Here is a 72,089-nt window from a genome sequence, read left to right as displayed (position 1 = left end):
ATGAGTTAACAATTTATCAAATACTAATGTTTTAGTTATTGCTCATATTATGTTTAGCATATCTGTACTGGGTGTTGGCTCACCCTATATGGGTTATCATTTTCAGGTGCAGTTGATATGCCGCCTCCATGGTCTTAGCTTGGAAGGTTTGGGAGTTGAAGACTCTTTTGGTTGTTTTAGTTATTTTTGGTGTTACATGTAAATTCAAGCCAAGGGCTTAATGTGCTTTGAGTTAGTACTCTCTTTTTGTAACCAAGTGTTGGGTTGGAAAGTTGTAAGCTCATAGGGCATTTACTTTTGTTGTCAACATGTAATACTTTTATAATAAATACTTTGATAAATGGAATTATGCTTTATTCACTTATGTCTATGGGTGTCATAAGTGTTGGGCTTATATGTATTATTTTGAGGGCGTTACAAGTTGGTATCAGAGCGTACCGGGTTTGAATACTTTGGGTACGTGAGAAGTGGTCAGTATCACAATGGGTTTGTCTCGCTTGTTAGAGACTTATGTATGATGTTATGTGTTTATTTAATAACATGCTTATGTGGCTATATGGGTATGGAATTTAGTTTCTAAGATGTTGATTGGATCCTTGGGTTTCTGGGAGTCCTGTTGGAAAAGCACTAGATCAATGCTGTTTCTAACCAGAACTCTAGCAACGCCATGGGACTGTCATTATCTGGAAATGAAGTTCGTAAGTGCTTACGTGATTACGTTCTTACGTGGAATGAATTATTGTTGTCCAATATATTAGGACGCGAGTGAAATAGCTTCGGCACATTTGTGAATGTGCTAATGTTTTCGTTACCTTTATTAGGATGTCAAGACGAGGACGTGTTGGTAGGCGTGGTAGGCCTAGGAGGCAGGAGATGCCTATACCGGATGAAATTCTGGCACAGTAGGAGGGGGTTGGTTAGGCTAATGTGGCCGAGCCAGCAGGTCAGCAGGCCATGGACGCCTTAGCCCGCGAGATGGCAGGAGCATTGAGGAAATCTATGGATATTCTCAAGGCTGAGAATCAGGTCCAGGCCCATGTGACTGAGGCAGGGCCGTCCTTTCTGAAGAGGAAGTTTTTCCGGTCTAATCCGGACGAGTTTGTGGGTGATCCTAAAGAGCCACTTAAGGCTGATGAGTGGCTTGAGCAGATGACGAAGACGTTTGAGATGCTTAGCATCGAAGATGGGGCATTAAAGGTGACCTTGGCGTCTTTCCAGTTGAAGGGAGACGCGGGTCAGTGGTGGAAGTTCGTGCGAGGTTGTATTGGAGGGACTTGGAAGGCTTTCGTTGGTGCCTTTCAGGAGAAGTTTTTGTCTCCCGCTATCAGGGAGAAGTTGAGAGATCAGTTTTGTCAGCTCAAGTAGCTGAGTACACCAGTGGCCGAGTTTGAGGCCGCATTTACCAGTTTATCTAGGTTTGCACCTGAGCTAGTGGCGTCTGAGGAACGCTGTTGTCTTGAGTTCGAGAAGAAGTTGAGACACGGGCTCAAGCTTAGGGTTGCTGGGTTCATGACTCGGGAGTATGGACGCCTAGTGGATGCTGCGGCGCATCTTTAGATTATCGTGCATGAGGAGGAAGAGAGGATAAGGGGCTCCAAGAAGAGTCAGGATGGCCAGGGGGATGGTAGGAGGAAGAGGGGTTCTAACCCTCAGCAGTCCCTGGGTACGCTTGCGAGATCTATCTTTCCAGTGCTGAGTTCAGGCTCTGGGAGAGGCAATCAGGGAGACTTTACCTGTTACAAGTGTGGTCAGCTGGGCCACAAGTCTCTCCAGCTTGCCCGCAAAAGGGAGGAGGACAGAGAGCAGTTTCATCTTTGGCTCGTCCTCAGAGCCAGAGTCAGGGCAAAGGCCAGCCGCTCTCTTGTTACCAGTGTGGTCAGGCGGGGCACCTGAAGAGGTTTTGCCCGCAATTGAGTGGCAGATCGGGTGCGTCTGGTTCGAGGCAGACGCAAAGTTTTCAGCCAGCTCAGTTAGTTTAGGCCTCGAGGGCCAATCAGGGAGCCTCATCGTCTCAGTCTGTGCAGCAGTCTTATGCTCCGAGAGGTGAGCAAGTAGACCAGAGACCTTCTGGACGTGTGTACGCTATTACCGTGCAGGATCTTGTATCGACTCCATCTGTTGTGAGAGACACCTTTTTGTTTTGCAACTCGGTTGCTAATGTGTTGATTGATACAGATGCATCCTATTCCTTTATATCTGCTGCATTTGCATCTGTTTTGGGGTTGGAATTGGCACAGTTAGCATCTCCTATTTGTGTTGTATCACCTGTTGGGGGCGAGTTGATTTTGAAACAAGGGTGTAGAGGTTGCGATATAGAGGTCGCCGACCGCCGGCTTCAATTTTCTTTTGTAGTTATGGCTATGTCGGGTTTTGATGTGATTTTGGGTATGGACTAGTTATCGTCATACCGGGCTGTTATTGATTGCTACCGCCAGAGGGTTACTGTATGTACCTTGAGCGAGGATTGTTTTCATTTCCTAGGAGAACGGGTTGGTAGAGTGTTGCCACCAGTGTATGATCCGCGAGGGGAGAGTGAGCTTAGTTGCCTTCTTGCTAGCTGTATGAGTAGTGAGTGTGATGAGACCTAGACTGGGTTACCGAGAGTGGTTTGTAAGTACTCGGACGTCTTTCCCAAGGACCTCGTTAGTTTGCCACCCCATCAAGAGATCGAGTTCTCTATTGACTTGGTGCCTGGCACGGCACCGATATCCATGGCACCATATCGCTTTGCCCCAGCCGAGTTGAGTGAGTTGAAGATTCAACTCCAGGAGTTGCTAGACTCCGCCCTAATACTTCGCCGTGGGGAGCACCAACCCTCTTTGCTAAAAAGAAAGATGGGGCTTTGAGACTTTGTATTGATTACCGGAAGTTGAATCGGGCTACGGTTAAGAACAAGTATCCTATGTCTCGTATAGATGATCTGTTTGACCAGTTGAAAGGGTCCCGTTGTTTCTCTAAGATAGGCTTGAGATCGGGTTACCATCAGTTGAGGGTCAGGGAGGAAAATATCTCGAAGACGGCATTCCGTATGTGGTATGGCCATTACGAGTTTCTAGTGATGCCTTTTGGGCTCACCAATGCACCGGCAGTGTTTATGGACTTGATGAACCAAATATTATGGGAGTTCTTAGATCGCTTTGTGGTCGTTTTCGTAGACGACATTCTGGTTTATTCACCCTCTGAGGAGGAGCACGAAGAACACTTAAAAGTGGTGTTGGAGTTGCTTAGAGCCCATAAGTTGTATGCCAATTTGGGAAGTGTGAGTTCTGGCTAAGAGAGGTTAAGTTCTTAGGCCACGTAGTCTCTGGGGAAGGGGTGTCTGTTGATACATCCAAGATAGAGGCAGTGCAAGATTGGGCACAGCCTAAGAGTGTCTTTGAGATCTGCAGTTTTCTAGGATTAGCTGGGTATTATCGCCGATTTGTGAAGGATTTCTCCAGGCTAGCTTCGCCGTTGACTAGATTGACGCGGAAAGGGGTCAAGTTTGTGCGGAGTGAGACTTGTGAAAAGTCATTCCAAGAACTTAAAGTTAGACTTACTACCACTCTAGTTTTGGTTATTCTGGAGAGGAGTTTGGGCTATGCTGTATATTGTGATGCCTCACAAGAGGGTTTGGGTTGTATACTGATGCAAGAAGAGAAAGTGGTAACCTATGGCTCACGGCAGTTGAAAACACATGAGAGAAGCTACCCTACACATGACCTAGAGTTAGCAGCTGTGATTTTTGCCTTGAAGATTTGGAGGCACTATCTTTATGGTGAGAGATTCGAGGTGTTCTCGGATCATAAGAGTCTGAAATATCTATTTACACAAAAAGACTTGAACTTGAGGCAAAGGAGGTGGATGGAGTTCATTGAGGATTACGACTTCGAGTTACATTACCATCCGGGGAAGGCCAATGTTGTGGCTGATGCCCTTAGTAGGAAATCCATTAGTGATGTAGCTTGTACAGCCATCTGGGAGTGGGAAATATTGGATGCACTTAGCGAGTTTGATTTGCTTCTGGGCAAATCTGTTGAGTCTACGATCTTGTTTTCTGTAGTTGTGCAGCCTACACTTGTGAATCGAGTGTTAGAGGCACAGAGAAGTGACCTTGAGGTAGAATCCCTCTGGGAGAAGATCTCCAGTGGGAAGTTTGAGAAGGGTTTGACTGTGTATCCTGACCTAAGTGTGAGGTACTGAGATCGTCTGTTTGTGCCAGAGTCTTGCCGAGAGGAAGTACTCCAAGAGTTTCACCATTCACGCCTTGCGGTGCATCCGGGAGGCACTAAGATGTATCGTGATTTGGGTCGCCAGTTCTGGTGGCGGGGTATGAAGAAGGATGTGGCAATTTTTGTGTCTAAGTGCCTTACTTGTCAGCAAGTGAAGGCCGAGCATCAGAGGCCAGCGGGTTTGTTACAACCCTTGCCTATTGCTGAGTGGAAGTGGGAGCATGTCACGATGGACTTTGTTGTAGGTCTTCCGAGGACTCAATGGGGTAGTGATGCTATTTGGGTGGTCGTGGACCGGTTGGCTAAGTTGACACACTTTATTCCTATGTGCGTGAGAGATTCGGTAGATCATCTTGGCGACTTGTATATTCGGGACATAGTGAGGTTACACGGAGTCCCAGTGTCGATCGTCTCAGATAGAGATCCACGCTTTACTGCTAGGTTGTGACAGAGTTTGCAGAGTGCCTTGGGCACTAGATTGACCTTTAGTACGACTTATCATCCTCAGACTGACGGGCAGTCCGAGCGTACTATTCAGATCCTTGAGGATATGCTTCGAGGTTGTGTCCTTGACTTTAGTGGGTCGTGGGAGAGGCACTTGCCCTTAGTGGAGTTTGCCTACAACAACAGTTTCCAATCGAGTATTGGTATGGCACCGTTTAAGGCCTTGTATGGCTGACCGTGTAGGTCTCCAATATGTTGGGCTAAGGTGGGTGATGCACCTTTATTGGGCCCGGAGTTGGTTCGGGAAACGACGGAGAAAGTTGAGCTTATCCATAGGAGGCTTGTTACAGCTAGAGTCGCCAAAAAAGTCATGTCGACCGTAGAAGGAGGCCTTTGTCTTTTGAGGTGGGTGATCACGTCTTTTTGAAAATATCACCTAGACGGGGTTTGATGAGATTTGGGAAAAGTGGGAAGTTGTCCCCTCTGTTTATTGGCCCTTTTGAGATCCTTGAGAGGATTGGTGAGGTTGCCTACCGTTTGGCTTTGCCGCCGCAGTTGTCCGGAGTGCATGATGTGTTTTATGTTAGTATGCTTCCGAAGTACAAGCCGGATCCGTCACATGTATTAGATTAGACCGACTCAGAGGTTGATGAGGATGCCTTGTATGAGGAGAGACCGGTGAGGGTGGCGAGATCAAGTCTTGCGAGGCAAGACAATTCCCTTGGTAAAAGTTTTGTGGAAACATCACGGAGTGGAAGAAGCCACTTGGGAACGTGAGTTGGAGGTCCATGAGAAATATCCGGACTTATTTGTTAATATTTAATCTTGTATTGGAAACTTTGTTTTGTTGATAAACTCTAAGAACATTGTATATGTTTTGGTTTATGGGAGTATTGTAATGGTTGGGTATGCCTTGAAAATGGAAGTTAATTTAGCATTGTATATGTTGAATGTGTTGTAGCAATGCAAATATATCATTAACATTGAATATGTTATGGAATTATGAACCATGTATATTGGAAATTGTTGGATTTTGAAGAAATGCATGTTGATAATGCATGTTGTAGCATATATTGTAATTTGCCTCTTGAAAAGAGATGGGATGACCGGTAATGGGTCAAGTTGATGAACATTGAATTGTAATATTGTTAAGAATTGAGAAATCACATTTTTGAAACTTATTTATCTAATTTCGGGGATGAAATTCTTTAAGGGTTTAGGTTATAACGATCTCGGTTTTCCCTTCATTGTTTAATTGTATTCCAGACTCGGTTTCGTGGATGTGTGTTGTTGTCTTATCCTCATTTCCATCATTTACTCTTTGTATTTGAGATTTGGGTTGTGTTGGACAGGTTTGAAACAGGTTGGTTGTGTTTAGGAACATAGAGTTGATGCCCAGATTTTGGCTTTCACGCTCGAGCGAGGCTTTTGACGCTCGAGCGGGCCCCTTTGCTTTTGTTCCTCCGCTCGAGCGGGATTATTCAACCTTCAGTACTTTTCATGCAGGTTATCGGATGCTCGAGCGTCCACTTTCACGCTCGAGCGGGGACCTTCGTCTGTAGAACTTCTGGAAGTGTGCATTCGACGCTCGAGCGGCGCTTTTGACACTCGAGCAGAAGTTTGTGTCTGACGCTCGAGCAGGGCGTTCCACGCTCGAGTGGACTGTGTTTTATATCAGTCTGGGTTGTAGCTTTTTGAATCACTTTTTCGACCCACTCTCTCTCTCTAGCTTTTCAAAACCCTATTTTGAGAGCTCCTCTCTCTAGAACTCTTTCCCTCTCTACATTTTGATCTTGGTTTAGTGTGACCCAACCCTTGTGCCTTCATTAAAGTGGTAGAGCTTTGCAAGACCTCCATTTTGATCCGAAAATCTTGGGGTTTGGAGCACTTTTGAGTTTCTTCACCATCTCCTTTGAGCTCCGAAATTTGAGGTAGGGATAACTACTCATATTTATGGTCCTTGACATAAACATGTAGTCATTTTGATTTAATGTTGTAGTTGGAAAATTTTGGGTGTTAGGGTTTCAAATCTTGAAATGTGTAAAGAGGGGTTTTTGGTTCCTTTGAACTATACATGTGTATTTGGGTCTCAAAATGAGGTTATTGATGTTTATTGATGATATTTGGACCTTTGGGTCAATATTGAGAAAAAGGGAAAAATACCTTAGTTGGGTTTAATTGCGTCATTAGTGTAATTAATAACATTTATTATGAGAATGTGAAATTGGTTTGGAAATAATGAAATAGGGAAAGTATGAGATGGGATGGTGAAGTTGGATTGCTTAATCACTCACCTATGAAAATGTTGATAATTTATCTGTTTGATGAAATTGTTACCTGTTTAAAACTAATCAATTGAATATGACGAATGGAATAACACATTGAATATGTGCTTTGCTTGATCATTGTATATGATAAGTGTTTGATACATTGTATATGTATGTTGTTTGGGAGGAGATAAGGGATGTACTCCACGGTTTGAGAGGAGATAGGGGACGTACTCCTAAGCCGGATGTTTGGGAGGAGATAGAGGATGGACTCCAGTGATAACTAAGTTGGCCGGAGTGTCCAGGGTGAAAGTCCCTAAATTCTAATTGCGTTTGCATAACGTAGATAAATTAAAGTATTTAAATGACAATGATATGAGTTGTAGTCTCATTTGAAATTGAAGTATTGTTGATATGAGTTGTAGTCTCATTATATATTGTCTGGATGAACAGAGAACCATAATTATGATTTGGTTTGGATTATGGAATGGAAAAGAATGGAAATCATATATATAATTGTATCTATGATTATGGATTGGTTATGAAAGGAATGTACGTTTGTTTATATGAGTTAAACATTTATCAAATGCTAATGTTTTAGTTATTGCTCATGTTATGTTTAGCATATCTCTACTGGGCGTTGGCTCACCCTATATGGGACATCATTTTCAGGTGCACGTGATATGCCGCCTCCATGGTCTTAGCTTGGAAGGTTTGGGAGTTGAAGACTCTTTTGGTTGTTTTAGTTATTTTTGGTGTTACATCTAAATTCAAGCCAAGGGCTTAATGTGCTTTGAGTTAGTACTCTCTTTTTGTAACCAAGTGTTGGCTTGGAAAGTTATAAGCCCATAGGACATTTACTTTTGTTGTCAACATGTAATACTTTTGCGATGAATACTCTGATAAATGGAATTATGCTTTATTCACTTATGTCTATGGGTGTCATAAGTGTTGGGCTTATATGTATTATTTTGAGGGCATTACACAACTAGTATTAATTCCATATTTCTGTTAATTTGGCCCCAAATAATAATCCATAATTAATCTCATATTTGCTAATCCAATGCCAAATTAGATTCTGTATTTATTATTATTTGTTTAATAATATACCATCACAAACAATCATAATACTAGTATAAAATTTAAGGGACAATTTAAATTTTCGAATTGCTACAAAAACACTAGTCAAATCATAAATCAATACAAACCTTATAATTGTAATTTTTTGAGAAGACACATTGGTTTTACTTTAAAAAACTTCAACATTGTTTATTACTGTTCGATTAACTAATTAAGGTTCGAGAGAATAGAAAAAAATCTAAAGGTTTTATGCTTTAGTTAATTTTAGTAAGTATTTGAGTACCCAAAAAATAAAAAAAAAATAAAAAATAAAGTATATAAGACATAAGGTACTTACTCTTAGTTTGAGTCTTAGTTTATCCAAACCAATCTATAATAATCAACCTTATTGTAGAATAAATGGTCAATTGGGCACCAATTGGATCTAGTTACTAGAAACCCGAGTCATGATGCTAGATTGTAACGAACACATATGTTGGAAATTGGGCCAAGTATTGGACCCGAATTTGGGCGCCTATGTGGCATGACCCATGACACTTTGAATTTGAATTTTCATGACTATCTTATTTGGATAACCCACCATCTCAATATCTATATGTATCATATCTTATCAAGAGATATGGATAGATGGTTAGAATCTGGCCTATACATCCGATATGGTATATGGGATGTGGGATGAATCTAATAACGAATGAATTTTTTCTATACTCTCTCTTTCTCTAGCTCTCTCCCATTAGAATAACGATCAAGCCTTTGCATTGTGACTAGAGTGGGTGATACTCATACTGTGGTATCACTCCATTGTTGGGTGTTCTTAGTTTGTAGTTGTGAAGTACGTGATTTACCCATAAGGTTCTTCGTTTCAAATTTTATCACATAAGTTATGTTTTGAATCCTTTTACTCGCTGCATTATTTGTATGTAACATTGGCATCAGAGCCTCTTAGGCCTTGTTTGGCATGATCTAAAAAAGTCAAAAAGTCACTATCTTATTTAAGTCACATCACCTTATTTAAGTCGCATCACCTCTCTAACACATCACTTCAAACCCAACCCATATTTCATAAAAAGTCAAAAAGTGCACTTATTTAGATCATCCCGAACCACACCTAGGGTATTTTCATGCTTATTTTTATGCATTAAAATATCTATATAATTATATATATACATGATATATGTATGAAAATTAATATTTTTTCGAACTTTCTCCAATTAACCTGAAATTTATATATGATGTAGTACATTTCATGTAGAACACATCTGCAAAGTTTCATGAAAATCCAACGGTTAGATTTCAAGAAAAATGGAGACCATTTTATATTCCCGAAACTTTACGTGTATGATGGTTTTACATGGTTTAATTTCAGTCTCCAAATCTTACATATTTAGAATCCTTGTTTCGAGACCTTCGAAACCATATATTATTTGTTAGATTTGGACTTACGGTTGCTGAGAAAAATCAAACCCTAATTTGAGTTCGTTTTGAGTTTTTCGATAGCTTAATGAAGAAGATGAAGTGCAGAGTTTCTGTACTTCCACTCTCATTAGAGAGAAAGTGTGACACACGCCATTATTTGTGTTTGCTAAATGTCATTTTTGAGACCACCATTGTTTTTATTTTGGAAAATGGAGTCCGGCAGTACCAAAATTGGACCAGAAAACACCCCGGAAGGCGGCGCTTGAGCCTTACACGCCAGATGACGCCACTAGCGTCACCCACGCGCGCGCCACGCGTCATCGCCAGCACGCACGTACCAGGCGCGCTTCCCATGTTCGCGTCGTCCGCACTTTCCACGCGCGCGCCTTGCGCCTTGCCCATACGCGCGTCGAGCCGCCTCACGCCATTTTTACCGCCAGCTTGACTGGCTTGGCTGCTGGATGTAAGACTCTGTTTGCTTGTTTTAAAAATCTAGAATCACTTTAAATGGTCATAAGTAATTCGTTATAGCTTTGTTTTAAGTGTGGTTCGTACTGTTGGACTTAGAATTAAATTTTTTATGTACTGTAAAATTTTCAAAATTTTATGAAAAAAAAATATTTTTCTTGAAATAATAATTCATTATTTCTATTTTAAAATACTTCTGGTGTTGCATAACTAAGTTTCTAGGACTGAAACTTTTACTGTAAGCTACTGCAATGGTTTAATATTTACTGGTATGATTGTTACATTTTACCATATTCTAGAATACTTATTTCTGATTTTATGTGTGTTTATTAATTATTTAAAATTTCAAAAAATTCTAGAAATTTTCAGAAGTTATGTACTTTCTGTTATGGCATAATCCGAACATTAAACACAGCATATTGCTATTTTTTTTGCCTAGAATTTGTAATATGTTGTGATTAAAGAAGCATGATTAGTTTTATTCCATCATTATTAAATGAAATATAGCATGAGTTGATTATAAATTTACATTAAGATGCTATTGTATGGAATCAATATTTAATTATGCTTTAGACATGCCATAGCTAGTGGGAGGTTGTTCGGTTAAGAGAAATCTTTCTAAATTTACTCCTGAAAACTAATGTTTTGCACATGAATTAAATAAAATTTTGGATAATTGTCACTTGTGGCGCAAGAGATGATTACGAGCATAGCGGATTTTCGATCTTGCGACTTGTGTAATATTGTCACTATTTAATTTAGATTTTTGCGGCAAAATTATATTATAATATGCTAATCAAATTAATCTCAATGCGCATCTTTTTCTCTAAATTGACTTAACTTATGGAAGTTAATTTGGTTGACCTAGACTTAGTAGAGATATTCAAATATGAATAATGTAATCCTATTCTTTAGATGAGCAAAAAGTCTTGGAGACTTTAGGTCGGACCGTAATTGAGCCAAAGTGAGGAAATATGACTCAAAGTCGTCGTGGTTTTATTGCTCTGTTTGGCGCAATAAAACTGATATGTGCGCTATGGTTAACGGCATGGTAAGTAATTTTGATTGACGAGTTTGGAGTTGTAAAATGAGTGAGCCCTCAATAGATCTGTATATGATCCTGACTATTGAGCTGCATAAATTGACTTTGTAATTTGATTTGTAACAATGTTGCATCATTGGATGAAACAACATTCAAAAGTCACGTCATCTAAGAAATTCAAACTTAAATGAGTTAGTCATTAAGTGTGAGATGAGTAACCAGTATGTGCAGTATTTTGCTCTCTACCCAACTATTGGGAGTGGATGAAGCAAAAAGAAAATTTCAGGCACTATAATAGTGTGCGTTGAAGTATCACTTGAAGTTAAAAGATTAGTGCTTAGTAGCAGTAAAATTTATTAACATTAAGTGAAAAGATTAGAGCCTAGTGGCTGCAAAATCTATTAGCATTGCCAACTTGTCTAAGTCTAAACACTTATTGTTTCCACACTTGAGTGTAAGACATGAAGAGGTGCTTTTTTGTATGATCCCTTAGCTAGACTAATGCTTTTGAATGATGTTTACCACTAAGCGCAAAAGTTGCAGCATAATAATAAAAAGGTCAAAGCCAACAAGGTTGTTATGGCTCTATGAATTTGACGCATCGCTCATGAGAGCATTGTGTTGAATTAGACTCTTTAGCCTAATTTGCGCTTAAGTTACTTCAGGAGCTGTCATATATTGATAGTGTATTCTCTCATTCTTGTGGATAGTAGAATTAATTGCAACTAACTATGAAACGAGAAACATAGATGGCAAGAGGAGTTTCGTCATATTTCAACTAGATGTAGTAAAGTGTATGGAGAATAAATTGACTTAAAGATATAGGGGATTAGTACTTACTAGTTAAATTTACGACTTAGGAACACTTCATATCTCCATGACATCCTTTTATGATCTAGTGAACATGAATTAGTCGTGAGTCATTACCTAGTTAGGCCTAAACCTTTACACTTGTCTTTGAGAACTCACACATTAGGATGATTGGAATTAGTTTATGACATTGGTCATGAACTGGTGGCTTATTATACTTAATCACATTAATGAGAAGATGATATGGACGGTTTAAGTAGGCTCTCTCGGGCCCGCTCGCTTGTAACATCCTGCTCTCATGTGAATGTGTAACTTTGTTAGCAAGAGTTGCGCACAAGTAAGTAGGAAAGTTGTAGAAGGGCATTTGTATTGGCCCATTTAGTCCACTATGATATTTGTGACTGGATATGTGTCAGGGTATGATAGCTAGCCCAATCTCGACACATTTATAGATTACGATACGCATCTTAGTCAAGACTATTTGATCTTCCACAAGTCAAACGTTTTGAGATGATTTTTGACATTGCACATATGAGGTTGAGATCAATTAGATAAGAGCTTTCGTGCTTTTAGTTTTAACTAAGGTAGCGAGTATTTATTTGAGTTATTTTTCTTAGAAAGCTCTATGAAGAGAAATTGATGCTTAAAAAATTAATTATTCCTAATCCTCAGCAACACGATGGTGTAGTAGAGATAAGGAATTAAGTATTGTTTATGTTAGATAGATGATGGCGCAAAATGTTTCCCAATTGGGAATTGCACTTTAGTTTGTTGCCTATATCCTTAACTAAGGCCTCGTTTGGGAACAGGCTAATTTAGTAACTTTTTGGCTAATTGGCTAAAAAGGTAGGTAAAAAAAACTTGTATGTTTGGGATGACTTTTTGTAGGTAAAAAAAACTTGTATGTTTGGGATGACTTTTTAACTAATTACGAAAAGCTGTGCAAAAAGTAGAGAGAAGCCGTAATTGTTGACTTTTTGGTATGACTAATTGGCTAATTGGCTAATTTAGTAACTTTTTGGCTAATTGGCTAATTTAGTAACATCCCAAACGAGGCCTAAGTGCCCTCCATATCAGTTTTTATACTCCATTTAAGTAATGGGTTAGCAAAGAGCCATTTATGGGCGATCTGTAACCATCAAGCAGCTCATCTCTATTTTACGTCTCATAAGGTTACGTAGTTAAGACCTAGAGTTCTATAGCGCATTACTGTATGCTGTCTTGTAAATGCTGAGGGTCATGTGGCGCATTATTGTATGCTGTCGTGTAAACCCTCTGGGTCATGTGCTTATAGATGAGCAACTTTATGGGAGTGTAACTAAGTCACATAAAGTTTCCTTAGTAAAAGTGACGCGAATAGAGTTTTAGAACTCCATAAGATAGAGAATTCTAAGTATGGCGCTTTATGTAGCCTTGTTGAGAATGGAAAGAAATTTCCAATATCCTAGGGATAGTGGGAGCGACGTACATATCCTAGGGATAGTGGGAACGACGTGCCTACTAGTGGATTACTTCATTAGAGAAGAATACTCTACATTCTTAGTTGCGTGGTAGCGAATATGAAATTTTTTCCACATCATCACTGGGTGATTGAGAGGGAAACATTCATGATTGTTTTGCAAGATGATAAAGAGTCTAGGATAATGCCAAAGGCTCTCTAATCCCCTACTTTAGAAAAGTGGATCAATGTTGCGCAGTTTAAGACAAAGTCTTTGAGGATTAACTATTTCTAGGATTTGGTTGACTTTCCATTATGACGCGAAACTATTCCAAAGTTATGTGCGATTTGGATAGTCATTTTTTGAGGCATAAAGCTTGCTAGATACCGAAAAGTCGCACAATTGAGGAAGGTGTAGACCATGAGAAAACTTTCTCCTAGGGAGTGAGGTTACTTCGACTTAGGCTGTGATTGACATAAGTTCGAAACATTGATTTGTGGACGTTACGACCCAACTTCTCATTGGAGAATTGGATAAGTAGATCCGCAAGGATTTACCTTCTGCTTTTATGGTGAAAAGTTAGAAGCACAAAAAGATTGCTAGCTCCAATAAATCTTTTATGGCCTAAAACAGTTATCCAAATAGTGGTTCTTAGATTTCGTCGAGCCATGATAGGCCAACGATGATCGATGAAGACCACTGAGGCATGATCAATGGTCCAAAAGAAGTTTTTTTTACTTACTTAGTCATTATGAGTCAAGAATTTATAAGGTTGTCGCCACCTAGGGTTGGTAGTCCTTTGTTTTAGACATAATGGACATGGGTGATGTAATTTATATGCTCAGATGTACGATCCTCGGAGATTGTTCTGGGAGAATTCTCGATTTGTCTTTGATGACTTACATAAGGAATATCGTAGAATGATTCTAGATGTGAAATTGCAAACTCATTGACTTACCTATTGGTAAAAGCTAGATCCTGAGTTATTGAGTGAATCCTTGGATTGTCTTTAAGAGAAACAGATGACCCATATTTCTTGATCTTTTTGTTGTGGGATCTTGAAGTACGCTATGTGAGCGTATTCGGCATGATGAGTACTTTTTTTTTTTTTGGTAAATGGTCAACTGAGTAGTTTAGACATTGACCTTGCTCATTAGATTATGGATAAGACGCTTTACTAGTAGTGTATAAATTTTCCCTTTGTAAGATTCAATGCGCTTGTTGGGCGCATCTTGAATGAACGCAAACTGGTCACCAAAATATATTTAGAGAGGTAATTGCGCAAAAGGTAGTGATCTTGAATCACTTCATGTGAAGCACACGTGGTGGATTTTGTTATATGTGCTTATCGCAAGAGGTGCTGATAGGGCTTATGTTTGGAATCTAGAATTGCGTAGACTGTGGTTATGTTTTTTCAATTGATCACTTTTTTTTCTTTTTTCTTTTTTTGTGAGATTATGGAATATTGATGCTATTATGGTTTGTGTCATAATGATTAGCAGATGATGATGTCAGCAGGCAAGATTGGCTCACTCACACGAGCAATCGCCCTTGGCGCTTGGGAGCGAGCAATGATGAGACTAGTGGTTTATTTTATTTGGAGTTAAGAGAGGCTTAAATTATCCACTATGTGTATCGCCTTGGTTGCAACCAAGATGAGGTCGTGTTAAAGACCAAACATGGATGTTAGTGCCCACTTTTCATGTTGTATTTGTTATAATTAGCCAGACGCGAGATCTCATTTGGCGTATAGAAGGCGAGCAAATAGAGAATTCGGGTTAGGGCCTAAAAAGCGACTAGACTAAGATCTGTACAGTGTATCAAGTATGATGTCACTCTTTGGAAGAGTTACTCTATCGTAGCATGTATTCATACTACATGTGCTTGGCGACCGAGTAATGAAGTGAGAAAATGGATCCCTATTTCCTCACCGTATGAGTCTTACGTGTCACTATTTTTATGACTTTTTACTTATGTACCCTTTTTGTGACCTTTGACTATGTCCTAAGGTAAGGGCTTGATGTTCAGCTACTTTGGTATGTTGTCTAGGATCATGTATGATTCGGCTTTAAAGGATATCACTGGGAAAACGGTCAATACTAAACCAAATGGCATAAGGGCGAAGAGAAGTGCATCTAGTATTACACCACTATTGTATATTCACTGCCGGCAACTCACATCATTCTGTATCAGAGGCAGATTGAGTGTGAATATATTGCAAGAATTGAGAGGGTGAAACATGCTCTCTTGAGGGATTAGAGATGTTTTTTTGAACCGGTGTAATTAGATGGGTCTGGGGTATTTGAGACACTATTTCTATTCCTTTTGGGTTGATGTCCCTATGCTAGCTCATTTTGAGTTTCTAGTATAGAGCTCCCACATACAGGTGTTTCTCAGCGGTCGCACGGTTTATTGGCTAGTATGAGATTGTTCAATATTTGGGGAGATTGAGATAAAGATGTGGCAGTGTCATGCCAACTCATGTGCGAGTGGGAGATGTTGGAAATTGGGCCAGGTATTGGACCCGTATTTGGACGCTCATGTGGCATGACCCATGACCCATTCAAATTATTCATGTAATTTAAATTTGAATTTTCATGACTATCCTATTTGGATAACCCACCATCTCAATATCTATATCTATCATATTTTATCAAGAGATATGGATAGATGGTTAGAATCTGACCTATATATCTGATACGGTATATAGGATGTAGGATGAATCAAATAACGAATGAATTTTTCCGATACTCTCTCTCTAGCTCTCTCCCATTAGAATAACGATGAAACCTTTGCACTATGACTAGAGTGGGTGATAATCATACTGTGGTATCACTCCATTGTTGGGTGTTCTCAATTCATGGTTGTGAAGCACGTGATTTACCCACAAGATTCTTCATTTCGAATTCTATCACATAAGGTATGTTTAGATCCTTTTACCTGCTGCATTATCTGTATCTAACAACATAAAAACATCAAAAAATTAAAAAAAAAAATGCTACAAACATATAAAGTTATCCAAAAAAAAAAAAAGTGTAGAAAATGCAATGCAAACAACATTGCATTCATCCCACATTCATTCTGTGTATTTTTCTAAAAAAGAATTCCATATCCGTAAACCTATTGGATGAAAAGTGATCATGTGTAACTGTAAGTACTAAAAAAAATATAAAAAGTGGAGAGGATAGCGATAAATTTTAAGACAATAAAGTAATGAACTGAACTAGAACATCAACTGCATTTTGAGCTGCCAACGAGGCAAAGATAGCGGCTTCATTTGACATAGAAGAACCTCCACCGGCTAAATCAGACAGCGCTCGGTTTGCAATGAAAGGCTTCTTCTGCTGGCGGGAGACTAGTGCCACTGCTGCGCTTTCCATGTCGATGGCGGTTGCATTAAATTTGGAGAAGAGAAATTCTCGATAAGAACGGTTATCGACGAAAACATTAGCACTAATCCCCCTTGTTACCCTTGTCACAATAGGTGTTCTTGGCAAACAAGTAGAGTTTACACATCTTACCAACTTCATACCCTGCATAAAGTTTTGTTTGATAAGAATTATTATTTTTATTTAGTTTGCGAGTATCAAAATTGAGGCTGCATGTAGCAACCCTCACCCTACTCTTGTCATACTTGCATACATCCATGCATGATCTTGTCTTGTTATGTTGTTTTGCAAGTCTTGCCTTGCCTTGTTTTGTTTGAGTACTGCTTGCGTGTTTTTGTTCCTTGCTCGGTGTGTAGCCGAAGTAATCTTGAGCTTAGTTCACCTCTGAACCTTTGTACTTAGAACTGTTTTGGAACCATTTGGTTGATCCCACATTCACCTCGGGCTTGTTGCCGAGATGTTTTGCACTTAGTAATCCTTGTCCTTGGGCAGGTATGGCCTAGACCGAGGTGTGGCGCACCCCGGCCAAGGTGTGGCACAGCTTAGTCAAGTGTCGTCCTCCCTAGCTGATGTCCTTGTTATTGTGTTGCCAAAGCTTTGACTTTGGCCGACATCATTACTTGCCGAAGTGTCTTGCCCGAGCTTGCTGCATACGCTTTGTCATAGACTTGTCTTATCAATCAATCACCTTTTGAGTTGAACCAACCCGGTAACGCCACGTGTCCGAGCTGATTGTTAAGACAGCCGGCAGACCTAGAAACAAATCATTTTGTCTCAAATCTTTGCCTTTAGAGAGAGAAGCTCTAGAGTAAGGAGGAGAAGTTCTTGAGAGAGAGTAGATCTTCCAAGCTTGATCTTCGAGGTTTGAACCGTTGGATTCGAGTTTTGAGGTTAGAATCTTAACCTACTCTTGTTGTTTTTATCGATCATCTAGCTGCATTGCACGATCGAATCTGTTTTGCATGTCATGCATCGATTTGAAGTTGGTTTCGGAAGAGAAAGATAGTATTCATGTGTTCTTGAAGAAAGTCTCGTTTTGATCCAAAAGTTTGGAGCAAAAACCATGTTTTTGTGTTTGTTCTTGCATGATCTTCTTGTATGGGTACCCAGGTCCATGTTTTGAACTCATGGCATAAAATCTCAGATTTTTGTAACAAGTTATGATCTTGCATTCATCTCCCTCATGATCATATTCTTCATGTTCTTCAGAGGGAAACCCAGGTTTTCCCGACTTTGCTTTTGAATGAGGCCATCGGGACCACACCTCGGCAAGGAGGTGTGGGACCTTGGCAAAGACCTGGTTGGTACCCAGTGTATTTTCATGAGACGGGAGCAGTGTTTAAACTCCCAACATGTTTTGCTTTGTTATTGACTTGGATTTGGTGAGAATGCCGAGATCATTTGCATGCATATAAAGCTTGTTTTGAGAATATGATTGCCATGTGATTGTAGGTCCTTGATCTTTGCTTTGAGCCTACACCCGAGGAGATCTAAGTGAGTGGTATTTTTAATAAAGCTATGTTATACTGTTTTGTTAAATCTTGCTTTGCTTTGTTTTGATAAAAGTATTTGTTAAGCATGAATGAATAGCCTGTTTGATGTATCAAGTATAAGCTTTGTTTTGATGTCATTCTTGAAAAGTCCCTTGTACTGGAGGACTATAAACTTTCGCAGTACCAAGTATAAAAGTCCCTTGTACTGGAGGACTATAAACTTTCGCAGTACCAAGTATAAAAGTCCCTTGTGCTGGAGGACTCTAAACTTTCGCAGCACTAAGCATAAAAGGATACGGTCCTTTCTTGGAAAGACTCTTGTGTTAAAGCGGGCTACGGGCCTAAGTAACACAAGACCATCGTGTTAAAAAGGGCTACGGGCTTAAGTAACACAAGTCCCTTGTGCTGGAGGACTATAAACTTTCGCAGTACCTTTGACTAATCGATTACGGATCGTACAGCCTTTGTTTTGCCACTGACGGTTTACCGCGTGGATCTGTTGTTCGGAAAGCTTGATTTGTGTTTTGCCGATGTTAGTAAGCATCCCTTGAGACTTGTAAGACTTGATAGATGAATACGGTTCATCAAAAGCTTGATTTGTGTTTTGCCGATGTTAGTAAGCATCCCTTGAGACTTGTAAGACTTGATAGATGAATACGGTTCATCTCTTGTTTTGATAAAGTTTTGATGTGTTTTGCTTTGAAAAGATCTCGGCTAATATTCGTATGGTTTTTGGCATATTTTGTTTTGAAAGACTTCGGCTATATTCATGAAAAACCTTTATTACTAGTACCATTCACTGAGTATCCAAGCTCACCCTCTCTATATATATGTAGGTGATGAGCAGGACGTCGGCGACGCCTAGATGTGTTTTTGAAAGCTTGTTTTGGATCTATGATTATGTCGGCTTTGTTTTGTATTCACGTCGGCGATGTCATTTCTTTCATGTCGGCGAGTCTTGAAAATCATGCTTCTTGGCTTGTATTTACTGTCATTTTGTATATGTCGGCTTGAGAAGCCTTTTGATCAAGATGTAATACGTATTTTGCTTTGTTGTATTCAAGTTGTAAAGATATATGCTATTTCATTAGACTTATGCACTGCTCTTATGGACCACTTGTATTATGATTTATTGCTTCCGCATTTGTGAGCCCCTTTATCATTCTCTGATTGTGTTAAACTTTTGAAAGTTGGCCTTCGGTAATTACGGATTACTGGCCATCACGGCACCAAACTACTAGGGGCGGTTTGGGGTCGTGACACTGCAGTTTATAAGTTGGGTTATTTTTAGATTTATTATTTTTCTGCAGTGAATTTTTTTCAACTTTATGTCAAAATAGTTTACCTTTTAAATCCATTTAGACTAGATAATCCTTAAATTTTTAAAAGAAAAAATTGAAAAAAATAAGCTAAGTTTTTTGGATAAGATTTGACTTATTTTCCTTTTTAGCAAAAATTTTAAATTTTTTACAATTTTCTTTTTAAAATTTTTGAGGATTTCATACTGGTTTTTGTTGAACGGTAGGATTGGTTGATGCCAAAGGAAGTGAGTTCTTTTTTAGTGAGTTATTTTCAACCCTGTCAATTTTTTTAAAAAAACTTTTTTAAGATCTATTTAGACAATGATCCTAAGAATAAATAATTTTTTTAAAAAATATACACTAAAGATGAAAATATATCAAATTTTATCGAAAAACTTTAAAGGGTTGACATGTTTTGTCTTCCATGAACTTTTTTTCATTTAAAAAAATAAAAAAATTAGATTCACCTAGCATAAATCGATGTAAAAAGTATTTTTAAAAATCACTATAAGCCAAAAGAAGAGGGGGGAAAAAAAAAGAAGCATGGATAAGCAGCTGGCAAACCACAAAGTTGAAATTTGGAGAGGACTAAACTTGCCTCGAGTCTTTTTGCGAGTGAAAAGTAATGATCGTCTACCGGAACCCAGAAGACATGTTGCCGAACTTCTGGAGTTCCGTTCACTGGGAATGTCTCTTCCGGTTGATACCAAATATTGTTTAGAGTGTTATTCGATGATGATTTCCCATTTTTGGTGTCATTGTTGTAGTCGGAAATTTTAATGTAACCCACTTTCCTTGTGTAGTCTCCACTGGCTTCTAATGCTAATTCATCTTCAGGACCATCTCCATACCTCTGTACATAATTTTCAAAAAAAAAAAACAAAAAAAGAAGTAATTGGTGCATTAATTTGATGTGCTATTGTATGCATTTAAAAAAAAAGAAAAAGAAGTAAATTAGAGTTGGTGCCTATTGTTTCAATTTTAATTTTAGATTTTAAGTTAAGTTTTAATTTGGTCATTCTGTTTAAATAGACTATTAAAATTCATTGAGACATTTTGATCACATTAGGGTACATGTACAAAAATCAACAATAATTTGAACATAATGATTAAACTGATATTAAACCTAAAGTTTAAGGTTAATATTGTTTAGATTAAAATGATAGAGACTAAAGTAAAATTTAAGTCAAATTACATGAATAATAATTTACCCCCCCTCCCTCCCACCACACACACACACACACACAAAAAAGGAATTAAAGAAAAGGGTCATTTGATTATACCTTCTCAATTTAATTTCACATTCTGATATGTACAACTTAATTTCTCAATAAGAATAAATTTGTTTTTTTGTTGTTGAGGCAAATTATATTCTTCATTCTTATAATTTGTTTATTGTATTAATTTGGTTTTTGTAGATTCAATTGTATTAGTTTTGCCTTTTAATTTTTCACATTGAATCAATTTATTCCAATTGATGATAACATTATGCTTGGCTTCATGTTCTTTATGTTTCATTTGATGGTTAGTGCTTTATTTTAAGATGATTGCCATTGTAATTTTGGACTTTGTTAGTGCTTTTCTTAGTGTTAACGCCCCGAAATCACCAAACAACGTCGAATTAGTACGAAACTTGGCACACATGATCGCCTTGGCACGGGAGACTTGTGGGAGAAGATGGGACTCACATCGGGTTTTCGGTTTGGGAGTTAGAGTCGGATTTCACTTTAGGTAAACTAGTTCTTTCAAAAACTTAGAATTCGAGGTTTTAACGCTCCAAAATCACCAAATGGCATCGGATTAGCACGAAACTTGGCACACACGACCGCCTTGGCACGACAGACTTGTAGGAGAAGACGGACTCGAATTGGGCTCCCTGTTTGGGAGTTAGAGCTGGATTTCACTCTTAAGAAATAAACTAGTTTCTTAAGAAACTTAGAATTTAAGGTGTTAATGCCCCAAAATCACCAAACGGCGTCGGAGTATCACGAAACTTGGCACACACGACCGCCTAGGCACGGGAGACTTGTGGGAGAAGATGGAACTCCAATCAGGTTCCCAGTTTGGGAATTATAGCCGGATTTCACTTTAGGCAATCTAGTTCCTTAAGAAACTTGAATTCGAAGTGTTGACGCCCCAAAATCACCAAACGGCGTCAGTTTGGCATGAAACTTGGCACACACGACCACCTAGGCACAAGAAACTTGTGGGAGAAGATGGGACTCCAATCGGGTTCCCGGCTTAGGAGTTAGAGCCGGATTTCACTCTAGCAAACTAGTTTCTTAAGAAACTTGAATTCGAGGTACTGATGCCCCAAAATCACCAAACAGAGTCGGTTTGGCACGAAACTTGGCACACATGACCGCCTAGGCACGAGAAACTTGTGGGAGAAGACAGGACTCCAATCGGGTTCCCGGTTTGGGAGTTAGAGCCGGATTTCACTCTAAGCAAACTAGTTTCTTAAGAAACTTGAATTCAAGGTGTTGACGCTCCAAAATCACCAAACGGCGTCGGTTTGGCACGAAAGTTGGCACACACGACTGCCTAGGCACGAGAAACTTATGGGAGAAGACAGGATTTCAATCGGGTTCCCAGTTTGAGAGTTAGAACCGGATTTCACTTTAGGCAAATTAGTTCCTTAAGAAATTTGAATTTGAGGTGTTGACGCCCCAAAATCACCAAACGGGATCGAATTAGCACGAAACTTGGCACACACGACCGCCTAGGCACGCGAGACTTGTGGAAGAAGACAGGGCTCGAATCGGGTTCCCGATTTGGGAGTTAAAATCGGATTTCTGTCTAGCCAAAGTTATTTACTTAATTATCTGTGTAATTATATAGTAGTTAATTTTTTATGTTTTTTTGTAATTAAAATATTAACACATAATTATATTGTCATTAATTATTTTTGTTTTTTGTTTTTAGATATTTCCCCAGCAGCAGTTTGCTTCTTGTGGAATGCAGGCGTGTGAAGTTTGCGATTAACTTTTGTTTTTGTTACCCACAAAAGAATCATGACGAAAACTTTTATTTTTTATTTACGTTATTTGAATTGTGAACAACATTATATATTTAAACATTGACATTATGTAGTGGGATAATTTTGCTGATGTATTATTATGAATGGAAGAATATTTTTATTATGGATGAATTGTTATTTTTATACTAGAATTTTTATATTATTATGTAATTATCGGTTTATTTTTCAGTTATTTTTCATTTAATACAGGTAATTTTCATATTTTTAATAATTTTATTGCAATTTTTTTTTTTTTTTTGAGACGACACCACACCGTCTCAAAAAACATTAGAACCAGATTGTTTTTGCGACATAAGCATTGCCGTCGCAAAAGATATTGGCAAAAGTTGAAAAAAACCTTTCGCGACGGTATTATTTGCCGTCGCAAATAACCTTTAGAGACAGCGTTGTCGTGCTGTCTCAAATACACTTTTAGCGACGGCAGGTTACCCATCGCAATAAAACACTTTAGCAATGGAATTTTTGCCGTCGCAAATAACACTTTTAGCGACGGCAACACAGTGCCGTCTCAAAAATCCCGAATTTTTACATAATAATGGCAACGGCAGAATTCCGTCGCAAAAGGCAACTTTGTCGTCGCAAAAAAAAGGCGATGGCATTATGTCGTTGCTAAAACCTTTTAGAAACGCCCTTTGTTGCGACCCCCCACTTGCCGTCAGTAAAAGTCATCTATCGTCGCAAAAAAGTTTTTGAGACGACATTTTGAGTATTTGCGACGACATTTTGCCGTCACAAAAAGTCAATTTTTTTGTAGTGACATAAAAATAGAATTTGTTGTAGTCCCTTCATTTTCAATAAAAAAATCACTATTGTCCTCATAAATTTAGAAATACCATTGACATTTTATTCTAAATATTATTTTTATTTAAAATTTTATTTATATACATATGTAAAAAATAAAATAAAAAAAAATCCAAAACCCAGGGGGCACGTGACCCCCCCCGGGCCTCCATGTGGCTCCACCACTACATGTATATATATATATATATATATTACAAGAACAGTTGTAATATATTGAAACTAATTAGGAAACATATAAATTTTATATATATAAACTACCAGAATGATGTGATAGCGATATTTTTGAAATACTAAGCACTTTAGCAGGTCTTTTGATTTGAAATGAAAGTATGCAAATTGATACATCATTTTATATGGATTTTCCATATAATTTTACTGAACGAATTACTATTGTGATTCCTTAAGATGAAGTTAAAACACCTAACAATTCTAACCCAAAGAGAGATATTGTCTTAATCTATCAGGATTGATTTGTTTGCTTGGTGAGAATATATATATTTTTTTTTCATTTGATGTTGACACAAGTTTATTTGATTAACAGCTCATGACTATCAATATCATGAGCATTATATGCTAATAATTAATCAAAATTAACAATGCCGAATGAAATGGACATCTTTTTGAAACTTGGTTTGTTGTTTCCTTGCATATTGAATAATATTATAACCATTAAAGCATGTGTTTTTTTTTTTTTCTTTTTTTGGTTTCATCTTGTTCATGCTTTGTCGTTGGGTTAAACATTACCTTGAATTTTACCATGGCTTATTTGGCAATATTTGACATTACCTTGAATTTTACCATGGCTTATTTGGCAATATTTGCTAAGAGCTCTTGTATATTGTACTTCTTGATGATCACAACATGGCTTACCTTGAGCTCCAGCCCTCCTTTATTGATATATTATGTACCTTTGTATGGTTTTCTCATCAATAATAAGTCCCTGTTTTTGGCTGATCAAAAACTATTGTACCTCACCAATATTACGAAGCTTGAAAAATTATCCAAAAACATTTGTTAGAAAATGAAATGTTTAGACCAAATTTTTTATGAAGTTATTTATTATCCTGATGATAAGCTTAAATCTAAGAATGGACTAAGAGGGGTATAAAGTGGCGATCACCCTCTTACGATTTCAAAGTTTTTCTTTACTATATTAGTATTAGATATTTTCAAATTATATAGACTTTCCCTTTTTTCAAAAAAAAAAAAAAAAATTCAGTGACCAGCTCCTCTAGTTTTTTTTTTTTTTTTTTTTGTAAATTAAGTGATTGTCCCTCTATATCTATGAAATATGAAAGTCAAAGTATAAAATTAAAACAATTAGACAAGATAACAGAAAAAGAAATTAGTTTTTCATATAATCAATGTCGATTATAAGCCCTAACCCATATATATATATATATATATATAGGAAAATACGTTGGACCCCAGTGGGGGTGCTGGGGGTCCTTGCTGATTGGCTGAAATTTTTATTTATTTATTTTTTTTTGGAACTTCAGCCACTGGCAGTGTGCCATGTGGCACTGAGGGTGCTGGGGGTGCCCAGTCACTGGGAGTCCTTAGCATCACCCATATATATATATATATATATAGAGAGAGAGAGAGAGAGAGAGGAGTTCACAAGTTTAAGTTTTTATTTTTATTTTTATGTTGATAAAAATTGTTATACTTTATATTTTTCATTTATACAAAAATGAAAGTAAAATAGAAAAAAGAAAATGAAGTGAGAGAATTATTTTTGGTTTGGTGAAGGAAATAGAAAAATGAATTAGATAAATGTAATCTTTTTTATAGTTAATTTTATTTTGTTCTTCCTAAATTCTTTTCCAAAAGTAGCATAAATATGGTAAAAAGGGCTTAATTAAATCTTATGCAATTATCATAAATATATGTAAATAAAATATATAACTTAAAATTGTTATTGTTTTCACTCAGTTTTCAAATAAAGTTTTATTTCTTACTTTTTCCCATTAATTAAAATTTAAGAAATAATTGTAACAATACTTAGAGGGCATGTTTGATTGGGTGGATTAGAGCATGGGATTGGGATTATTAATCCGTGGGCCCAATTATCCTATGTTTGTGTTAATATTTTGATTTAGGATTATTAATCCAATGGATAATTAATCCAACAAATTTGTAGGATTATTAGTAATGGGGTAGGGGTGGGATTATTAATCCAATGGATATTAATCCAATTGGATAATGAATACCATACTAATTTAATAGGATTATTAATATTTCACTATTAATCTTGTGAATCAAACATGACCAAATAGTATACAATAATAGAAAATAACTTTATCAACATAATTTAACACGTAACCAAAACATAATTTAAAAAATATTTACTTAGACAAATTAAAAGGCAAAACTTTAATCAAAATGATAATTTAGGATAGAAATCATGTGATTATTTGTTGATAAATTATTAATATAATTTTATTCCTAATTAAATAACTAAGTATATAAGGATCAAATTCTCTCATTATAAAAAGAAGAAAGGAAATTACACTTGTTAGACAAGTGGAAGATCATATCTTAGTAGAATATAAACAAATCCATCAATCGGTGTGTTTGGTAACGTTTAAGTTTTCAGTTTATATTTACAAAAATTTTATAAATTAATTTTTGTTTATTTTTTATTTATTTTTAGAAAAACATAAACTACAAACACGTTTGGTAATTGACAAAATGTTTACAAAATTTAAAAAATATAAAAAAGAGTGAAAAATAACAAGTAGTGGCAAGTGGCGGCGAAAGAAGGTGGTGGCAAGTGGCGGCGAAAGACGGTGGGTGGTGGGTAGCTGGTGGTGGTGGGTGGCTGGGTGACGGTGGCGGGTGGTGGATAGTGGTGGCAGGTGGGTGGCGGATGGCGGGTGGTGGCGGGTAGGTGGCGGGTGCTGGTAGTGGGTGGGTGGATGACAGTGGCGGGTGGTGGGTGGTGGCGAGTGGGTGGTAGTGGTGGCGGTGGCGGGTGGTGGATGGTGGTGGTAGGTGGGTGGCGGATGGCGGATGGTGATGGGTGGTGGCGGGTGGGTGGTGATGGTGGTTGAGTGAGTGATGGTGATGGGTGGTAGCGAGTGGGTAGTGGTGGTGGTGGTGGCGGTGGTGGCTTCAGGTGGTTGGTGGTGGTGGCAAGTGGGTGGCGGATGGTGGGTGGTGGTGGTGGGTGGGTGGTGGTGGTGGGTGGGTGAGTGGGTGACGGTGGCGAGTGGTAGGTGGTAGTGAGTAAGTGGTGGTGGTGGGTGGTGGTGGTAGGTAGGTGACGGGTGGGTGGTGGTGGTGGGTGGGTGAGTGGGTGACGGTGGCAAGTGGTAAGTGGTAGCGAGTGGGTGGTGGTGGCAGGTAGGTGGCGGGTGAGTGGTGGGTGATGGTGGTGGCGGTTGTGGTGGGGGTGGGGGCGGGTGGGTGGGTGACAGGTGACTGGTGGTGGTGGGTGGCTGGTGGTGGTAGGTGGTGGATGGTGGTAGCAGGTGGGTGGTGAGTGGTGATGGCAAGTAGGTGGCGGGTGGTGGTGGCGGGCGGTGGATGGTAGTAGCGGGTGGTGGGTGGTGGATGGCAGGTGGGTGGTGGGTGGTGGATGGTGGTGGTGGCAAGGGATGGGTGGTGGTGGCGAGTGGGTGGTAGTGGCAGGTGGGTGGCGGGTGGTGGGTGGTGGTGGCAGGTGGGTGGTGAGTGGTGGTGGCAGGTGGTGGTAGGAGGTGGGAGGTGGGTAGTGGGTGGTGATGGCGGAAGATGGTGGTGGAAAATGGTGGCGGGTGGTGGCTAGTGTTGGATGGTTAAAAAAAAAAAAAACTGAAAACTCAAAATGAAAACACATTTTTTGTGTTTTCATTTTTTGGCCAAATTTATAAACTGAGACCACTGATTTATAAATCAAAAATTTTATCAAATAAATTTTTATTTAAATTTTTTAAATTTTTATAAATATAAATAAAAAATTAAAAACGTACGTATTACCAAACCTTTACATTATGAAACAAAAATAATCAAATTTTCCCTTTTTTTCTCCCTTCTTATTATAATCCAAATTAAAGAACTGATCCCAATACCCCCAAATCATGCTTTTGCTATTTTATAATTCTTAATGTTTTGTCTTGTTTTAAGTTTGAATAAAAAATTCCCCACTTTCTAGTTTTTTCTCCACTCATTCAATTATAATTTATACATACATATATATATATATATATATATATATATATATATACTTTTTCTAAGGTTGTATTAACTAAGGTTGTATTAATCAATAGAGGACAATTATTTTCATGCCAACTCATCCTGAATAATGCTTGGGAGCACTAATTAGTACTCCCACTAATTAGGTGGCAGTGGATCCTGCCAGTAGTGATGTGATATTTTAGTCTTGGAGTTGTATTTTTTTTTTTATAACTTTTTTAATGCATTAGTGCTATTAGTGGTGATGTTTTTAGTGAGATGAATCATTGTTGTTTCCACAATTAATCAATATGGGATTCGTGCGTGATTTTAAAATTTATAATAAAAAATTGTGAAAGGAAAATAAAAAAATAATAAGACTTTATAAATTTCTTTTATTTTTTTTTTCCTTTGCAAATTTCTTCATATTTTAGGATTCAAGCCTTATAATTAAAAAAGAGTCGAAAGAGAGTGACAGATTGTTTGATCACTTGTGATGAGAATTGGCTTCATCATATTGTTAACATTTTAATTGAAAAGCACAGTTAAAATTCAGGTATTAAACAGAGAGAAATTGAAACTTTATAACTAGTATAGATGAGACAACTTCAGCCAATGTGTGGGGCAACTTCAAGTAATGTGGAATACATTCTAACACATCCAAATAATGACACCCAAGCGATGTATGAGACAACTCCAAGCGACGTAGGACACGTTCCAACACACCTTTCTGAACCAAGACATACACTAGACGGACAAACGGCACACCAGTCACATGCTCAACCAAGCTCTAATACCAAATTGAAAAACTCAGTTCACTCTCTCCTTAAAACCTAAGTATTAAGAAAAGGGAAACTGAAACCTTAGGATGTGTTTGTTTTGAAGAATTAGGGGGTGGGATTGGACTATTAGTCCCACCGGAATAATAGTCTATTGTTTGTTTCATTTTTTTTGCTCCGGACTAATAGTCCCCTCAGACTATTAGTCCCACAAATATGGGACTATCTTATCCCATGGGGGAAGGTGGGATAGAAACCATGGGATTGGTATCCCATGGGATTATTTTGTGAAATGTCCATTTTACTCTCCATGGTATTACTTAGCAAACAATTAGAAAATGATAAAATAGTCTTTTGAACATTTATAAATTATTTTTTTAGTGCTGTTAATTTAAAATTATATATTAAATAAAAAATATAAATTATAAATTAAATTTATTTTAAAATAATAAATTATAAATTATGGCCTTATAAATTAAATTTTTTTAGTGTCGTTGAAAATTTAATTTATATATTAAATAAAATTATTTTTTATTGTCATTAATTTAAAATTATATATTAAATAAAAAAATATAAATTATAAATTATAAATTTAATTTAATTGAAAATAATAAATTAAAATAATTAAAATATTATGCAAAAAATAAAATAAAACAAATTTTTATTTAATCTAGTTAAAAATAATTAAAATATTAAAGTTATGTTTAATATTGTTATTACTTAGTAAATAATTGAAAACGATAAAATAGTCATTTGAGCATTTATCATTCTCCATAATATCCCAAACAAACATTGGATAATTAAAAATAGTTCAATCCAGACATCTAATCCCATGACTAAACAAACATAGGATACAAATTTAGTCCAACCAAATAGTCTCGTGTGTTTGTTTTGAAGGATTAGGATGTGGGATTGAACTATTAATTCCACCGGATTAATAGTCTATTGTTTGTTTCAAAAGTTTTGCTCCTGACTAATAGTCCCCCTGGACTAATAGTCTCCCCGACTATTAATCCCATATTTGTGGGACTATCCTATCCCATGGGGGGATGGGATAGAAACCATGTGATAAATCATCTCATGGAATTAGACAATAAAATTAAATTTTTGTCCTCTAGTATTTAATTATGTATTATATTTAGAAAAATTCAATAAAATTTAAATGTTTCAATTTAAAAATAAAATAATTTTATTTAATATTTGTTTTTTATTTATTTAATTTTTTAAAATATTTTTTTATAGATATTTTATTGATGTTTTATTTTAAAATTTTGTTTATATTTTATTTAATTTCATTATTTAAATTTTAATAGATGTTTTATTTTATTTCATTATTTAATTATTATTATTGAAAATAAATTTATTTAAAATTTTAATTAAAAAATAACATATATTTTTATTAATATTTAATTTTTTAAAAATAAATTTATTTAATTGTGCAAAAAATAAAATAAAATAAATTTTTATTTAATCTAGCTAAAAATAATTAAAATATTAAAGCTATGTTTAATATTACTATTACTTAGTAAATAATTGAAAACGATAAAATAGTCATTTGCGCATTTATCCTTCTCCATAATATCTCAAACAAACATTGGATAACTAAAAATAGTTCAATCCAGACATTTAAACATAGGATACAAATCCAGTCCAACCAAATAATCCAAAAACAATATATCCCAGGACTAATAATCCGATGGATTACAATATTCCTTATTCAGTCCGTCCAAACAAACGTACTAACTAACACAAATGGGATAATTCTAGCCAATGTGAACAATTTCACACGATTTATCAATTCACGTATGTTAAATTATCTTTCAAAAAATCAATAAAAAAAAATATAAGATCCCATTATTTTAATTAATGAATTAAAGTATCACATAAATTTATCTTAAAATCATAAAATAAAAATTTATCAAAAATTTTTTTTTCAGGTTTGCGGTGCCCAGATCACGTGCCTGACAGTCCATTGAAACTCTAACTTTTATGCTGATCATGGTCAAATCCAAACCACTATAAGACAAAGTGCCACACGTGTATAACAATGCACCCTAAAAAAAATTAAGATAAATTATAACAATAATGCTTGGGACCCCCTTTTGGGGTCACCCCCACCCCCCCTTTGCCACGTGGCAGGGAGTGATTGGAGGAGCAGGAAAAAAAAGAAAAAGAAAAAAAAAGGTAACCAATGAGAGAGAGAGAGGGAGGTTAAATGGGGTGGGGAAAAGGGGGATGAATCATTACTCAAATTATAAATACATTTATTGAGTTCTTAAAACACAACACCTTACTTATTTTCACTTTTCAAAAAATATTATTTTTTTATTTTTCGTATTTTTTTGTTTTTACTGATTTTTTTTAATATTTTAAATAATTTTTTTACTTTTTAGACACACTTAACATAAATACACGTAAAAAGTAAAAAAAAATCTTTTAAAAATTTACTAAATACCAAAAATACAAAAAAAAAATACAAGAATTCAATACATTTTTTTATATTTTTATGTATTTATTAATTTTTTAAAACATTTTTTCACAAATTTTTTACTTTTTAGATACATCTAAGTAAGATATATCTAAAAAAGTAAAAAAAAATGTTTAAAATTTAAAAAATTTTCATTAAAAATAAAAAAACACGAAAACCAAAAAAATCAGTTTTCAAAAAACTTAATCCAGAAAATTCAAACCAAACACACTAGTTTATTTTTTATGGTTTTAAATATTACATTCCATTATTTAAGTTTCTAATTGCTTAATAAATTACTCTTTTTAATGATATCCAAAATATATTTTAATTAATAATTTAAGTAATTTATTATTATAAAAGAGAGCAGTTTGAAATTTTATTTTTCATGTTAATTTTGTTAAGTAATAAATTTTGATGAGAAAGTATTTGCAATTTTTAAAATTATGAAAAATAATTCATATTTTAAACAAATATAAAAAAATGTATATGTAATTTATTCAAAAAATTATTACTAATAATAAAATCAAATGCTAATAGTTGACTCCAGAGCACTTGTTAAGGTGTAATAAATGATAACAAATGTTATTGTTTAATGAGCCTACTAACAAAATTTTTTAAATAACATTTAAGCCATGTTTGTTTGGCAGATTAAATTAGATAAAATTGTTAGTGAAAGAATGGTTAGTGAAGAGATTGTTAATATGAGGATTTTTAGTGAGGGGATTAAGTAAAAATATATTTGTTTTGATGGTAGTGGGAGAGATGGTTAGTGATGGGATTGTTAAATTATTTTTATATAAAATAAAAAATATATTTCTATATTTAAAACAAATATAAATTATTTTTTTTTACAATAATAGGCTACACTTGGGTTAAAAAAAATAATAATAATACAAAAAAATACACTTATTTTTTCAATCCCCTCATTATTTTTCATCCCATGCTTTTTCAGGAAAAACTAATCCCACTACAGTACATCATTGACAATTTCATTAGACTAATAATCCAATAGAGTACAAGATTTACCAAACAAGCCATGGGTGAAGTGGTCTCACTAACAATCCAATCCCCTCAATGAGTCAGTCAAACATGCCCTTAAAGTAATCAAATATGTCATTTAAAACTAGTCAACAATGTTGCGTTTGGGAAGCCAATCTTAAGGTTTTTTTGGCTATTTTAACCACAAAAAATAAAATAGACTTTTTAGCCCAATAAGATAAAACATCACTGCCAACTCATAATTATTACATTTTTCCTCTCACAAAAAAGTCAAAAGCCCTTCACAAACTAAACTTTTTAGCCCCCATGTTAAAATAGTCAAAAAAGTCAAAAAGCCAACCTACTTTTCAAACGAAGCCAAAAACAACTTAATTTAACATTTTCATTTAATCTAATTTATAATAATAATAATAACTCCATAATATTTGCTAATTTTATATACATCAAATCTAACTCTTCATTTAACATTGAAATATTTTTTATTTTATATGCTTATTAATTTTGGATATAAACCAAATTGTGAACGGTGGATTGATAAATAACCAAACCGTGATTTTGGTGATTTCAATTTTCTAATTGATTGAATAATAATCTTAAAAAATTATCAAGTGTTAGCATAATATATAATACTAATTTGTATAATATTTTTTATATAACTAATTTTATATAATATTTTTCATATATATAAAAATAATTTGCAATAAATTCCATACTTTAAATCTTTATCACACTAATTTTTGCCTTGATATTTCATTAAGGGTTAAAAAAATATGTATAGCTATAGTGGAGCGAAGCGGGGCGGTTTTGAAGGCGGATTGTAAATTTCAAACCGTGGATCAAACTAATCTGTAATTAATTGGCGGATCGATGCGGATTGAGAGATTTGGTGCAGATTCAGTGATATTTTGCACAGCCCTAATAATGAGAATAGTAATTTTTATCAGTTTTTTAATAGATAAAAAAATAATGTTATTATCTTTTTATAATTAAGTATATATATATATATATATATATTTTATTATTATATTTTCACACTATCTAAATTAATTTCAACCCATTTAATTTTATTAGGGTAAATTACAAACACTCCCCCTGAGGTTTATTTAAATTATAAATTATCCCATGTGGTTCTAGAAATTACATTATGCCCCTTAAGGTTTATAATTTCATAATAAATGTGTCTTTTTATTAATAAATCATAAAATTAATTAATAGTTTTTAATAATGTTAAAATTTTATTTCAATTAATAATTCAAATAATTTTATTATTGTATAGGTGAACAGTTAGAAATTTCACTTTTTTAATTAATTCTGTTAAATAAAAAATTCTGACAAGGAGGCATTTGTAATTTTTCAAACCACAGGGGATAATTTGTATTTTAAGTAAATCTCAGGGAGTGTATTTGTAATTTATCCAAATAAAAATAACGTTGTCATATCTTTTATATTAAAATTTATATTTTAATTTTGTTTATTTCAGTAATTTTGATCTCCTTAACCTTACTAGAAGGGGAAAAAAAATTAATATAATTATATCTAAAATATAGAATAATTATATTTTTTTTCAAAAGTCAAGATGAATATAATTTACCTAAAACCATGTACTAATAATTCATTATGAAAAAAAGAAAGGAAAATTACCCAACAGTGATAATTTGAAAAAATTATTACATATTTATACAAAAATTAATTTTAATTATTAATATTTATAAACTTCACTACTTTAAGTTATAGGAATTTCTCCAAAAGAAAATTGCTTTCAATAAAGGGTCTTTTGGGAAATAGGTTATAATTTACTTCTGAGATTATAACCCATTTTCATCTCGTACAAAAAACTAATTATAATTAATTTTTAATCAAAAAGCTGATTATAACCATCCTCTTAAAATAGAAGTAGGCATTAGTTTGAGAATATTCAGGTCTCGCACGTGTGACCCAGCCACTGTCCAATCAGATGGCGAGTATAGATGGAGACCTTTTTTTTTTCTGACTTTTACACTGATATGTTATTTCCCTTAATATTAAACAAATAAGATACCAACAATTTTCAAATTGGTGAAGATAATGATGATTTTTTTTCTTTCTTTCGTTTATTATTAAAGTTATGGAATATAGTGAATTATTACAATTTTTATGAATATTATAACCCTCCTCTTTCATCATAATATAACAATTGAAAGATGCTGCAAAGGAATCTCAAATGGCTAAAGTTTTCGTAATTTATTTTAAAAAGTATTCAGAAAAAAGTTTGGTGGAAACACAATAAAAAAAAAATCGTTATTTTCATATAATTTGATTTTTAAAACAAGTAAAAATATCATTTTTCATTTTTAAAATTTTAGAATTAATTATATTTTTTTAATTCTAATTTTTTGAAAGAATAAAAGCAAAAAGCATGAGACAAAGACTAGTGAACCATCAAAGTTTTGACAAGTGATTAGATTTTATTTATTTATTTATTTATTTTATGCATCGAAATACAGACTCTTAAATTTTAAAAAAAGTAGTTGTTTTTAATAGAAAGTAAGTTTTTTTTTTTTTTTTGATGCATCAAAATATATTAGACTCTTGAAATGACAAAAGAGAATTCACATGCAGTGAAAGTTGAACTCCTAATCTACCGAGAGATACAAGGGCTCTTATCAATTGGATTATCTTGCTAGTCTGAACAACGTGAATTCGAATTCTAAGAGCCATACAAAGAATTGCAACAAAAAAAATGATCTATACTAGTAAATTTTAAATAAATTTCTATTAATTGATATGTAATGCAATAATAAATTTTGAAATTTCAAACAGAATTCATGTATTCGCATCAGTAAATAAGAAAAATTATAAGATTTATTAACCTAATCATTCATGGATTTGACTTGTCGGCAAAACTACCTCATATGTGAAATTGAAAGCTAAAAGGAAAAATAAAAGATAAAGAATAAAAGTCTAGACTCAAAAAAGTTAAAAAAGAATAGTAATTTATATTTGGAGAAAGATAATTGCTTTAGTTAAAGTACTTTTACAACATAGTAAAAAATTTGGCCGTGCTATGTCCCCCGAAATTCCTCCCCCTTAATCCCCCGAATTTTCAAACCAAAGCAAAAAAAAAAAAAAAAAAAAATCCCCAAAACGACATCGTTTTGGAGATTAAAAGGATTAGGGGACTTTTTTAGGGCTCCAAATCATTTTCCAAAAAATTATCATGTGATTTTGTAATTCTAATAAAAAGTTGAACTGACATGCTTGGTTGATATGATTAATGGGTCAACTTGTCGGATTTAACCTAGGTCTTAATCACTGTCTTTCATCTTTAAAATTGATTAATCTAAGTTTTGTCGGTTATTGATTGTAATCACAAATTAATTTATTTGGTTTGTTGGTTTATACAATGAAAACTATTCATGACATGAGAAATACACAAACACATATAAAGTTTATAAATTATTTTGGGTAAATTACACTCAACTCCCCTAGATTTGAAAATAATACAATTAGTCCCTACAGGTTTGGTATAATTAAAGCAATCAAAATTAATACAGATGATTAGTAGGCTTTTGAAAATGTAGAAAATATAAACTATCTTTATATCCGTACGGCATAAAAAACAAAGACTTAAGTGTTATATGAATTAAAATTTCAATAGAGACCAATATAATTATACTAAAAGTATAAGGCTAACTGTAATTTTTTTAAAATCTCAAAAGAAATATATTTTTTATTTATAAATGCAACATGTATAATAAAATTTTAATATTTAGAATGCGACCCAATAAAACAATATGACAAGGAGTTATTATTCAAACCCTACTTTTTGTAATTTGTCCTCTATATTGTTCCATAGAAATTACAAAAATATAGAATATAGACGTCAAAAAGTGAAGTGTGAATAACGTTTAACTTATATGATTTTAGACAAAACTTTTCGTAAAAATTACAGTGAACATTGGATAACTATTTAATTAAAAGTTAGCTAATTAATCAATTTCATGTAATTTTGGTAAAAGGAAAGAAAAGTAATCTATCTAAAAATTCCAAAAAAAAAAAAAAAAAAAAACCATCATTTATAAATTGGGCTTATTATACTACAAAATAATAGTTGAAGAAAATATATTGATACACACATTAGACAATATTTAAAATTAATATTCAAATTTAATTACTGTAATATTACTATTGTAAAATAAATTTTGAACATTTTTATGGTTCATAGAGCATTATTTGTAAGCCAAATGTTGAAGCCCAAATTTGATTATATGTATAGATTTGCCATTAGGCTTACAAGAATGTATGTATATGCGATAGAGTGTGATACATAATTAAAGTTTGTGGAGTTTGGCTTGTGGTAAGCCTCATTTGGGAATTGGTTGTCTTAGTTGACTTTTTAATTTTGTATCAAAAAATGTGTCGAAAAAGAGAGAATGATATGATAATTTATAGTGATTTTTTGACTTTTTAACTAAAATTTTTAAATCCCCAAACATAAGGTGTCGTTTGACAATAAGGCCAAGTTTGGCATCCTCAAAAAAATTCAAAAAGTCAAAAAGTCACTATTCTATTTAAGTCACATCATCTTATTTAAGTCACATCACCTCTTTATCACATCACTTCAAACCCAACCCATACCCAACTCATATTTCATAAAAAATCAAAAAGTACACTTATTTAGGACATTCCAAACAACCCCTAAGTTAAATTAGTTAACAAGTCACTGAAAATATTAAAAAGTCAAAATATCATACAAAAAAAATTTAAGATTTCTTCTTGTTCTTTTTATTTTTTGATTTTTTTTTTTTTTTTTTTTGTAAAATGATAAAATGTCATTCGAAAAAACTTCGCCGTTTGGTGTAGTTTTTGAAATGAGATTTGAGTTTTGAGTTGTGTTTTGAAATATAAGATTTTGAAATAAGATTTGAAAAGAGAAAACTTGATTGGTTATGAATTTTGAGTTGTATTTTTTTAAAAATATTTTTAAAAAAATTATTTTTATTTTTTTAGGTTAAATATTTCTTATTGTAAATATTTTTTTATTTTTTTAATCTGCGTTGTATTTACTATATTTGTGCGCTATTTTTTTTTGCATATTTAAATTTTTTTAATTTTTAGTTTTAAATATTTTATTTTATTTTTTAAATTTTTAAATTTTTTTAAAATTTTAAAAAATTTTGAATTGTCTATATATATATATATATATATATATCTAAATCATAGCAAATTATAATAACAAAATATTTTTTCCAAAAAATAAAAAAAAATGTTTTTCTTCAAAAATAAAAATAAAAAATTATTTTAAAGAACAAGATTAAAAAAATTGATTTTTTTTCAAAAAAAAATAGAGTTTTGAAAAGAATTTTAAAATTTATTTATCAAAATCATGATTTGAAAATCAAACCAAACGCTTCCTTCAGCTTTTTTACATTGTATTCTAGCCAAAAATTAAAAACAAAACACTAAAAAGACACTTCCAAAAGAACCCTTATTTACTCTTTGATAGAATTTTCCAAATTTATTTATAAAAAGAATACCCAAAAAAAAAAAATTGTTAATTTATATGATTTTATCTTTTTGAGATTAAAATTATTTTAAAATTTTCAAAATATTTCTTTTGCATATGATTATTTTTGCTAAATCGATTTCTAATTTTTTTTTTTAAAATTGAAAAAAAAAATTCTTAAATTTTAAACTTTGTAGTATCGATTCTGATTAACAATTGAGTTAGTTAGATTCATAAATTATTATTATTTTTAATTGAATTGACCCATTTTTAAAGTGTAAGGAAGGGTCGGTTATCGTGGGCCCAAGCCAGCCAACAACTTTCCGTAAGAGCAATACAAACAGAACTCTTGTTCTTCTGGCTTTCCCATAGAAGGGACAATCAAGGTGGGTAGAAAAAAAGTTTTTTTTTTTTTTTTTTTTTTTGTCTTCAATAAAAATATTTTAATTTTTTTAAAAAATAAATTATTTTCAAAAAATTTCTAAATTAGAAGAATTCAAAAAATAAAATATTTTGATATATGTTTAAAAAAAAAGCACTCGGACCAACCATCCAAATTTTAAAACTTTTGCAGCAATTATTTCAAATTCTTACCATGTTTGTTTTTAATTTTTTGAAAAACTTTTCAGAAAATTTTATTTTCTTATTTTTCGTATTTTTTTTATTTCTATTGAATGTTTTTAATATTTTAAGCAATTTTTTTTTTTTAATTTTTAGACACCTAACATAAATACACTTAAAAAGTATAATTTTAGTGAATTTTTTTTATAAAAATTCACTAAATAGAAAAAATACAAAAAATATGAAAATTCAATATATATTTTGTATTTTTGTATATTAATTTTTTAAAATATTTTATTTTTTAGATACATCTAAATAAGGTGCATATAAAAAAGTAAAAAAAAATGGTTAAAATTTTAAAAATATTCACTAAAATAAAAATACACAAAAAATAAAAAATTTAATTTTTTAAAAATTAAATATAAAAAATTAAAACCTAACACACTAATATTTTTTTATACATATGAGCAACAAAGATTTAAAAGATACGGAAATGAGCCGTAGCTCGACACCAAGGGCTCGAAAGAGGGAGAGGAGAAAGAGAAGGGAGGGAGAGGAAGAAGGGAGGGAGGAGATCGTTGCACAGCACCACCGCCGTCGCCTCGCCGCCGATTGTTGCAGCTTCAGACCGTCGCCTCGCCGATCGTCGCAGTCGCAGTCGCAGCCCCGCCTCCTCCTCCAGCCGATTTTTATGGCCCCCTCCCCTCCCCTCCTTCCTCCTCCTCCTCCTCATCCTCCTCTTCCCTTCTCTTCTTCTCCCTTCTTCTTCTTCTTCTTCGTTCTGTAACAAAAACAGGGAAGAAAGAAAAAAAAAAAAATTCGAAACTAAAACGACGTCGTTTTGGTGTCGAGCCAAACTCAGGCTATGGGTTTCAAGCTACGTAGCACTACCGTAAAAGATAATATTTACTCCTATCTATCTATTTATCTATCTATCTATCTATCCACGTGTCTACTAATCTATTCACCATTGCTTCCAGTTATCAGCTACAGCTTCGATGACGGCAACTTTTCTGACAATAACGAATTTTCTAATAAGTCACCATCAGCGACAATGGTGATATTTGACAATAGTATATGGGAATAGAAATATAAAATATATTTTCTTATAAGTGTAAAAGTAATATATACTTTTAAGAGTAAGGTTAAATTTGAGAAGTCTCAAAAAAGTTAAAAAGTCAAAAACTTATTTAAAAAATTAAAAAGTTATCACTATTCACCAAAAGTTAACAATTATGGCTACACAATTCTCAATACTAATTTTCCCCTATACATTAATTTATACAATTTTTTAATACATATTTTTTTATAAAAAGTCAAAAAACTTAACCCAAACATTCATATTTTCAACCTCAACTTTTTAGTCTAAAAAGACAAAAAGTACACTTATTTAGGACACCCCAAACAATCCCTAAATTGTTTGGTTTCGTTTTTCTGAAAACAGTTTTCAGAAAATTCTATTTTCTTATTTTTTGTATTTTTGTATTTTTTTAAATTTTTTTTAATATTTTAAGTAATTTTTTTAATTTTTAGACACACTTAACATAAATACACATAAAAAGTATAATTTTTGTGAAAAAATCTTTTAAAAATTCAATAAATACCAAAAATACCAAAAAAAATATGAAAATTTATATTTGTTAATTTTTTAAAATATTTTTTCATAATTTTTTTACTTTTTAGATACATCTAGGTAAGGTGCATCTAAAAAAGTAAAAAAAAAAATGTTTAAAATTTTAAAAATATTCACTAAAAACAAAATATCATAAAAAATAAAAAACTCAATTTTTAAAAAACTTAATTCAAAAAATTTAAACCAAACAATAGTTTTCTATAAGAGTAAAAGTAAAAATAAAAAATATATTTTAAAACAATAATTTATACTTTTCATTAATATATTCAATTAATCATATTTTTAAAACCAAAACAAATTAACCCCCCGAATTTAATATTTATATACATCGATAAAAGTGGATTTATCACCGAATTATTAAAAAAAAAAAAAAAAAACTATTTAGCCGGGGCCAACTAGAGCTTTGGTTTTGGACAGTATAGTCTATAAGGTAGTGGGGTGGGCCCATGTTACTGGGCCCCCACTACTGCGCTTGCCCTCAGATAATGGACTCCTGTTCTTGGACTCTCTCTCTCTCTCTCTCTCTCTCTCTCTCTCTTGGTTTTTATTTTTTTATTATTTTATTATTTTTTATTTATTTTTTTATAACTTTTTTTAATATCTTCTGCCCCAAAATCAACTATGGGCCAACACTGTAATAATTTCACTACTTTTAATTTGGTTTGGAATGATCTAAGTAAGTGTACTTTTTGACTTTTTTATGAAATATGAGTTGGGTTTGGGTTAGGTTTGAAATGATGTGTTAGAAAAGTGATGTGACTTAAATAAGATGATGTGACTTAAATAGAATAGTAACTTTTTAATTTTTTGACTTTTTTCAAATATGTGAAACCAGTCCAATATTGAATTGTTTTCCTTATTTGTTTTTTTAATTTATTATTTCTTATATGTGCATGACAACATCATCTACACGTCATGTATGACCTCTGGTCTGGTGTTTGATGGTTTCCCACCCAACCCGAACCTTTTATCCTATTATCAATCATGTGGGTCGGGTAAAGACCTGGATTGTTTGGAAATGAGGTTTTTAGTCACAAATTCATTAGAGCATTTGTATCAGTCTCAATAAATTTTAAGTCAAATTATAACTCAAAATTTATTTTTATTATTTTAGTTAGTCATCTTTTTAGTCTTCACTGCATCAAACTCTCTATTATAACGCAATCTTATTAAAATATTAATTTCTTATTGTATTTATTTTTTTTATTTATTAAATTGATGAGGTGTCACCCAAACAATTCTTAAAAAATGTAAAAAAAAAAAAAAAAATTGCCGTTGATCGGCCGGTCAACCGGTTAAACTAATTTTGGACATTTTTCTCCTTCTGTTACAGGCACTCACGGGATGTCCAGTAAGATATCCGGGGAGACATACGGGTAGATGACCGGTTTAAAGATTTTGGCCCAGTTTTGCTCTAGAAAATATAGCCAATGAACAATGCCTCTTTAAAGTTGTTGAGGTACTGTAACAAATTTAACAAAAAATTAATTTACAAAAAATTTATTGAAACCGATGGAAGAAGGATTTGATGATTTACTTAGTTATGTTTTACCTTTTTGTCATTTTGCATTATCTAAAGCGGATGCTCTTACAAGTTATTAAATTATTTTATTTATTTTTTATGCATTTTTTCTATAAAAAATTAAAAAATCAATAATAAAAAAAATCCCAAATGAGTCCTTAGAGGTGAGTATGATTCAATTTAAAAGAAAACTAATGAAATTTTAGAATCATACGGAATGACCTAACGAAATGTAATTCGGTTTGGCTTTGTTTTAAAATATAATAGTAACTATAAAATTATGTGCTGAACCATGAAATAATTTAGAATTGACACATGCATTGAAAAAACAAATCAAGCTGCATGTTTGGCTTTGAATCATATTAATTTACCATTTTTTTTCAACCATGAAATTTGTAGCCTGGTTTATTAACCTTCAGGCAGTGCTTTCATATGATGATTAAAACCATTCAGTGTGTTTAGTTTGAGTTTTTTGAATTAAGTTTTTTAAAAGATAAGTTTTTTGATTTTGATTTTTTTTTGTTTTTAGTGAATATTTTAAAAAAAATTAATATTTTTTTTACTTTTTAAATGCACCTTACTTAGATATATCTAAAAAATAAAAAAATTGTGAAAAAATATTTTAAAAAATTAATAAATACATAAAAATACAAAAAATGTACTGAAGTGCCCAAATATTTTATATTAAATTATTATATTAGTGGGGCTTATTGTATGATAGCATTACACTCCCCTTTAACTCTTATGAACTCAAGAATTTGAGGGATTCAATTGTGAGAGAGTGAGGGCCGGCCTTAGTGAGAGAAAGGGAGAGAAATTGTGCAATTTGGCTTAAAGCTTGGAAATTTTGGGGATTTAGCTCAAGAATTGACTAGAGCTTAGAAGAATCAAGCTCCTAGGTGAGTAATTCTTGGATTATAGTTGTAATTTTTGGGTGCTCAACCTAATTTGGTGATCAAGAGTAAGATTGAAATGAAATTGAGTTGTAATTGTTGAATTAAAACTTAATATGTGCATGCATGTAGGAAATCACCTTGATATTGCATGTTTGAGCACAAATGTGTATGATACATGTGAAATGTTAAAGAAAACTCATGTCTTGAGCACCATTTGTGTTACCTAAGTTGAGAATGTGGCTAATTCATCACATGCATGTACAAATTGAGAAGATATGAGCTTGAATGCATGAATTTGTTATGTTGATGTTGAGTTTGACATTTTGGGACATGCATATGGATAAATCAAGAAATTGAGCTTCATAATGTTATAATCTTGCATTGGTGCCATGTTAGTATGATTATATTGAGATTTGAGCCATTGCATGCAAGTAATGTAGCTGGAAAATCGATTTGGAGTTCAAGAACACATTCTGGGAAACCCAGAATTTTGATGTCCGCTCGAGCGGGGTAATGGCCGCTCGAGCGGGAAAATCGTGCTCCCAGCACTTTTGCAGAGTTGGATGTTCGCTCGAGCGGGATACCTCACGCTCGAGCGTGGAGTTTTGTAGACGGGCCTTCAGCTCGAGCGCTCTATTCCACGCTCGAGCGCATTTTTCATGCAACCAATACTTTTGCAGGCCTTAAGGGTCCGCTCGAGCGGCTAAGTTGACGCTCGAGCGGGGACCCTGTTTTCTGAAATCTTGTTCATGCATCCTGTGCTTGTTTTTTTTAATTTTTGGTATTTAGTGAATTTTTAAAAGGTTTTTTTTCACAAATTTTTAATTTTTCGGTATATTTATATTAGGTATGTTTAAAAAATAAAAAAAAAATTACTTAAAATATTAAAAAAATTCAGCAAAAGTAAAAAAAATACAAAAAATAAAAAAATAAAATTTTCTAAAAAATAATTTTAGAAAAGAGAAACCAAGCAAAGTTTAGCATTCACGGTGTATTGTCCCCATCAATCAAATTTGGTTAATTGTGTCATCAAATTAAATGGAGCTAATAAAATGGTGAGTCTTGCCTTTTTTATCAAGATTTGACACGTTAATGAAGTGTTTTTTTTATTGAATCGATGTTCAAGTTTCATCTCGTAACATTCAAGCAACTTCAAAAATACAAATAGAAGAATAAATGACAATTTAATTCTGAACTTCTATTCTCTACGTCAAAAGTAAATGCTTGCTTGTGCGCGCACACAATTAATAAACATCACACGTCTTTCTCTCCTTGATAAAAAGAAAAAAAATTCTTTATCTCACCACAAACTTAACATGATATAAATGGTAGGATTATGGACAATCAGAAAATAAACAATAAATAATTACGCACACAATCGAGACACAAATATTTGCATGATTCAGCCCAATGCTTACGTCCACGGAACATAAACGAAAATTTCATTAAAACAGAGCAATACAAAAACAGAGAAGGATAAATACTCTCACTCAATTCACAACTCTCTATCTCTTAAATTTCTGATGATACCATTCACCCTTTCCCTCCCATCTTTATTACACACACACACACACACACACACACACACACAGATACAAACTCACCCAAAATTTTCACATTTTTTTTATTGGTGAGAGTCAACAATAGCAAGAACGTGAAGAGAAAGGAGAGATGCCCAGCACAAACTTCTTTCACTTGTGGTGGAGTTCCTCGTACACCATTTTTCTTTGACTCTCTCCTCTGCATGCACATGGATTGGAGCTAACAATTCTTCTCCTCCATACCCATATGCATGACTGACTTTTCACTTGAATTCCATCCCTGCAATGTCTTTGCAATTTCAAGTTTGTCTCTCGAGACTACCTTTGTAAGTATGTCAGCTGGATTATTATTTGTATAGATCTTGATCAGTTCCAATAACTGCTTTTCCATCACTTTGCGTATCCAATGATACCGAACATCAATATGCTTTGTACGAGAATGGTATATAGAATTCCAGCTCAGGTCTATGGCACTCAGGCTATCACAATGTACCGTGAACTTTTCTTGCTTTAGTCCCAGTTCTTGGAGAAACCTCTTCAATCACAACATCTCTTTCCCAGCTTCTGCTGCGGCAATATACTCTGTCTCGGTTGTGGATAAAGCAACACACTTTTGCAGCTTGGATTGCCAAGACGCAGCTTCCCCTGCAAAAGTAAACAGAAATCTTGATGTAGATCTTCTACCATCAAGATCTCTCACCATATTTGAATCCATATAGCCTTCTAAGACTGGTTTAGCATCTCTAAAGCACAAACACATTTTAGATGTACCTTTGAGGTACCTCAGAATTCACTTGATTGCTTTCCAATGCCCTTTAACATGCCCGGGGGTACCCGTGCACGTTAAACAGTTCGGACCCTTGGTCTCTTTGATCTAGTCTCACTAGTGCAATGTGAAACATAGATGAGAGTCCAGATTTGACAACTTTTAGAAAATCCATTTTATTGCAAAACCTTTTGCTAGAAATGGACTGCGTCATCAAATCTCAGAGTTGCCACCTAATATTTTTGGAAAATTAGAAAATCCCTGACTCGTGCCAAGGCCACTGTTCATCATAACCAAAGTTGTCTCGGTTCGAAACCTTAGGTATAATAGAGGAAGGTCATTAATTGAGCACCCCTACTCATCCAATCAAAAGATTGGTATTTACTAAACCATGATATAAATTTTATTTATTTTATATGTTCATATTTTGATTATTTAATAAATCCTAAAAATTACTATGTGAAGCATACAAGTATAGACTATGCCATTTATTTTGGAATAATTTGATTTCATGTAATTTTGAAAGAGTTTTGGAGATGTACAATCTAAATAAATTGAGTTTACAAATATGAAAATCAACACTATTCCAAATTAAGTGACACAACATCCATCCACTGACATTCATACAGTTATATCAAGTAAGCAAGTAGCCACATAGTAGGATGCTTAAACATAATAAGAAAACGCACACAAACGGGATGCTAAAGTATAAAAACTTACATATTTACCGACGTCCCTTGAACAACTATAAAACAAAGTTAGTAAAACATGCATGATCTTATATATAAAATCCAAATGCAATTCACTCATGAGATGCAACTAAAGATTCGGCTTCTAAGATATGACATGTGAATTGGGATGGCCAGTTTCATTTTACTTCACTTTACCTTTGTCTTCCTTGGGTTTGCGATATCCAGAAGTTTTTCCTTAAAATAAAATTCTTGTTCTTGTTTTTGTTCGGTGTTGAACTTAACTTGTTTCGGAGGATGCACAATCAAGTCCGGGGTGCTGGGGGGGTCGAACTAGAAAATTCTGGGTTATTGGGCCAGGGCCGCACTTGCGGGGCCTTGGGCTGCATGTACGGGGGGATGAGACTGCACGTGCGGGAAGGGTGAGTCTTGAGAGGCTTGCACACTGCCTAAATTGCAAGTGCGGAGAAGGAGGTGCGGAAGGGGCCACACGTGCGAGGGTCAGAGCCGTACATGAGGGAGGCGCGCGCCGCACGTGTGGGGGGAAGTGCCGCATGTGCGGTCGGCCTGAGTCCGAGAGGGCTCTGTTTTTTCTCTCTTTTTGGGCTGTGTGTATCACTTTTCTTGTGTCTCTCTCTCTCTCTCTAAAAATACATTGCTCTCCCTTCTCTCCATATTTTTACCTCAAAACAAGACCAAATCCTTGATCCTTCTCCATCCATTAAAAATTGGTCCATAGTTTCTTCATCAACATTGTAGAGCCTCGTGAGAACTACATTGTGTGCAGTGGAGATCACTCTTCAACACCGTCAAATTGGGGGTTTTCATCTCATCACTTCAACAAATTGAGGTAGGGAATCACTTTGAGTTATGTATATGTTTTGCAAGCTTTTGGTTGATTTTGAGAACTCTTCTTTATGGATTTTCGAAAATGGGTTTTGGGGTTCAAGAAAATTAAGGGTGTGTAGAAGAAGTTTATGTCTTGTGTTTTTCAAAGGATTTTCTTGAAATGTTGAACCACATGGGTGGCAGATTTAGTTATTGAAAAGGGTTTTGTAAATGGATGAAGAGATGTAGGGTTTTTGGGTGAAAAACCTAGAAATTTGGGGTTTTAGAAATAATATGGAGAACCCATGGATTTTCTTGTGTCAAGAAAATGAAAGAGTGAAAAATTCATAATATTGTTCGCAAAAATGACAACTTTTCTTGGTATATGATGATTGGGAAATTGTTTTAAGAGTTTGTTGAATGCATGAACATGTATAGTTATGAGATGACCAAATTGTTGAGTTTCTTGAAATACGAGGTTGTGATTTTTTTGGAAGTTGATATTCAAAATATGGTATGTAGTCTTGAAATGACCACGTCATTGAGAATTATACAAAGTGGGGAAATGCTGCCACTCGTTCAGGAATTTAATTGAACATGTGACTATTTGTGATAAATAACCTTGAAGGAGGGAAGATGGGAAATGTGATTGTTGTAGTATTATTTTTGAGACATTGATAATTATTGCATCACATACTCATGAAGTGAATATTATACATTTTGAATTGAACTTGGAAACGTTTATATTGAGAAAAGAATATTTGAAATGAAAACTATGGTTATGTCTATGGGGTAAATACGTTGATAAGTCCGGATAGGTGGTGTAGATGAAATTGATAAGTTGGCCTGAGTGTTTGGGGTGAAAGACTGAAAACACATGCGGAGGAGGTACCACTTCCCTTCCGATTAGCAACTGGTAAAGTGGGGTTATTGGTAATGCTTGTTGAGCATACTTGCAGACACTAACCTAGGGATTACTTGAGTCGTATTTACCGCCCCTAATGATTGAAAATTGGAAAGTTTCGGAATTGTTGAGATTTCAAATTTATGTGAAATATGGTGATTTTCAAAAGAGCGCGTAAATAAATTCTCTTTAAATTTGGGCATTTCATGGCACTTGCATTTAATATCGAAAATTTTGCATAAACATATATACTTTGTTAAGAATTATCTCTGGGCTTTATGCTCACCCCTATAGGTTTTGGTGCAGGAAAGGTCATGGTGAACCCGCCAAATTAGAGCGTGGGAATATGTTTTTGAGAGCACAAGGCTCCTTGTTGTGATTGTAATTTTTTTTTTATAAGCCAAGGGCTAAACATGTATGGGTCTGAGAGACCATTTTGTGTAATCGGGCTTATGCCTTGGAACTTGTAAGCCCTTGAGGGCCTTTATTTGTTTTGGTTAAATGATTTTACATGCTATAGATTCATGTACTAGTTTTCAATGAATGTATAATCGCATGTGAGATCACTTTTGTATAAACATTTGAGTTATGTAATGGAACATGGTGAATACATATCTCCGGCATCTCTTGAGCCATTATTATTATTATTATTATATTGAAATGGCATATATATTTTTTTGGGACGTCACAGCTTGGTATCAGAGCTACCGGGTTTGAATACTTGGGGCTCGCGGGAAGTGGTTGTTTTGCCACAATGGGTTCATTTTGCATGATTAGGAAATGCTTTGTTTTTTCGTGATTACGTAATAACATGCTTATGTGGCTATGTGGGTATGGGATTGGACTTTTGGATTTTTTTGCGCCTATTAAATTCCTTGAGGTCTTATTAGAAGGGTACTTGATCAATACTCATTCTATTAAGAATTCTTGGTTTTTCGTGGGACAAATCTCATCACAAAAGAATAATCCGTATATGCTTACGTGACTAAGTGCTTATGTGGAGTGAATTAAGTTGTTTGTGTGGTAGAATATACATAATTGTTGTAGTTTAACGTATGAGGCAAGTTGCGAGCAAATTTGGAATTATGTGCTAAATTATCTATCTTGTTCCTTAATTAGGATGTTAGGAAGGGGTCAAACTCGTGGTGGTAGAGGTGGAAGGCGCAGTAGGGGTCATCAGGGTGTGCATGAGGTACCGGTCCAAGGGGTTTTGGTGCAAGAGGAGGGGTTGGGCCAATCTAATATGGCTGAACAAGTGGGGCAAGCGGGTCAAGCCGCAATGAGAACCTTAGCCCGAGAAATAGCGGAGGCCTTGAGAGAGTCTATGAATATATTAAGGGCGGAGAACCAAGCTAGGGACAACATAATAGAGACAAGGGCGAGCTTCCTCATGAGGGAGTTACGGGCCAAGCCGGATGAGTTCCATGGGGGCCCCGAGCCTAAGAAGGAGAATGAATGGCTCGAACAAACCGAGAAGACTTTTGAGATGCTTCACATAGAGGATAGCGAGTTAAGGGTGACTCTGGTGAGTTACTACCTCAAAGGGAACGCATGCCAATGGTGGAAATATGCCAAGGGCAGAATAGAACCGACATGGGAAGCATTTATGGTAGCTTTCCAAGACAAGTATCTACCTCCCACTGCTAGGGAGAGGTTGAGGTAGGAGTTTTAGGACCTTAAGCAGCTTAACATGTTCATGGCCGAGTTCGAAGTGGCCTTCTCTAGTTTGTCCTAGCTTGCGCCGGAGTTGGTAGCAACGGAAGAGCGCCGTTGCATTGAGTTTGAGAAGAAACTTAGAACCAATATCTTGTTCAAGGTTGCCGGGAACATGATCAAGAACTATGACCGTCTTGTGGAGACGGTCACGCATGTGGAGATTACCGTGGAGGCAGAGGATGAGAGACTTCGAAGTTCGAGGTCTAGGGGCCAAGGGTTACAAGGGGACTACAGGCCCAACAAAAAGAGTAGAAGTACCTTTTCATCCCAGTCCCAACCGCAACAGTTTAGATCCACAAGGCCTTTGCATGTCCGCAGAAGGGAGGAAGACAGCGGATGTTGCCACCACCACTGTAGACGTCCCGGAACATCCCGGGGGAAAATCCCCCCGTTTTGTTCATTGGGCTCACTACAGTTCAGGACTCAAAGTCACGGTCCTGTATCTAATCTCACGGAGTGCAATGCAAGACCGATGAATCATCAAAGAGTCCAAATCTGGCAAATCATTTTTGAAAATAGATTTTTTTGAAAGAAGTGCCAAACATGGACTGCTTTGCCAGATACAGAGTCACCACCTAAATATTTTATTTTGGGAAATTTAGGAAACCCTGACTCGTTGCTTAAGGCCACGCGTCCGTCATCACCAAAGTTGCCTCGGCTCGGGAACTTGTGTACGATTGGGGAAGGTCACTTCGTGAGCACCCCCGCTCGCCCGATCAAAGATCGGCCTCTACTAACCATGATATCTAGTTTTGAAAACATTATGCGTTCTTATTCCGGTTATTAGCCTAGATTTACTATGTGATGCGCACAGCATACAAGTATAGACTGGATCGCCTGAATTGGAACAAAATGTTTCATGTTTGTTTTTTAAAGCGGTTTGCTACTCGCAAGTAGGCTAAAAATGCAGATTTTGCCACCCTCGGGTGGGCTTAGAAAACATGGTTTTGCCACTATCTAGTGGGCTTAAAAGTCACAATCGATGAATTGCTCCAATCCAAATAACCCAACCTTCACCAACAGGCATTCAGGCAGGTATATCACATAAGTAAATAGCCTCATGGTAAGTATGCTATCATGACAGTCACTCACACGCATGCAAGGATGCTAAAGCATAAAACTTACCATGTATTCTAAGCCAAAACAGAAGCTGATTAGAAATCATGCATGATCCTAAATATATAGAAATGCTTAATGCAACACATGCAAAATGTAACTATAGTAGGCTCGGCTATTCTAAGGATGGCATGTGAAATGCTACAACTAACAAGTATTCAACTCGGAATTGTATTTCCGGTGCATGCAATACAGATGAATGATGCAAACATGCAAGCATAAGTATGCTAATTGAAACATGCCCTAATCTAACCATCATAAGCGGGTAAATAAAAGGGAGAAAGACGTGGGGTTGGAAGACATACATCACATGCACACACACTTATTACAATTGTGCCCTCGCTCGGAGGGTCCGAATAAATAATACAGTCCGAATAATAATTACAGTCTGAATAAGTACAAAACCCTAATTAATTAACAATTTAACTAGGAAAACAAGTAAATTAGCATGCAAGCTATGGACCGCCTCAGCTCTGTTCCGAATGATGAATGATGCATGTTCGAGTTGCCTTGCGCGGAAATCCATTACGATGCCCCGATTCGCCTCTGTTTACACTTAATCCCGGAATGCTGTGCGAAGCTCCAGAAGGCTGTTGGTTTCTGATTTGCTGCAACAGAGAGCAAGAAAGGGGCATGGCAAAGTATTTTCACATATGTATGCATGACTACTCTTCAGGGAGTGTAGTCCTCGATCCTTGTGCCACCAATCACGCATCTCGATGCATGATGGCCGAGGAGTCGATTTGCACTACTCGATGTGAAATGAATGCACATATAAATACAACAAGGCCTAGACTCCATCATAGTTAATCCGGAGTGTCGGCGACCGGGAATTGAGACACGTTCCGTCACTTGGAGTACGAAACGTCCCTCGTTTCCCGTGCTTGGGCTAACTCCTATCCCAAACATAATGCAAATGAGAGGGCATAAACAATGCGACTAACATACAAACTAGCATATGTAATGCTATGAAATGGCATACACAATGCTCGATGTAACATGGAATACACAATGCTCTAACATGCAACCTAGCATACGCAATGCTATGGACCGAAATGGCATACACAATGCACGATGGACTTACACCAACATGAGTGGACCTCAGCCGCACTCACATCAGTGGCCATTATATGAAAATGAGACAACCGAAATGTGTGCACATATGCACGAATACCAAGGACCGAACCTAAGGCATGGAATGCCACTCTACCAAAGCATGGCAAGGGATGAAAGATGGCATGGAATAGCATAAATTACAGCTCTGAAACAGCATGAAATATGGTCCCAAAACATGCAAATATGGCACACAATGCAAGCTAGGGGGCCCGGGTACCGAAACTAGTGAAGTGCGTTACACTAGAGGTACCCAAAGCAATGCACCAAAGGAAAAACCAACCCCAAACAGACCTTAGGCAGGTCTAAAACAGTGGGGAAATGGCCTAAAATGATGGCTCGGAATGCAACGGAATGGAGCTCATTCAATGGTCAGTAAATGAGACATACAAGCCCGACTCTCAAACGCATTTAAAGAGATGAAAACATGGCAACATGGCATTCAAACAAGCTCTGAAATGTGATGAATAATAGGCTCAAGGCGTGAAAATACCTCAGTATATGCATGGAATGGATCTCAAAACTTAAAGCTAAGCATGGACCTTGAACTACAAGCATGCAAAACTAACATCATTCAAACATGAGACCCAAAAACAGAGCTAGGGCAGTCCAAAATAAGCACATTATCAGTTTAAGACATGGCCAAAATGTGCTAAAATCAAGGTCCAACAAAGCATGCAAAGAAAGCTAGTGAACCATGAGTTGTTCTACAACTATATGAAGCATATGAGGGCTCACCCAACCAACCAAAAACAGAAGTATTTCATGCCAAAATATGCCCAAATAACCACTGAAACTCAATCAACACATGCAAGAATGGTGAGCCCCTTTGGAAAGCCATGCAAGGGGTTGTTCTACACATACATAATAGACAAACAAAAGGGCAAAAAAACCTCTGGAAATGAGTTATGACAGCCCTAAAACCCACTAAAAAGAGTCTGAAATTGGTCTAGGAAGCATGCAATGAAAGGTCCCTTTGAAAGGCCTTGAATGAGATTGTTCTGCACATGCATCATAGACATAAAATATGGCCAAAGGGGCTTTGGACAGAGCTAAGGCAGACCTCAAAACTCACAAAATAGGGCCTGAAGTAAGACTTTAAAGCATGCAAGATGAAGCCCCTTTGGAAGGCCAACAATGCTAGTAAAGAGAACAAGGGGTGAGGGAGTCACCCCTCTCTGATTTTGAAGCTCAAAAGCACATCTAAGCCACTGAAAATCCACTGGATTTCAGTGGCTAAAAGGCCAAACCAAGGCCAATGCAAATGCTCAAATACAAGGCTCAAAACATGAGGAAATGAAGCACGGAAGGGGGAAGATGACCCCAAACAGAAAAGAGTCCTTAAACAAACATGTTTAGAAGATCAAAAAAAAGATTTTTCTAGTTTATGGAAAATCTCGAAAATGCTTGTAAGTAAGGCTAAGACATCATGCAAAATAAGCGCTAAAAGAGAGATGAAGCATACAAAGAGGTAGGTGACCTCAGACAGAAAAGTGTCCTTAATCAAACTTCAAGAGGAGCTCAAAATAAGACACTTTATAGTTTATGTCGAAGCCCAAAAATGCTAGCAAATAAGGCTAAAGTATGAAGCAAAATAATGCAAAAAAGAGGGAAATGAGGACTTACCCTTGTAGCACAGCAAGGTAGCAAGCTCTGGACCAAGAAAGGAGTTCTTCAACCTCTGAAAATCAGCTCCAAAATGCTTGGATGGATGGTGGAGGTAGTAGACTATGAGGTGTAGTGCAAATGGTGCAAGAATATTAGGGTTTGGAGCTTTGAAGAAGAAGGCTATGGAGGGAGGAGTGTATATCCCTTGGCTAAATTTTCTAACCCTTGCAAATGGAGGGGGAGTGTTGGTTTTATAGAGGAAGAAGGCCAAGGCTTCTTAGAGAAGCCTTAAGAGAGGGTCAAAGCTTCTCAAAGAAGCTTAACCAAAGGGGTCAAGCTTCTTAAGGAAGCTAGACCAAAAGGGTCAAGCTTCCTCAAGAAACTTGACAAAAGAGTCAAGCTTCTCAAAGAAGCTAAGCAAAAGGGTCAAAACCAACTTAAAAAGACCAAAAAGAGGGTCAAAACCCCGGAAGAAGGGTTAAGTGCTTCACAGTTGGCACAACTGTGTTGCACTCAAAAAGAGCAAAAAGCAGAAAGCTGGCCGACCAGCTTAGGTGGTGTAGACACCCCATTTTTGACCGCCCTTAAGAGTTGGGCGTTACTGATGGTTTACTTGGTAGTAAAAGATGTGCAGGGCAAAGGTTCAATCTCTTCGGCAAGGAGAGAGAGCCAAATCCCAACTTCACACCCCTTTTGGATCAAAACTATTTTGAATGGTTTTTAGACCTTAAAACCCTCTCTTTCAGAACATTTTTGAAATAAAGTTTCTGTGATGTTCCGAGGCTCGCATTTTGGCAAATGTTGCACTTTTCGATAAACCGAGCAAGGACAAAGTGGAAATGAATGAAAGAGAGATGAAATTTTTGAAAAATCTTTCAAAACACTTTGTTTAGGGGTTTGGAGTTGAAGAAAAGAGGAAAGGAGAGGAGAAAACTAGTTTAGGAGAAGTTCGGCATGAATCCGGGTAAGAGAGAGTTGAGCAGCCCTCGCTGAATCGGGCTTATTCATTTGCATACTTGGATTTTAGCTATGAGGCCACCACCGTTGGAAAGCTTACTTCCGGGGCTTCATTTTGCACTCAAGAATCTCGTAGAGCCAAGTCCGGGTGGGGGAGATATGATTGGTTAAAGTTGGGTATCATCCCGGTTGGATCGAATCTGCGCGGTTTCACCAAAATGGGCATAACTTTTTTCACAGGAGGAATTTTAATGCAAAGTTTGCGCCATTGGAAAGCTAACTTCCAGGGCTTCAATCTGGACACCCACCGGCCATTTTTGGCCTTGGCAGCCACCACCGGCCATCAATTTATCCAACCGGCCAAATAGATGGCCGACCGACCATTTAAAATAGCCGACCGACCATTTTTGCTGGTCGACGACCTTCCGGAGTATTCTACAGATTGAGTGGATGCCAGCTGTGCCAGCTGCAGGGCACAGACTGGATCCTCCATACACGTGTATGGAGGATCTTTGCTCTTGGTTTGAAGCTTCTAAGAGAAGCTTTAGTCTCTTGGCTCTATAAAGGAAGCTCTCCTCTTCCTTATACCAGGTTAGAAAACCAGCTGGAGCATTGCATACAATCCTCCATATATCTATCTCATCCAAGCCTCTAAACCCTAAAATCTTTGCTCCATTTGCACTACACCCTATAGCACCACACCACCACTCCATTCTAGCAGCTTGGAGGGCCTTCTCAGGGCTTTGGAGGCATCTTTTCTCAAGCCAAAAGGTTGCTAAAGTTTGGTCTTCAAGGGTGAGCAACATTTCCTCTCTTTTAAGCTTATTTTTGTATCCTTTCTAAGGCATACATGCTTGCATATTTGGGCTCCGACCCTAACTGAAAATAGTCATGTTTTGATGTATTTTTTATGTTTGTTTTAGGGTCCTTCCATGTTTAAGGTCCATAGCTACCACTTGCTTCATTACCCCTCTTGTGTGCCTATTTCTTGTGTAGTATCTTTGGCCTACGTGTAAACTGTTTTGAGCTCTGTCATAAACTGTAAAGTGGCTTATTTTGAGCCTTTCTTCAACATTGTTGAAGGGATCATCACTTTTTTAGGCTTCCATTTGCCACTTGCCTTTATATCCCTCTTTTTAGGCCTTATTTTGCATAGTATTTTAGGCTTGCATGCGCACTGTTTTGGGTTTGATCATAAACTGTAAAATGCTATGTTTTGGGTCCCTCTTCAACATTGTTGAAGGGCCCTCTTCTGTTTGGGGCCAGAAGCTGTGACTTGCTTCTTTATCTCACGTTTAGGGCCATTTTTGCATATCGGTTTAGCCCTATTTGTGTTCACTGCTTGGCCTTTATTAAAACTGTAAACATGCTTGTTTTGAGACTTTCTTGAATCTGTCTTCATGCTTCATGTTCAAATAATGCATGCTTTGTATAGCTGTAGGCCATTGCGTGTGCCTAGTTTTGCATTTCGGGTCTCATTCCATGCATCGGGTGCCATGTTTCCATGATTCGGGGCTGTTTTATATCACATTTCAGTGCTGAAATTACATGCTTGTATGCCATATTTCATGCCTCGCCATGCCTTGTTAGAGTTGCATACTATGCCTTAGGTTTGGTCCTCGGTTTGCGTGCATGCATGCACGCGTTTCGAGAGTCTCATTTTCATCCAATGGCCACTGATTTTGGCATGCTTGCGAGCTATCCATGTTATTTTAAGTCCATCATCGCATGTTGTTGCATGCCATGTTTACTTACATGTTTAGGTTGCGCGCCTAGTATACATTGCTCATTTGCATGTTCATGTTGCATACTTAGCCTCCATGCCTAAGTTGCATTTCATTGAGCATGCATCCCTTGCCTCTTGATCAATCATGATAGGGGTTGGGGCCCTTTGATGTGTTTTGTGCTTGCATTTTATTTGATATCGAAGTTGCAAAACTTGGCCTCTTAGGCCATCATGCATAATTGATGGCCCGAGGGTCGAGGGGCATACTCCCTTGAGTCCATTACATGATTGGGAGAGTGGCCATGCATACACTTGCTCGAAATTCCATGCCATACACTATCTGTTCTTGTTGCTGTCAAAAACCAGATTCTACAGGAACTTTCTGCCGACCGGCAGTATTCAGTGCCGACCGGCAATCCTTCCTGGGCCGGTAGCTTTATCAGCAGCCGATGGATATTTTCAATGGCCGGTGGACATTTCCTTCAGCTGATGGTGTTCCACAGTGTTCAGGGGACCTATCCCAGAACTTTGGCAATTTTCAGAGAAGCAGGGCAGTGTAAACCGAGGCGGCAGTGGTATGGTACGGACTTTCCGGGCGAGACGGGTTCGAGCATGCATCATTCGCGCATCCGAGGCAGGGGCTGTGGCCACCTTTCTTTTTGCATTCATTCTGTTAATTAATTAGAAATTCTGTAATAATTAATGTGTTTATTATTCGGACTGTAATATTTATTCGGACCCTCTGTGCGAGGGCAATGTTGTAATAAGTGTGCGTGTGTGTGATGTATGTCTTCCAACCCCACGTCTTTCTCCCTTTTATTTACCAGCATATGATGGTTAGATTAGGGCATGTTTCAATTAGCATACAGTATGATAGCATGTTTGCATTCATTCATCTGTTTTGCATGCACCGGGCTCGGCGCATCATACTAACTGCATTGTATTTTCAATTTCAAGTTGAATACATGTTACCTGTAGCATTTCATATGCCATGTTTAGAATAGCCGAGCCTGCTATAGTTGCACTTTTGCATGTGTTGCATTAGGCACTTCTGTATAATTAGGATCATGCATGGATTTCTAATTAGTTTCTGTTTTGGCTTGGAGTACTAGGTGAGCTTTTATGCTTTAGCATCCTTGCATGCGTGTGAGTGTTGCCATGACAGTATGATTACCATGAGGCTAGCTGCTTATGTGATATAACTGCTTGAATGCCTGTGGATGGAGGCTGAATTGCTTAAATAGGGATAATGCATTAAAACTGTGAGTTTTAAGCCCACTCGATAGTGGCAAAACCATCTTTTCTAAAAGCCCACTCGAGGGTGGCAAAACCGGCGTTTTAGCCTACTTACGAGTGGCAAACCATTTTCAAAACAAACATGAAATGTTTTGTTCCAATTTAGGCGATTTGGTCTATACTTGTTTGCTGTGCGCATAACATAGTAATTCTAGGCGAATAACTGGAATAAGAACACATAACGTTTTCAAAAACGGATATCATGGTTAGTAGAGGCCGATCTTCGGATCGGGCGAGAGGGGGTGCTCACAGCTGACCTTTCCCGATCGTACCCAAGTTACCGAGCCGAGGCAACTTTGGTGATGACGGACATGTGGCCTCTGGCACCGAGTCAGGGTTTCCTAAATTCCTCCAAAATAAAATATTTAGGTGGCGACTCTGTATCTGGCAAAGCAGTTCATGTTTGGCACTTCTTTTCAAAAATCTGTTTCTCAAAACGATTTGCTGGATTTGGACTCTTTGGTTCAGGTTAAGAACAGTGACACAAATCGAGTCCGAACTGTAGCGGGGCCCCACGCGGGCGCGTCTACAGTTTCTGGCGACTTCGCTGGGGACTTAGAGAACTTGACTCAAACTTATGATATCTGTTTTTGACTACACTCATGTGTTTCTTTGCATTACATGTGCATTGGTGCGCCTAGGACACCGTGTTTTCCATCTGCCATTCCTGAACGGTTTGTCGGAGGCTTGACTTTGTCAAAGCATGCCATAAGGCTGACCGGTTATGGGCTCTGACAGTATGGGAACACAAGCCCCGGTTTTTACCGGGGCACCCTTTTTGACCGTTCGACCTAGTGCATATTCGGATCCATAGTGACCGTTCCAAGCTAGGACAGGTTGCTTACCCGATTATAGGTTGTTTGAAACCGCTGCGTGCGTAGTGAAACCCTAGCTCCTGACAAAATAAGACAGGGAAACCCTACCCCAACATAGGGGTGTTTTGGCTCTCACTTATCTGCTATGTGCTTTAGAGTGCGTCTCTACAGGGAATGCGTGTATCAATTTGCAAGTCGGGGTATCAGGCCTGTGGGCATCAGCATCAGTATTTAGGGAATCAGTTTTACCCGAGGGTATCAGTTTACAGGCAGATATTTGGGAAACAGTGATCAATATTGAGTACAGTCATCCTAGTATGCTCAAATTCGTTCCAGTGAAATTGTGCTGAGATGCTGTCTGTTTTCTCTTTTGCTAGGTAGTCCTGGAACTATAGCTTCAGAAGGCCCCGATATCCCCAGGGCACGTTGGACTAGTGTTGATAGACTTTGTTAGGTCAGAAATTCAATTCAAGGGCAACCAGTGTTCTTTCGCTGAGGCAAGGCAAAGAAAGGCCAGTCAGGGCTCACCGGTTCATCTGATCCGTCAATCGCCAGTCACATCACCTTTGTTCAGACTCAGCAGACCATGATGGCCCAGGGTTCAGAAGAATTTGTGGCCGTGATAGCAGCGTTAAATCAGGGAACTGCCATACAGGCTGAGACCAGTATTGAAATGCAGCGTCCATCTGGGGCATCTGACTCACATCCAGCTCTGGGACCCCAGCCAAACTTTGACCCACTTTCGCCAGTTGAAGATTTGCAGTGTCCGAATCCTCGAGAAAGGTTGACTCAAGCTCAGGTGCTCAGACCCCTGGTACAGCCTAATGAGAGGCTTTATTCTCTTGATGTTAATGAGCTCAATCCGACTGCAGTGAAAATTGCAAACCTTGAAAAGCACTTCAAAAAGGCACAGGGCCTTAATTCCATTCCCGACATTGAGGATGGGCACACTGAGTCTGCCGTACGGCTCCCAAACAGATTCAAAATGCCATATATTGACCATTTCGACGGGTCTGGAGATCCAATGGTACATATCCGACTTTTCTTGGATGTCCTGAAGCCGATGGGCCTAACTAAGCCACAGAAACTCTCTCTGTATGGAAGAATCCTGTCGGGTGTAGCAGCCACTTGGTATGCTAAGTTGGAAGATAAAGTGAAGCAGGACTGGGAAGAATTGGCTGAGGCCTTTGTTGATCAGTATTCCTACAATACCCAAGTTGAAATGACCATGCAAGAGCTTGAAACAACCCACCAGAACCCAACAGAGCCTTTTGTGGAATTTGTTGCAAGATGGAGAGCAAATGCAGCACAGATGACAGATCGGCCTTTCGAGAGGGATCAAGTGCAGATGATGGTGCGAAACCTCAAGCACGATATGTTGCAAAAGTTGATAGTCACTCCACTATTCACTTTCAAAAGTTTGCATGAACTGGGGGTTCAGGTCGAGAATGCGTTCAACAGTGGGATCATCCCCAGAACAAGTGAACCGACAAGGAGGGTGATTTCAAGGAGTACCAATGCTGGTAGTAGCACTATTCCCAAACCCACCGAAATCAATACAGTCGCCACAGCCGACCCTTTTGCCAATCCAAGCCTACAAACCGCCGGCCCAGCCCGAGCTCAAGGCAGAACTTTCACCCCCCTCTATATGAGCCTGACTAGCGCACTAAAAGTCTTGATGGAAAGAGGGCATCTCAAACCCCTCGATCCTCAACCTCTTCCTAACCCACTTCCAGCCAGACATAACCCCTCCAAGTACTGTATGTACCATCAGCAGCGCGGTCATGGCACCGACCGTTGCTACCGCCTTCGTCATGAGGTCCAAAATCTCATCGACAACCAGACGATAGCTCCACCTTCAGACCCCAATGACCAAGTACATCATCCACATCTCAATCTAATCCACACACTGGCCGTCCCTTACGACCCTAGCATGTACATCACCCCAGTCCATCTACCCAAGCCTAATGTGTTTATCCTAGAGAGCCTGGACTTATGCATGATGGGTGCATCTGCACCCCAATCATCTCAAACCCACGAACCCACTACTTCTGAGCTGATGAAAATGATTGAAGACCTTCAGAGAACTGTGGCAGATCTGGCCTTTGGGGTTTTGGCCCCATCATCGACCACATCACGTACCAAGGAATTCATATCTAAAGGCTCCCCAACCTTGGGACGGGTTGCATTTGAAGAAGGCCAATCCCTTGGCAAAGTGGAGGCAAGTGGTAAGAACAAGGTAGGGGCAGGCATTGGTCCCCATGAACACCTTCAGTGGGATATTGAGGCTTTGAAAGCCGAAGGGCTGAACAAATAGCAAGTACTCGCAGTTGTTGCAAAAATTGTAGATAACACTTTCGCCACTCAGAAAGAGAGCAGTCTGAATCAAGGGGCAAGCCGGGAGAAGGGCCGCTGTACCAGGAATGTTCCTTTCAGCTCTAAACCCTTGCTCGGAAGAGATCAGCAAACCCAGTCAGTGCCTACCAATCCCTTTGCTGGTGCATCCAGCAAAATTCCACAAACCTCAAAACACCCACCTCGAGGCCAGAGGGTGTTCGCACCACTGTACATGTCTCTATCAGCGGCCTTGAGGGTTCTGATTAAAGAGGGGGATCTGAAACCCCTGGAGCCGCGACCACTGCTAGATAGACTTCCTTCCTCCCATGCTCCGGCCAAGTACTGTGCCTTTCATTAGCAAGTTGGCCATGTCACTGATAGTTGTTTCCGTCTTCGCCACGAAATACAAGATCTGATTGACAATAAGGTCATCGTCGCACCAACTCAGCAAAGTCTATCGTCATTGGATCAGTGAACTTGGGGGATAATGTGAATATGTGATCGGGGGATGAACCAGCTGCGGGTGGCGCTCGATTTACTCCAGATGTGGCATATGGCACACACTATTTTGAGCATTTGCGAATGCTAGTTTCTGACTTGGGTACTTAGGTCAGTTTTTGTTGTGTTGTTTTGAGTCTGTCTCTTTGTTTTGAGTCAGTCTTTTTATTTCGGGTCTGTCTTGTTGTATCGAGTCAGTCCTGTTTTGTTAGAGTCAGGTGATTCCGAGGGTGTTACCTCGGGCATCACTATTTTGTTTTGTGTCTGTCTTTTCGCTTTCTTTTGAGTCTGTTTCTGCCATGGAGCCAGTTACACCAACAGTTATGAATGAAACAGCAGTGGTTTTTCATGCTTTTGTGCTTACTTCTGCCTTGTGCCAGTTGTGCTAGAAAGTCGAATGGAACGACAGTGCATTTCACCTGCTTTTCTGTGCTTTTAAATCATTGCATTGACCTAAGTTTTTCAAAACTTTTTGAACACTGCGGTAAAAACGAAGAGGAAGGAATTCCTTGGGTTTTGCAAAATTTGATCATTTGAGAGAAAGAGAAGCATGCTAAGCCTTTAATGATTGAGATCATGCTTGTTAATGTGAGTACTGTGAAGGATCCTGGCTTGATCTAGATTGGTCTCACACTGTTTTCAGCACGAGCGACTAGTCGCTTTCTTAAAAGATTTCAAAAAAAAAATATTTTGCGCGATCCTGCGAAGACCTGTGTGGAATCGCTCTTGAGATTGTGCAGCCTAGGATCGCTCTCAGCCTCGAGACTGGACCCCTCATTTTCAAACCTTGGACTTAAATTCAGAATGGTCAATGGTCAACCATCAAAGGAGGCCTGTGTGGCCATATTTAAAGCAGCCCTCAAACTAGGGGCAAGAAAAGTCAAATCAAGGGGATCAGATGTCGCCAAAAGAAGCTTGCAAAGCTAGATCAGAAATATCCCTGGAACTAGGGGCAAAAATTCCAGATGTGCTCGAAGAGCTGAAGATTGGTCGTCCTGCAAATCAATGAAGACTGGCAAGAATGCCAAACCCCAAAAGAGAAGAAAGAAGAAAGTATTGCTGAAGAACTACAGAGTTCCTATCCAAAACACTAGGGGCAAATCCAGCCCCCATGGGATGGACTCCTGCATTGTCAGCGAACAACAGTCACTCTCCTGGATTCAGACGGATTCGAGATCTTAGAACCATTTGACATGGACAAAGCTACACTTTTACCCTTGAGAGGCTCGCTAGGTCGAAAACCCGGAAGGGCGACCCAGGCAAAGGTTAGAGCAAGGAAAAAAGGAAAAGAACAAAAAAGAAGAAGAAGAAAAATGCAAAGAACAAAAAAGAAATGAAGAAAAGATAAAAAAAAGAAAAGAAAAAAGAAAGAAAAGAAAAGATGGAAAAAAAATGAAAAGAATTGAAAAGAAAAGAAAACAGAGCTCGCAAGGTTGAAAACCCGGAAGGGCGGCCTTGGCAAAAGTTAGAGCACAAAAGGAGAGGTTAAATACCCGAGTGTACCTTAACCCCGAACTACGTAAGGCTTGATTCTCATCTTTGGGATACGTAGGCAACTTCATTCCGAAGTCCAGCCATAAAACACTTCAAAATCAACTGTATCCGAGAGTTCGGTTGTCATCGTCACTCTAAGGACTGATTGCAATGCGCTGCGATGCTATCCAAACAAGGGGCAACTTCCCGTTGCCATACAGTGTGCCGTGGTGCCATTCAAACAAGGGGTAACTTTCCGTTGCCGTGCAACTCTTTTCAAGCAAGGGGCAATTTTCCTTTGGATCTGAAGTTGCGCATCTCAAGAGTAGGTTCCGTGCTTGTTGAGCATTGGCCGTTTGCAAAAATAGTTTTTGAGAATTTTTACTGAGGTTGACTATTCTCTCGAAAATTATTCCATTTTTCCAAAAAAATTGGACCATTTCTTGGACCCAAAGAAGGAAAATTTTCAGTGCTCATAGCCTGACTTGCATGATTTTCAAATCAAAAATCAAACAAGTATGTTAATCTAACTCTCATATTGGTCAAAATTGTTTTAGTAGAAAACCAAAACAAAAAATGGTCAAAATGATGAACTAGGGGCACAGTTGAGTCAGTTGTTCTGTCTTTTCCCCATTATTAACATGCTTGCCAAGAAAGGCACCATACCTGCCAGAAAAAAGGCACCACTGAAGCTAACCGCAAAAGGGCAGAAAACTCTTACATCCTCCAAGCAACGAGGTATCAAACCAAGTGCGAAGCACAAATTGGAATGGATTAGGATATTCCACTCCTTTATCTGGACAGATCTGATCACGTCCAAACTCCCCAGCAGAGCATCGTCAACCGATGTCAGCTGCAGATCTGCTACCCGTCCAGTTGTAGCACAGCCCCTCTCTGGGAGAAACTCACTGTTGTGAACAAGAAGAAGAATCTAGCGGAATGCTAGGGCAAGAGCCCGCAACTTTCTGTTTATCCATCAACCACCCAGGGAAGGGATTTAAAATGAGAGATTGAAGAATAGAGAGATGTGCGCTGAGAGAAAAAGTGAGAAAAGGGATTTTTCAGAAAACGGAGCCTGAGGGCCGAGTGATGTGAGAATCACAAATGAGAAAGGGTGGGAAACAATACCCGGGGAAACAGGCTCCATGTGCACATTTGAGTCTTGTATTTTATTTTGTCTGTCTCAATTCTTGTTTTGAGTCGCTTCGAGTGTTACTCGATGTGTTTAGGTTGTTTACCTTTGTTTTTCCCTTGTCGAGTCGTTTTGGCTGTGGCCAGTCGTCGGCTCAATACCCGGTTAAAGAACTCATTTCTCAATTTCCAAAAAATCATCTTGTGCTCAGAATGCTGTGCCATTCTCCACATTTGTGCAAAACAGTATTTGTTCTTTCATAAAACTGCAGGGTCCACCCCCGATGAGTGTGAACAGTAGAACAAGGACCTATCTGAAGCTATGTAGGTTCCAGACTGCAAAGCAAAAGAAAAAAGGAAAATTTGGAGCATCTTAGGGTGTTCCAGCTTTGGCAAGATCCGAGACTGCATTTCAGGTGCACCTTCCCAGACCTTGCCATTTCTCTGGAGTATGAGTGTATCTCGACCCCAAGTGTAAGCCTGCTTCAAGTCAGAATGGCAATTAAAGCAGCAGCAGATGTTATCTCTTGCCAACATAAACAGGGTGTGCCCTTTTTGAGCTGAGTGTGTTACAAAGTCCTTTGAAAGGTAAATCGGAGGCACCAGAGTACATGTTTGATGCCCTTCCATTGCATAAAATGTGCACTTTCATTTACACTTCTGTTACATATGTGCCGCGCATCGTTATGATTTATGCATAGAATATGCTTGTTTTCGATTCTGCATAGAATATGCTTTCAATATTGCATAGAATATGCTCCTGTTTCTTGCATAGAAAATGCTCGTATCTTTTGCATAGAAAATGCACTCTCCCATACTTGCATAGAAAATGCACCTCATTTGCATAGAACATGCATTCACTCGCACTGTCTTGTGCACTTACACTTTGTATCTCACTAGCACTGTCTTGTGCATCTTGTGGTTGTATCTCACTCGCACTATTTTGTGCATTTCAAATCACTCGTGCTGTTTAGCGTATCGCACTGTCTTGTGCATTTCAAAATCAATCGCGCTTTTTAGCGTATTGAACTGTCTTGTGCATTTCAAAATCAATCGCGCTGTTTAGCGTATCGCACTGTCTTGTGCATTTCAAAATCAATCGCGCTGTTTAGCGTATCGCACTATTTTGTGCATTGCATATCAATCGCGCTGTTTAGCGTATCGCACTGTCTTGGGCATTTCAAATCACGCGCGCTGTTTAGCGTATCGCACTGTCTTGTGCATTTCAAAATCAATCGCGCTGTTTAGCGTATCGCACTATCTTGTGCATTTCAAAATCAATCGTGCTGTTTAGCGTATCGCACTGTCTTGTGCATTTCAAAATCAATCGCGCTGTTTAGCGTATCGCACTATTTTGTGCATTGCATATCAATCGCGCTGTTTAGCGTATTGCACTGTCTTGTGCATTTCAAATCACTCGCGCTTTCTTGCGCATCGCACTATTTTGTGCAGTTTAATCACTCGTGCTGTTTAGCGTATCGCACTGTCTTGTGCATTTCAAATCACTCGCGCTTTCTTGCGCATCGCACTATTTTGTGCAGTTTACACTCGCGCTCTCTTGCGCATCGCACTATCTTGTGCATTTCATTACATGCTCTCTCTCATCTTGCATAGAAAATGCTTGTAGCATTTGTCAGTTCATTGCATCGCACTGTTTTGTGCACCTTACTTGCATTTTGCATGCATTCTATCGTGCTATCTTGCGCACCTCACCTGTACTTGATAGTACATTGCATTGTTTTGAATACAAACCGGCTTCGCGTAGCGTATAAGTCCAATTATCAAAGTCTTCTTTCATATCATTTGCATTCTGCCCCTGAACTACGCTGGTTTGATTCCTTGCAAAGGGATACGTAGGCAGCTTGCGGGCATAACCATTTATTTATCGGTATTTTGTTTGTTTGTCCAAATCTTCGGCCTTGTCAAAAATGGGTCGTCTCTAGGCTTTGACATTCACTCACGTCACTTCTTGACTTCCGAGTTCTGTCAAAGAGGGGCAACTGTAGACACCCCATTTTTGATCGCCCATAAGACTTGGGCGTTACTGATGGTTTACTTGGTGGTAAAAGATGTGCAGGGCAAAGGTTCAATCTCTTCGGCAAGGAGAGAGAGCCAAATCTCAACTTCACACCCCTTTTGGATCAAAACTATTTTGAATGGTTTTTAGACCTTAAAACCCTCTCTTTCAGAACATTTTTGAAATAAAGTTTCTGTGATATTCCGAGGCTCGCATTTTGGTAAATGTTGCGCTTTTCGATAAACCGAGCAAAGACAAAGTGGAAATGAATGAAAGAGAGATGAAATTTTTGAAAAATCTTTCAAAACACTTTATTTAGGGGTTTGGAGTTGAAGAAAAGAGGAAAGGAGAGGAGAAAACTAGTTTGGGAGAAGTTCGGCATGAATCCGGGTAAGAGAGAGTTGAGCAGCCCTCGCTGAATCGGGCTTATTCATTTGCATACTTGGATTTTAGCTATGAGGCCACCACCGTTGGAAAGCTTACTTCCGGGGCTTCATTTTGCACTCAAGAATCTCGTAGAGCCAAGTCCGGGTGGGGGAGATATGATTGGTTGAAGTTGGATATCATCCCGGTTGGATCGAATCTGCGCGGCTTCACCAAAATGGGCATAACTTTTTTCACAGGAGGAATTTTAATGCAAGGTTTGCGCCATTGGAAAACTAACTTTCGGGGCTTCAATCTGGACACCCACCGGCCATTTTTTGGCCTTGGCAGCCACCACCAGCCATCAATTTATCCAACCGGCCAAATAGATGGCCGACCGACCATTTTTGCTGGTCGACGACCTTCCGGAGTATTCTACAGATTGAGTGGATCCCAGCTGTGCCAGCTGCAGGGCACAGACTGGATCCTCCATACACGTGTATGGAGGATCTTTGCTCTTGGTTTGAAGCTTCTAAGAGAAGCTTTAGTCTCTTGGCTCTATAAAGGAAGCTCTCCTCTTCCTTATACCAGGTTAGAAAACCAGCTGGAGCATTGCATACAATCCTCCATATATCTATCTCATCCAAGCCTCCAAACCCTAAAATCCTTGCTCCATTTGCACTACACCCTATAGCACCACACCACCACTCCATTCCAGCAGCTTGGAGGGCCTTCTCAGAGCTTTGGAGGCATCTTTTCTCAAGCCAAAAGGCTGCTAAAGTTTGGTCTTCAAGGGTGAGCAACATTTCCTCTCTTTTAAGCTTATTTTTGTATCCTTTCTAAGCCATACATGCTTGCATATTTGGGCTCCGACCTTAACTGAAAATAGTCATGTTTTGATGTATTTTTCATGTTTTTTTTAGGGTCCTTCCATGTTTAAGGTCCCTAGCTACCACTTGCTTCATTACCCCTCTTGTGTGCCTATTTCTTGTGTAGTATCTTTGGCCTACGTGTAAACTGTTTTGAGCTCTGTCATAAACTGTAAAGTGGCTTATTTTGAGCCTTTCTTCAACATTGTTGAAGGGATCATCACTTTTTTAGGCTTCCATTTGCCACTTGCCTTTATATCCCTCTTTTTAGGCCTTATTTTGCATAGTATTTTAGGCTTGCATGCGCACTGTTTTGGATTTGATCATAAACTGTAAAATGCTATGTTTTGGGTCCCTCTTCAACATTGTTGAAGGGCCCTCTTCTGTTTGGGGCCATCAGCTGTGACTTGCTTCTTTATCTCACATTCAGGGCCATTTTTGCATATCGGTTTAGCCGTATTTTTGTTCACTGTTTGGCCTTGCTTAAAACTGTAAACATGCTTGTTTTGAGACTGTATTGAATCTGTCTTCATGCTTCATATTCAAATAATGCATGCTTTGTATAGCTGTAGGCCATTGCGTGTGCCTAGTTTTGCATTTCGGGTCTCATTCCATGCATCGGGTGCCATGTTTCCATGATTCGGGGCTGTTTTATATCACATTTCAGTGCTGAAATTACATGCTTGTATGCCATATTTCATGCCTCGCCATGCCTTGTTAGAGTTGCATACTATGCCTTAGGTTTGGTCCTCGGTTTGCGTGCATGCATGCACGCGTTTCGAGAGTCTCATTTTCATCTAATGGCCACTGATTTTGGCATGCTTGCGAGCTATCCATGTTAGTTTAAGTCCATCATCGCATGTTGTTGCATGCCATGTTTACTTACATGTTTAGGTTGCGCGCCTAGTATACATTGCTCATTTGCATGTTCATGTTACATACTTAGCCTCCATGCCTAGGTTGCATTTCATTGAGCATGCATCCCCTGCCTCTTGATCAATCATGATAGGGGTTGGTGCCCTTTGATGTGTTTTGTGCTTGCATTTCATTTGATATCGAAGTTGCAAAACTTGGCCTTTTAGGCCATCATGCATAATTGATGGCCCGAGGGTCGAGGGGCATACTCCCTTGAGTCCATTACATGATTGGGAGAGTGGCCATGCATACACTTGCTCGAAATTCCATGCCATACACTGTCTGTTCTTGTTGCTGTCAAAAACCAAATTCTGCAAGAACTTTCTGCCGACCGGCAGTATTCAGTGCCGACCGGCAATCCTTCCTGGGCCGGTAGCTTCATCAGCAGCCGATGGATATTTTCAATGGCCGGTGGACATTTCCTTCAGCCGATGGTGTTCCACAGTATTCAGGGGACCTATCCCAGAACTTTGGCAATTTTCAGAGAAGCAGGGCAGTGTAAACCGAGGCGGCAATGGTATGGTACGGACTTTCCGGGCGAGACGGGTTCGAGCATGCATCATTCGCGCATCCCGAGGCAGGGGCTGTGGCCACCTTTCCTTTTGCATTCATTCTGTTAATTAATTAGAAATTCTGTAATAATTAATGTGTTTATTTTTCGGACTGTAATATTTATTTGGACCCTCTGCGCGAGGGCAATGTTGTAATAAGTGTTCGTGTGTGTGATGTATGTCTTCCAACCCCACGTCTTTCTCCCTTTTATTTACCAGCTTATGATGGTTAGATTAGGGCATGTTTCAATTAGCATATAGTATGATAGCATGTTTGCATTCATTCATCTGTTTTGCATGCACCGGGCTCGGCGCATCATACTAACTGCATTGGATTTTCAATTTCAAGTTGAATACATGTTAGCTATAGCATTTCATATGCCATGTTTAGAATAGCCGAGCCTGCTATAATTGCACTTTTGCATGTGTTGCATTAGGCACTTCTATATAATTAGGATCATGCATGGATTTCTAATTAGTTTCTGTTTTGGCTTGGAGTACTAGGTGAGCTTTTATGCTTTAGCATCCTTGCATGCGTGTGAGTGTTGCCATGATAGTATGATTACCATGAGGCTAGCTGCTTATGTGATATAACTGCTTGAATGCCTGTGGATGGAAGTTGAATTGCTTAAATTGGGGTGATGCATTAAAACTGTGAGTTTTAAGCCCACTCGATAGTGGCAAAACCATCTTTTCTAAAAGCCCACTCGAGGGTGGCAAAACCGGCGTTTTAGCCTACTTACGAGTGACAAACCATTTTCAAAACAAACATGAAATGTTTTGTTCCAATTTAGGTGATTTGGTCTATACTTGTTTGCTGTGCGCATAACATAGTAATTCTAGACTAATAACTGGAATAAGAACACATAACGTTTTCAAAAACGGATATCATGGTTAGTAGAGGCCGATCTTCGGATCGGGCGAGAAGGGGTGCTCATTGCTGACCTTCCCCGATCGTACCCAAGTTCCCGAGCCGAGGCAACTTTGGTGATGACGGACACGTGGCCTCTGGCACCGAGTCAGGGTTTCCTAAATTTCTCCAAAATAAAATATTTAGGTGGCGACTCTGTATCTGGCAAAGCAGTCCATGTTTGGCACTTCTTTTCAAAAATCTGTTTCTCAAAATGATTTGCCGGATTTGGACTCTTTGGTTCAGATTAAGAACCGTGACACAAATCGAGTCCGAATTGTAGCGGGGCCCCACGCGGGCGCGTCTACAGGTGGTCGGTCGGCCACTCCCCCTGGTTGGCCGACCAGGGGTCAAAAGGTTGAAGGAGAAATGCTGGCCGGCCACCCCAAAAAGGTGGCCTCCCAGATGAGTGCAACACAGCTGTATGGTGGAAAACCAGAAAATGTGACCCAAGAGAGAGAAAAACCAGCTTTTTAGCAAGGTTCAAAAGGGTCAAGAAGAATTACTAGTCGGCCTACCCATATTGGTGGCCTCCCAGATGAGCACAACACAATGGTGGTATGAAAAGCCAGAAATTGTGGCTCAAAAGTGAGAAAAACCAGCTTTTTGTCAGAAAAACCGGCTTTAGGAGAGAGAAAAAGAGAAAACTGGTTTCCAAGGGGAAAAGGTGGCCTCCCACCATACTACCACCCTAACAATGAAAATAGGGTCCCTACCAAAAATGGTCCAAGATGGATGCAAAACGAGGGTTCGGGGGCCAAAACGCGCAGTCCGAGGCCTCGAAAACAGGCTGTTAGGCACCAGAAGTGGTGTATGACCACGAAGGTGGTCTCCCGGGCCACAGTGTCCCTCTAAAGGGAGGAAACAAGGTGTGTGCCAGAAACTGGAGCAAACGGAGGTAGTTAAGCGGTCCCGAACCGAGGCACACGGCCGACGGCTCCGAAAATCAGAAACTGGTCTCCAAACGGGAAAAATGGCCTACGGCCATGAAACGTAGCCTACGGCCACTGAGAGATGGTCTACGAGACCTCTCCCTCCCTTCGGGAAGAGAAAATAGAGAAAACAAGACCTGTTTCGCAAACCGAGGCAAAGCACAAAAGAGCCCCGAAGTCTGGAGGCAAGGCTCGCAGCCGAGACTCTGAAACCTCAGAACGAGCACAATATGCATCATCCCCGAGCGCTCAATTGGTGACGTCTGAGTCTTAAGGTTGGTCAAAAATGGGGTGTCTACAGTTGCCTCTCTTTAACAGAAGTCGAAAGTCATAAGTGACGGGAGTGAGTGTCAAAGCCCAGAGACGACCCATTTTTGACAAAGTTGAAGACTTAGACAAATAGGCAAGACAAAAGAGATGCGCCCGCAGGCATGCCCGTAGGCGGGGGGCAAAATGCAAAATGATATGTGATATTACAAAATAATGTAGTAAACAATGCAAATGATATGCAATGCATTTGAGATTATCAAACCACAAGAAATATAAAACCACACAAATATCATAAAGATGATGGAGATGCAAAATCCGTCTACCATAGAAAAGGTGCCGGCACCCTCAAACTACAATCCCATCAGTGGAATAGTTTCGTACACATGCAGAACTATGTGTGTGTAGACGGAACACAAGATACAAGTAATTGGGTGGTATGATAGAAGTGAGGAATGATCTGCTGAGGAAAGATCATGATCCTAAATGCTGGATGCAACACACTACACTACAATGCAATGAATGCAATGGATAGCGCGCGGCCAAACCGTATCTTGCCTAGGAAAGGCATGGACACAAACAAACCATGCCTAACACGGAAATGGTGCCATCACCCTCAAACCACAATCCTTTTAGTGGAATAGGTGTTACACAAAATCTCATAACCATGCTTTGATGCGGAAAGTATGAGCACATGCCAGACCAAGCTCAACATGGAAAGGCGCAAGCCATAGATGGATAATGCAATAAATGCATGCAAACTACAAATGCAATGAATAGCTAAAATGCAATGTAATAGCTAGATGATGCAGTAGTTAGGAAGTAAAGGTACCTTACAGGGGCACTTGGCAATGACCTACCTCAGCAATGTCCTACCTCATGCTGATGTGGGAATCTTTCGCTTCTTCTTGGTTGAACGACAGGTACTACTTTTCTCCTTGACTATGGTCGCAGCTTTCCCTATTCTCCAACAGGGTGACAGACTAGGTTGGTTCAGTATCCAGAATTGAGGTGCATACACATGCTATCTCAATCTATGGGGCTGCCATACAGATTTCAAGCTGAGGATATACCTCTGGGTATTTAAACAACACTTTAGTCTTGGAAATCCCGAACCTTTGCATTCTAGGCGTGAGCCATTCGAACTCTAGTTTCCATCGTCTTAGTTGGTCTCCTAGGAACTCATCGCAAACACAGGCAGGTGGCTATACCAGACCACCGGAAGTCATTCGGGTACGACAAACACTAAAGGAATTGCACCTTTAGAAGATTTAAGGTCTCCTAGACCGGAAAGTGCACAAGACAGTGCGAATAAAGACGCAGGATTTAAGGTCTCCTAGACCAGAGAATTTAAGGCCTCCTAGACCAGTGAAAAGGTGTAAAAAACAATGCGAATGAAGATGCACCAACAAGTGCAAGAAAGCGCGAGAAATGCAATACACTAACAAGTGCAAGCAAGGTGCGCAAAATAGCGCGAACAATGCAATGCACTAACAAGTGCAGGTAAGGTGCACAAGATAGCGCGATAAAATGCAAAGCACAAGACAGAGCAATTGAGGTGCGCAAAATAGCGCGAATGAATGTAATGCACAGGACAGTGCAATGCGCAAAGTTAGCGCGAATGTAAACTGCACAAAACAGTGCGATGCGCAAAATAGCGCGAATGATGCATGCACCATGCAAGACTTGGCACACAGCTTATGACATAGCATTCCATTCATTTGGCACACAGCTCACAACACAACACTTTGTTTGGCACGCGGCTCACAACACAAAATTCTGTTCTTTCGGCATGCAGCTTGAAACACAGCACTCTGTTTATCTGGGCACACAGCTCTTTTAGGCACACAGCTCATTTCGGGCACACAGCTTATTTCGGGCACATAGCTCATTTTGGGGGCACACGGCTCATTTCGAGCGCACAACTCATTTTTTGGGCACACGGTAGATCTCGGGCACACAACTCGTTTGGGGGCACACAGCTCATCTTTGGGCACACGGCTCACTTTTCGGGCACACAGCTCGTTTCGGGCACACAGCTCGTTTGGGGGCACACAGCTCATCTTTCGGGCGCACAGCTCGTTCTTCGGGCACACAGCTCATAACACTGCTCAATCTGAACACTCAGTCCATAACACAGTATTCGGTTTGCATTTTGAACACACAGCTCAAGCACTCGAACTTCTGAACACGCAGCTCAAACTTTTGTCGTGAACACACAGCCCACATTTTTGAAATCTGAACACACAGCTCAAACTTTTGTCGTGAACATGCAGCCCATATTTTTGAAATCCGAACACACAGCTCAAACTCTTGCGGTGAACACGCGACCCACACTTTCTTGAAATCTAAGCACATAGCTCAAACTTATTGTCGTGAACACACAGCCTACAGTTTTTGAAAGTTGAACACGTAGCTCATAGTTTTTGAATGTTGAACACGCAGCCTAAACTCTTGATGGTGAACACACAGCCCACACCCTTGATGGTGAACACACAGTCTACAGTTTTTGAACGTTGAACACGCAGCCCAAACTCTTGATGGTGAACACAGCCCACACTCTTGTAGTGAACATGCAGCCCACAGTTTTTGAAAGTTAACACGCAGCTCATACTTTTTGAACACGCAGCCCATTTTTAATTGTGGACACACAGCACACACTTGTTGAAAGTTGAACACGTAGCCCAAACTTTTGAATTTCTGAATACGCAGCCCATTTTTTAATGTGAACACACAGCGCACATTTGTTGAAAATCGAACACACAGCCCAAACTCTTGAATTTTTGAACACGCAGCCCATTTTTAATCGTGGACACACAGCACACACTTGTTGAAAGTTGAACACGCAGCCCAAACTTTTGAATTTCTGAATATGCAGCCCATTTTTGAATGTGAACACACAGCGCACATTTGTTGAAAGTCGAACACGCAGCCCAAACTTTTGAACTTCTGAACACGCAGCCCATTTTTGATTGTGAACACGCAGCACATACTTGTTGAAAGTTGAACACGTAGCCCAAACTTTTGAATTTCTGAACACGCAGCCC

At 37.7% G+C, this 72,089-nt stretch overlaps 1 protein-coding gene across 1 annotated transcript; it reads right to left on the bottom strand.

Moving 5' to 3' along the window:
- Nucleotides 1-16,374: 16,374 nt before the first annotated feature.
- On the bottom strand, nt 16,375-43,636 carry LOC114320879 (bark storage protein B-like). Its single transcript, XM_082908295.1, has 3 exons — nt 43,568-43,636; nt 19,959-20,213; nt 16,375-16,710 (listed from the first exon to the last, which is right to left on the bottom strand). The coding sequence occupies exons 1-3, from the start codon at nt 43,634-43,636 to the stop codon at nt 16,375-16,377; spliced, it is 660 nt and encodes a 219-aa protein (XP_082764421.1).
- Between the last annotated feature and the right edge of the window lie 28,453 nt (nt 43,637-72,089).

Source organism: Camellia sinensis, chromosome 15, assembly GCF_055761805.1.
Source record: "Camellia sinensis isolate YWXY chromosome 15, ASM5576180v1, whole genome shotgun sequence".
Taxonomy (NCBI): domain Eukaryota; kingdom Viridiplantae; phylum Streptophyta; class Magnoliopsida; order Ericales; family Theaceae; genus Camellia; species Camellia sinensis.
This window is presented reverse-complemented; position numbering and strand designations above follow the sequence as displayed.

Bases quoted from the DNA above. Each gene is read 5' to 3' on its own strand.
- LOC114320879 (XM_082908295.1), bottom strand. From the start codon at position 43,636: ATGGAAAAGCAGTTATTGGAACTGATCAAGATCTATACAAATAATAAT. The intron at 20,214-43,567 runs GTAGTCTCGAGA...AATTATGTACAG, and splicing joins CAGCTGACATACTTACAAAG to AGGTATGGAGATGGTCCTGA. The intron at 16,711-19,958 runs GCAAGTTTAGTC...AACTTTATGCAG, and splicing joins CACTCGCAAAAAGACTCGAG to GGTATGAAGTTGGTAAGATG.